The sequence below is a fragment of the Pogona vitticeps genome, chromosome 4, assembly GCF_051106095.1.
Source record: "Pogona vitticeps strain Pit_001003342236 chromosome 4, PviZW2.1, whole genome shotgun sequence".
NCBI lineage: Eukaryota > Metazoa > Chordata > Lepidosauria > Squamata > Agamidae > Pogona > Pogona vitticeps.
Genome location: NC_135786.1, coordinates 126,960,782 through 127,025,422, shown reverse-complemented (window position 1 = coordinate 127,025,422; position 64,641 = coordinate 126,960,782). Strand labels below are relative to the sequence as shown.

The following is a 64,641-nucleotide window of genomic DNA, read 5'->3' as shown; positions in this document are numbered from 1 at the left end:
GGCACAATATTTCAGTCCAGTATTTCTTGTTTTCCTGCACTTTTCCCTCCAACTCCCTGTCAACAGCACAGAATCTTAATGGCCTTGGCTTTGTTAATGACTGTTCATATTTTCCTTTGCTTTTTTCCAATCGTTAAAGTCATCCTTGCTGGGAAACCTGTCACATTGTCTGGACATCAAAGTACTGTGTTTGTTTGTTTGTTTAAACTTACACCCTGTCCATTTAGCAGACAAGCCACTATTCTGGGCAGCTTCCAAAAATACCAAAAATATACAGTATTTAAAAAATGAACATATAAAAACAAATTCCTGCTTGGTGAACTATGGATTGGGAGGTGCAGACAGGATGGGAGGATGACCAGAGGGAGAGGTGCTGTGACAAGTAGCAAGGTCGTAAACCATAAAAGGTTTTGTAAGTTAATATCAATACCTTGCCTGTTTATGTTGTTTGGTCAAATTCTCTACATTTGCTATTAAAAATTTTCTGTGCTGTTCTTTTGAATTTGGATCTCTCTTCCATGGATTTATCTTTTATGATAGTTTATAATATACCACATAAAAGGGCCTGTATATGCTGGAGAAAATAAGAATATTGCATGCAATGTAACACCGGGTGTCAATGGGAATTTTTACCATAACTAAAGATTGCAACTGTAAGTAAAGATACTTTTTCTATTTAAGATGCTTTAAAAGTGATTTTTATTATACGAAGTGCTTTTGTGAAGAGGAGTCAGCTCTAAGATTTGAGTTATTCTCTTACACTTTCTCTATGCAGTTGTTTGTACTTTAAACTTTGCTAATTATAGAGGAATTACCAATTTCCACAACAGTGTAGTATGTACATGTACAGCATGTAGTCAGCTTTTGGAGTTTGTTGTAATGTCTTGAATGTAGTTTAGAACTGCGGAAATTGTCCATTTTAGAGTAGGAGCAAAACCTAAGCAGAAAGAGTGTGTAATGCTTTTCTTCAGGCTGTAGGTGGCACCAGATAAATGTTAAGTTGACTTTTATTAGTTCTTTTTTAGCTAACTGTTGTTGATATTTCTTCCGGCAATCATAATTCGCCTTGTTCAGCCTTTCGCATGATGTATTCTGCATATAATTTAAATAAGCAGGGAGACAATATACAGCCTTGTTGTACTCCTTTTCCAATTTTGAACCAATCAGTTGTTCCATATACAGTACTAACTCTTGCTTCCTGCCCCACATATAGATTTCTCAGGAGATAGATAAGGTGGTCAGGCACTCCCATTTCTTTAAGGACTTGCCATAGTTTGCTGTGGTCCACACAGTCAAAGGCTTTCGCGTAGTCAATGAAGGAGAAGTAGATGTTTTTCTGGAACTCTCTGGCTTTCTCCACAATCCAGCGCATGTTAGCAATTTGGTCTCTGCCCCTTCGAAATCCAGTTTGTACTTCTGGGAGTTCTCAGTCCACATACTGCTGAAGCCTACCTTGTAGGAGTTTGAGCATAACTTTGCTAGCATGTGAAATGAGTGCAATTGTGCGGTAGTTGGAGCATTCTTTGGCACTGCCCTTCTTTGGGATTGGGATGTAGACTGATCTTTGTCCAGTCCTCTGGCCACTGCTGAGTTTTCCAAACTTGCTGGCATATTGAGTGTAGCACCTTAACAGCATCATCTTTTAACATTTTAAATAGTTCAACTGGAATGCCATCACCTCCACTGGCCTTGTTGTTAGCCATGCTTTCTAAGGCCCACTTGACTTCACTCTCCAGGATGTCTGGCTGAAGGTCACCAACCACACTATCTTTATTGTCCGGGACATCCAGATCTTTCTGGTACAATTCCTCTGTGTATTCTTGCCACCTCCTCTTGATGTCTTCTGCTTCTGTTGGGTCCCTACCATTTTTGTCCTTTATCATGTCCATTTTTGCACAAAATGTTCCTTTAATATCTCCAATTTTCTTGAACAGATCTCTGGTTTTCCCCTTTCTATTATTTTCCTCTATTTCTTTGCACTGTTTATTTAAGAAGGCCCTCTTGTCTCTCCTTGCTATTCTTTGGAAGTCTGTGTTAAATTTTCTGTAACTTTCCCTATCTCCCTTACATTTTGTTTCCCTTCTCCTCTCTGCTATTTCTAAGGTCTCGTTGGACAGCCACTTTGCTTTCTTGCATTTCCTTTTCTTTGGGATGGTTTTTGTTGCTGCCTCCTGTGCAATGTTACGAGCCTCCATCCATAATTCTTCAGGCACTCTGTCCACCAAATCTAGTTCCTTAAATCTGTTCTTCTCTTCCACTTTGTATTCATAAGGGATTTGGTTTAAATTATACCTGATAGTTATGCAATAGTTCCCTATTACATAAGTTTTAATTATTACGACTCTTCCTTGTTCATCTTTAAGGGTTCTTTACTTCAGTGGTGTTTAGTGATTATAGTTGCCACTCCTCTAGCTTTGCCAGCCCCCCCCCCCCGCAACAAATTGTTTCCTATTTTTTATTGGGGTACTATGCTTGTTCTCTGGAGTGCTTTTTGAAGGAATCAGTAACAGACTGAATGCAGATCATGGGATTATGCAGACAATTGTGCCCGTATAGCATAACCATAACCTGAAATCCCCATTAGGAGTAGAGTTTGTTCTAAAATTTCGTTACAGTTTGCCTATGCTGGCAGTCTCCCCATTCATGCTCCCTTTACAATCGCTGTTTCAAATTTGGTTTTGGTAGTCAGAACAATTAACATGACATTTTGTCATATTTATCATTAAGTGATGCTTAGCCAGTCTGTGCCTTTTTATGTGCCTTTGCTCTTGCAGTCCCTGCAAGCTGTACTTGATGCATTCAGTCTGTTATTTTGAATTTTATCTGGTCTTTTTGGTTCAGGCATTTGCAGTTTCATTTTCTGTGTCGGTGTGTATTGCATCTGTTTTTGAGTATGGATCATTTGCCATTTTTCTTGATAACAGTTTATCTTTGTGTTTTTGTGTTCACTTTTGTATAAGTTAAGTCCTTTTACTGGGGCTGGAATGTCTAATAGCTCACAAGCTCAGCCATTTCAGCTGCTGTGATTGCTGGACTGGAGGAATCCCAAGCCGGAATTAAGATTGCTGGAAGAAATATCAACAACCTCCGATATGCAGATGACACCACTCTGATGGCAGAAAGTGAGGAGGAATTAAAGAACCTTGTAATGAGGGTGAAAGAGGAGAGTGCAAAAAACGGTCTGAAACTCAACATCAAAAAAACTAAGATCATGGCCACTGGTCCCATCACCTCCTGGGAAATAGAAGGGGAAGATACGGAGGCAGTAACAGATTTTACTTTCTTGGGGTCCATGATCACTGCAGATGGAGACAGCAGCCACGAAATTAAAAGACGCCTGCTTCTTGGGAGGAAAGCGATGACAAATCTTGACAGCATCTTAAAAAGCAGAGACATCACCTTGCCAACAAAAGTCCGAATAGTCAAAGCTATGGTTTTTCCTGTCATGATGTATGGAAGTGAGAGCTGGACCATAAAGAAAGCAGACCGCCAAAGAATTGATGCCTTTGAATTGTGGTGCTGGAGGAGGCTCTTGAGAGTCCCCTGGACTGCAAGGAGAACAAACCTATCAGTTATAAAGGAAATCAACCCTGAATGCTCACTTGAGGGACAGATCCTGAAGCTGAGGCTCCAGTACTTTGGCCATCTCATGAGAAGAAAAGAGTCCTTGGAAAAAAGGATGTTAGGAAAGTGTGATGGCAAGAGGAGAAGGGGATGACCGAGGATGAGATGGCTGGACAGTGTCTCCGAAGCAACCAACATGAATTTGACACAACTCCGGGAGGCAGTAGAAGATAGGAGGGCCTGGCGTGCTCTGGTCCATGGGGTCACGAAGAGTCGGACATGACTAAACGACTAAACGACGAACGATTGCTGAGAGAGCTTTTCCTTCTTTGTAGATAAGCCTCTTAAATGGGAACCCACACCAATATAGTATGCCTGTCTTTCTTAAATATTCAGTATAAGAGTCTAGTTCTTTTATTTTGGAGTCTCGGACTGTATCTCCGAATACCAGGACTCCCCTCTCACCTGCTCCTTTATACTGCACTCCATTTTACATATTGAATTACAGTACATATTGCAAAGTCACATTTGATTGCGACTTTGTAATGATGTTCCAGAGGTGTTCTGGATTTCTTCATTGTGAATGAAGTAGTCAATGTGCTCTCCAGTGCTGGATTTGTTAAGCTGTAGTTTTGGATGCAGGCCATTCAGCCATGTTATGACAAAAGAAACTAAAAAGTTGTACTGAACTGTATAAAAGCAGGCCAGGTTTTCACATGATGCCCAACATCATTTCCAATCAGGCTGCTAAAGAGAAGGCATTCCAAAATAAGAGCAACATGGCTAAGAAATCCCTCTTTCACATTCTTGTCACACACTGCTCCCAGCGTGGGACACAGAGAGAAATCATCTACATCTTATTTTAATATTCATGCTGGAAGAGATGCTCCCACACATACTAAGATTTCAATCTATTTGGGGCTTTAAAAATTGACACCAACAGTTTGAACTTGGGCCAGTACGAGGCAGCCAGTGCAATGGCTTTTAAACTGATATATGTTGTTCTTTTTTGGTTAGATGTATCACCGCAAATTCTCCTTCATGGATTGCTGCCTTGTCATGGCGAAGGGGCTTGAGTAACTCAGAGAAGCTATGGGCTATGCCATGCAGGGACACCCAAGACGGACAGGACATAGTGGAGAGTTCCGACTAAACGCAATCCACCTGGAGTAGGAAATGGCAAGCCACTCCAGTATCTTTGCCAAGAACGCCCCATGATCAGAAACAAAAGGCTAAAAGATATGACGCTGGAAGATGGGCCCCTCAGGTCGGAAGGCGTCCAACATGCTACTGAGGAAGAGTGGAGGACAAGTACAAGTAGCTCCAGAGCTAATGAAGTGGTTGGGCCAAAGCCGAAAGGACGCTCAGCTGTGGACGTGCCTGGAAGTGAAAGGAAAATCCAATGCTGCAAAGAAAAATACTGCATAGGAACCTGGAATGTAAGATCTATGAACGTTGGGAAGCTGGAGGTGGTCAAACAGGAGATGGCAAGAATAAACATCGACATCCTGGGCATCAGTGAACTAAAATGGACAGGAATGGGCGAATTCAGCTCAGATGATTATCATATCTACTATTGTGGGCAAGAATCCCGTAGAAGGAATGGAGTAGCCCTCATAGTCAACAAAAGAGTGGGAAAAGCTGTAATGGGATACAATCTCAAAAATGATAGAATGATGTCAATACGAATCCAAGGCAGACCATTCAACATCACAATAATCCAAGTTTATGCACCAACCAGCATTGCTGAGGAGACTGAAATTGAACAATTCTATGAAGATTTACAACACCTTCTAGAACTGACACCAAAGAAAGATGTTCTTCTCATTCTAGGGGACTGGAATGCTAAAGTAGGGAGCCAAGAGATAAAAGGAACAACAGGGAAGTTTGGCCTTGGAGTTCAGAACGAAGCAGGACAAAGGCTAATAGAGTTTTGTCAAGAGAATAAGCTGGACATCACAAACACTCTTTTCCAACAACACAAGAGGCGACTCTATACATGGAAATCACCAGATGGGCAATATCGAAATCAGATTGATTATATTCTCTGCAGCCAAAGATGGAGAAGCTCTATACAGTCAGCAAAAACAAGACCTGGAGCTGACTGCGGTTCTGATCATCAGCTTCTCATAGCAAAATTCAAGCTTAGACTGAAGAGATTAGGAAAAACCACTGGGCCACTCAGGTATAATCTAAACCAAATCCCTTATGAATACACAGTGGAAGTAAAGAACAGATTTAAGGAACTAGATTTGGTGGACAGAGTGCCTGAAGAACTTTGGATAGAGGCTCGTAACATTGTCCAGGAGGCAGCAACGAAAACCATCCCAAAGAAAAGGAAATGCAAGAAAGCAAAGTGGCTGTCCAACGAGGCCTTAGAAATAGCAGAGAGGAGAAGGGAAGCAAAATGCAAGGGAGATAGGGAAAGTTACAGAAACTTGAATGCAGACTTCCAAAGAATAGCAAGGAGAGACAAGAGGGCCTTCTTAAATGAACAATGCAAAGAAATAGAGGAAGATAACAGAAAAGGAAAGACCAGAGATCTGTTCAGGAAAATTGGACATATTAGAGGAACATTTTGCGCAAAGATGAACATGATAAAAGACAAAAATGGGAGGGACCTAACAGAAGCAGAAGACGTCAAGAAGAGGTGGCAAGAATACACAGAGGAATTATATCAGAAAGATTTGGATATCCCGGACAACCCAGACAATGTAGTTGCTGACCTTGAGCCAGACATCCTGGAGAGTGAAGTCAAGTGGGCCTTAGAAAGCCTGGCTAACAACAAGGCCAGTGGAGGTGATGGCATTCCAGTTGAACTATTTAAAATCTTGAAAGATGATGCTGTTAAGGTGCTACATTCAATATGCCAGCAAGTTTGGAAAACTCAACAGTGGCCAGAGGATTGGAAAAGATCAGTCTACATCCCAATCCCAAAGAAAGGCAGTGCCAAAGAATGCTCCAACTACCGTACAATTGCACTCATTTCACACGCTAGCAAGGTTATGCTCAAAATCCTACAAGGTAGGCTTCAGCAGTATGTGGACCGAGAACTCAGAGAAGTACAAGCTGGATTCCGAAGAGGCAGAGGAACTCGAGACCAAATTGCTAACTTGCGCTGGATTATGGAGAAAGCCAGAGAGTTCCAGAAAAATATCTACTTCTGCTTCATTGACTATGCGAAAGCCTTTGACTGTGTGGACCACAGCAAACTATGGCAAGTCCTTAAAGAAATGGGAGTGCCTGACCACTTTATCTGTCTCCTGAGAAACCTATATGTGGGACAGGAAGCAACAGTTAGAACTGGTCATGGAACAACTGAGTGGTTCAAAATTGGGAAAGGAGTACGGCAAGGCTGTATATTGTCCCCCAGCTTATTTAACTTATATGCAGAATACATCATGCGGAAGGCTGGACTGGAAGAAACCCAAGCCGGAATTAAGATTGCCGGAAGAAATATCAACAACCTCCGATATGCAGATGACTCTCCGATATGCATCAGACACTCTGATGGCAGAAAGTGAGGAGGAATTAAAGAACCTTGTAATGAGAGTGAAAGAGGAGAGTGCAAAAAACGGTCTGAAACTCAACATCAAAAAAACTAAGATCATGGCCACTGGTCCCATCACCTCCTGGGAAATAGAAGGGGAAGATATGGAGGCAGTGTCAAATTTTATCTTCCTGGGCTCCATGATCACTGCAGATGGAGACAGCAGCCCTGAAATTAAAAGGCGCCTTCTTCTTGGGAGGAAAGCGATGACAAATCTTGACAGCATCTTGAAAAGCAGAGACATCACCTTGCCAACAAAAGTCCGAATAGTCAAAGCTATGGTTTTTCCTGTCATGATGTATGGAAGTGAGAGCTGGACCATAAAGAAAGCAGACCGCCAAAGAATTGATGCCTTTGAGTTGTGGTGCTAGAGGAGGCTCTTGAGAGTCCCCTGGACTGCAAGGAGAACAAACCTATCAGTTCTAAAGGAAATCAACCCTGAATGCTCACTTGAGGGACAGATCCTGAAGCTGAGGCTCCAGTACTTTGGCCATCTCATGAGAAGAAAAGAGTCCTTGGAAAAAACCTTGATGTTAGGAAGGTGTGATGGCAAGAGGAGAAGGGGACGACCGAGGATGAGATGGCTGGACAGTGTCTGCGAAGCAACCAACATGAACCTGACACAACTCCGGGAGGCAGTGGAAGACAGGAGGGCCTGGCGTGCTCTGGTCCATGGGGTCACGAAGAGTCGGACACGACTAAACGACTAAACACATCACCGCAAATTAATTTTGCATTAGAATTAATACTGTATTCCAAAAAATTTTTTTTTGTATTTGTGGAACATGTGTAATTTTAAACTACATTCCAAAGTCTGGAAGTTAAGTGCTCACCAGTACAGCTAGATCTTACAAGCTCTTTCCACTGTCAAACACTTCATCTTTCAAGGCTGGAAAGAGGAACACACAGTATCCGTCATTCAAAAGCAAATCTTACTATCTTAGCTGCACATGGAACATCTGTTGTGTTGATGCCAACTTTAAATGTAATATTTTATGGACATATAGTCAGCTTATATGTTTTGTCTCCTACATTATTTAACATCTACATGAAATCACTGGGAGAAGTTGTCCGGAGTTTTGGGGTTTGGTGATCATCAATGTACAGATGACGCCCTACTCTATTTCTCCTTGTCATCTAAATCCGAGGAAGGTGTTTGAGCTTTAGATTAGTATCTGATGTCAGTAATGGACTGGATGAGGGAAAATAAACTGAAACTTAATCCAGACAAGACAGAGGTGCTCCTGGTCCGTCAAAAGAGAGAGTCAGGAATAGGGATGCAATTTGTACTGGATGGGGTTGCCTTCTCTCTTAAAACACAGGTATGCAGAGGGATGCTCCTGGTTTCGTATCTAAGCCTGGATGCCCAGATTTTGGCAGTGGTCAGGAGTGCATTTGCACAGTTAAAACTAGTGTGCCAGTTGTACTCTTCCTTGGAAAGATCTGATTTGGCCACTGTCATACACACCCTAGTTATTTCCCAGTTGAATTACTGTTATGCACTCTATGTGGGGTTGCCTCTAGAAAATGTCAAGAAACGTCAGTGGGCCCAATGTGCAGCAGCCAGATTGCTAACTGGGGCTGGTCACAGGGATCACATAACCTCCCTGTTACAGCTGCTCCACTGGCTGCCAATCCATTTCTGGGTACAATTCAAAGAGCTGGTTTTAACCAATAAAGCCTTAAATGGCTTGGGCCCAAGCTATCTCAAGGACAGCATCTCCCTTTGTGAGCCTGCTCAACTGTAAGACCACCAGCAGAGGCCTTTCTTTCAGTCAAATCACCTTCACAGGTACGTTTGGTGCATACGTGGGAGAGGGTCTTCTCTGTTGCTGCTCCCAGGCTTTGTTACTCCCTCCCATAGGAGGCCAATCTTTACTGTCCTTCTACAAGCAAGTGAAGACCTTTCTCTTTAGGCAGGCTTTCCCTGAGTGAGTGAGTGACTGGCTGCCTGAATGGGGTTTGTTAAATGTATTGCTGCACTTTATTGCTTTGAATGTGTTTTGGTATTGCTTTTGTTTACTGTTTTTTAAATATGGTATTTGATATTTTCTAGTATCTGTATACTCTTTATTGTTAGCTTTTAATGCTTTTAATAATGGAAGCCACCTTAGATCCTTTTGAAAGAGAAAGGTGGGAAATAAATAAATAATGTATATGTGTAGCCCAGTGGTTCTTAACCTTTTTGAAAGAAACGCCCCCTTGAGCCATTGAGGAAGTTAGCATCGCCCCCCTCCCTGCGGTGATGATATCTTTTTTATTTATTTATTTATTTATCTATTTAAGACACTAAAATACAATGACCCCTGAAAACAAAATTAAATTCCAAGAAAATGAAATGTCCCCCAAAAGTAACATTTAATGATTTAGTTCCAAGTGAATTTTAAGACGCAAAAAGGAATATAGAAAGGGCATAAAAACAAATGCAGGAACTAAAAATTTCAAGACAAAAAGTCTGAAACTAAATTAAAATTGGAGGAAAATATATATTCATGCACACTGTAAAAAGGCTGCAGCCATCTTCACAGGTTTGGCTTCTCCAGTGCCCCCCTACCGCCCCCCTTCTGCTCCAGCGCCCCCACACCGCCCCTTTTCGTTCTACCGCCCCCCTGAAAAATGAAATCGCCCCCTGGGGGGCATTATCGCCCACGTTAAGAACCACTGGTGTAGCCCATGGTTATATTATATTCTGCATATCCCTTTTCTTTTCCTCTCCTTTTTCTCATCCCTTTTTCTTTCATGTAGTTTGCAATCAATCAAAAACAGAAACAATTTAAACTCTGATGTGCGTGATGAATTCAGCATAATGCTTCTGCCTGAAATCAACCACCACCTTTTGTGTTGGCCACAGCTTCTGTGTCATCTTGATGAAAGTCTCACACATAATTAATATAATTAATAATGTAAACAGAAGCATCTATGCATGCAGTACAGGGACGCTAAATAATCCCTGTCCAGCAATGGTTATACCTGGTGAGCCAGCTGGAGCTGCTGTAAAGCACTCTGAGCCACTGAGGTCACTTCTGGCTACAGTAAAAAGGATGAAGGAAGAAAGTACTGAATAAGTTACAGAAGCATATGATATTCCCTCCTACAATTGATGGTGCTGCTTCACAGGGTATCAGCCATTATATGTATATATGTATGGAGGAGTGAGAGTTTGGGAGGATAATCCCAAGAATAGAATTTCTTGCTGAGAAAGAGTGTGTACTTGTCTTTAGTTAGTGAAACAGCTATTTTGTCAAGAAAATGGGTGGTTTGGCAGTTGAGTTCAGATCCAATCCCTTTCTTCATTTATATAGTTTCTTGGGCAAGTTGTCTTTTAGCTTCACCTGTTTTCCTTGTGGGCCATGTTCACCACAGCAGCTGTTTTCCAAATGGGCACATCCTTCCCTTCCTTACGATTATTTTGTGACTGTTCCCAGTGTCTCAGTATATCAACCGTACTCACCAGTCCAAAATGTATGGGGACCCATGCCTACCTTAGTACTAATTTCTGAGACACCTAATAAAACTAACGGTGAAGTTTCAGGACTGTCAAAAACAGTTTACAGTATACCCATCTAATGCAACAACTTCACTGCTGCCACTATGTAGTGATGGCAATTTAAATCAGCCACACTATACAGTAAGAGAAATTGGTGACCACAACTACACCTTGTGACTGTAAATTCAATAAATAATTATGCCCCGAGCACAGAAACTGTCATGAATCTACCATTACCGTTTCACTGAATGACCCTTGGCTATAGTTTCATGACAGATGAAGAAAACTTCCTAACTACTATTCCTACATCCTACAAGCCTGATACACTGCTTAACATGTTGTTAGCCGCCTAGAGTGGTCCTGATACGACCAGATAGGCGGGATATAAATAAAATAAAATAAATAAAAAAAAAAATAAAATAAAAACATAACCTCCACAGGTTGTCATCTCCTTGTACAAGTAATGCCCTAGTCCCAGGTCTTTGGGGTCTTTCTTTTCTGCAATGTTCCATCTCTAAACAGTCTAATGTGGCAACCAGAACTATGCAGAGTACTGTACTCTAAACATGGTCCCACTGTGTTTTTTATATAAAGCAGGAACAGTTCTTGGTCTGTGCAGGGGGCACCTCACCCATATATTCAGGAGTAGGATGCTGCTCTTGTTCTAGGCACCATCTCTCTGTGGTAGAAAGGTATTAAGATAGTCACATCTGTATCTCTGATATTTTCCATAGTGAGATTTAGCATAGATTTTACCCTTTTCTTCAGCTCCCACACATTAGGTTGATATTTACCTAATGTGCATAAAAGATCCAGCCACATCATCAATAAGCAAAGAAGGAAGCACGATTCCTTTTATTTTTACTTCAGAAAAGGTTACTGTAAGAGATTCTTTTAACAGAATGTCACTGTTGTTTATTTAGCTCAGTCACTGCTCATTAATTCTTTTCAAACAAAATGAAATAGTTTTTTTATGTGTTTAGTAAAGCAAGGCATCACATGTATCGTTGTTGTATTTCCCCTCAGTAGGATCCAGCCTAAAATGTGCTTTGGTGCTGACCAGTTTATAAAACACAGACGCCATAGTTGACCATAGTCATCCAGGTACATTTCAAAAGCCTTCTGCTGAGTCAGAGTTTCTTCACGCTTCCACTGCTGAGACATGACAACTGACTCCTCTTATTTCAGGAGAACTTCCCTGCTTGAGGTGGTGGGCCAAGGAATCCTCCAGCCTGCTTGGTGGCAGCTCGTGAAGGAGCCAGACCCAACAGCTTCTGGATATTCTGATAAGGAAGCAGACATAAGAACTAAGTATGGGATTTGGAGAAATCTAGTTTACTTAAGTTAAAATAGTGAAGACCTACTTATAAAGCAGATACATCAGCCTCAACAAACTGCTACTCTTTGGTTTATAACTGCTAGATTAGGAAGACTAGCAGTAAACAGCGGACCCTAAAATACAGAGAATCCTTTCTACTACTTTCACTACTCTGTTTATGAGAAAAAATGTATATCATTAAGTGACCATGAATCTTCTATCTTAATGATGGAAAGGGGGAAAAATGAGAGGCTCAAACTTCAGCACTCAAATCAAGTTTTGAAGCTTTTGCAATTAAAACTTAAAACTATTTAAAACTAAATTCCCACATAAGTATGTAACCTACAGTTCTGTCAGAATTGGGATATTGATAACGCCAACAGAAAATTCACTCGAGCAAGATTCCTCCTTCAAAAGCTGATGGATACAATGGAAATATAACTTTAGCTATCTAATCTCGTTTAGGTATAATGCCTCTCCAAACAAACTGAGCAATGCCCACAAATAACAGCTCAAGACAGCTAATCTCTGATGCTTCGGGAAGCAAATATGGCAAATTATAGTGGAAAGGTTTAAAACAATTTAACAATTGAAAAAGAGAAAAAATATAATGCCTTAATTTCACTTGTTATTCCCAACTAAAGTAGATCCATTAAATCAGTGGAACATATTCACTTACCAGCTTTGCACTCATTTAATGTGTATACTTTATTTGGGACCAACATCTGGATTTAGGACAATCATCGGACGTGTTATAGCTCAAAGAGAACTCTTGTTCCATGGTTGAGTACATGATTCCATATGGATGGTATCTATCCCTATACTGGGATTCAGAAATCTCAGAAAAGGCCTTGTCAGCTTGTCTATAGCACTATATAGCACATAAAGGCATTGCATTGCTCAAAATTCCAAGGAGAGAGCCTCCATAACTTGCATGGTTATCTTGCTATTATTCTTCAATAATTCTAATTGTAACTAACTCCACAACTGCTTTGTAATGAAAGTTCCTTGTAAAATGCAATTCTGCAAAGCTTGAACATCAATAAAACGAATAAACAGGACATATTTATGTAAGGTTAGAAAATATGCTTAATTTGCATCTGCTTATTGACATACTTTCATTTTCACATCACAAATTATACAAGACTAGAATAAACTGTCACTGCCTACAGTTTCTCATAAGCTGCTGCTTCATATTCACAAAGGGGATTTAATCAGACCTGCAGTTGCATTGTGCCAGGTTTATTTCACTGACTTTTTCATCAATGTCCAGAAGAAATATTTTCAGCAACATTCCCTGATTTTCACATTCCTAAATGTTAGCAAGAGCCTTGGATATCCTGTCAAGCCAAACAGGAAAGATTTATGCAGAACAATTCCCAGGGCTCACAGGCACTTTAAGAAAAATTAGATTAGATGCAAGCCAGCACTCTAGAGACAATTGTATAGTTTACTGAGATACTGAAAACAGTTTGCCCTAAGGAAATGTGGATTCAAGCCACTATCTCTCATTCTAAATTTTTATTCACAGGAGAGTTATGAAGGTAAAATGGGATAGCACCCTCCCCAGCATACATACACTGCCTTAGAGGAACTTCCTCCTTGCAGTCTGTCGGAAGGGCGATATTAAAAATCTGGCACAGTGTCGGGTTATTTGTAAGCAAATATGAGCTTTTTATCTTTTGATCTCCATGTCCTGGAGTATGGACTCAAAAGATACTAATAAAAACAATGTTTTTCAAAAGACAGGCAGGTCTATATAAAGTCTCACCCCAAAGTAGGATGCATGGAATTTAAGTTCTGGCCTTCAAATATCTGGTCATGCAACTGTGGAATGCCTTCTCTGTGATTCAAGCATACAAATCGTATGTCCAAATTTTTGTATTATGCCTTTCAGACTAAAATCCTATACACATGTACATGACCCAGTGCAGCATACTTGAGAAGACATGCACAGAATTTTGCTGTAAGTTATGCAAAGGTTGTATTCATGTGCATGTCAGCATCTTCATTTTGTGAAAAAAGCTGGAATGTATGCTTGCTTTGGAAATGGATGGATTTAAAAGCTGAAATTCTAAAGTAGGGTTGTTAAATGGATTGTTGTGCCTTATGGGTTTGAATGTGTTTTGGTGTTTTTGTTTCCCATGCTACAGTGTAGTATTTGACCCTTTCTAGTATTTGCATTCTTACTACTTTTAAGTTCAAATATAGTCTTTTAAGGATGTAAGCTGCTGGTTGTTGTGGGTTTTTCGAGCTTTTTAGCCGTGTTCTGAAGGCTGTTCTTTCGAACGTTTCGCCAGTCTCTGTGGCCGGCATCTTCAGAGGACAGAGCCCGAAAAACCCACAACAACCATTAGATCCCGGCCGTGAAAGCCTTTGCGAATACGATGTAAGCTGCCTTGGGTCCTTTTAAAATATATTTTAAATAAATAAATAATAAACAAAAACAAATAAAGTAAATCTTTCTATCAGAACAATAATCTCAATTATGAGAGTGTGAATGGGAAAAATCTGCATACGGAAACATTTAATTTGACAAGCTATAGACTGCATGGGGTGACAAAGGGACAGGATGTAGATCTTCACACAACTGATGTCTCAGTTGGGGTTTCTCAGCCTCTTAAGGGCCCTTGAAGACTTGTCTACGCAGCACTTCACACCCTCAACAGGAAGACAGGAAGAACTCTTAAGACAGGACTGACGTGCCAAAGGGAGATGGAAACAGCCCAAAGGAAGCTGCTCATTGTAGGAGATATTTCAGGCAACATCAGACTTGAGTCAGAAGTGAGTGGTATCCATGTCAAGGCTCATAGCAGTTCCTAAAATCGAAATATCCAAGGCCAAATTAACCAAGAGATAACTGGTTCACTTATCAGGGATGTTATCAGACCTCAGATGTGCCTCCCTGAAGTGTGAAGTAGTCAAGTATCTGTTTTCCCTCTTCCAAGCAAACAGGAGGGGTGGGGAAAACTCAAGAAAAACAGTTGTTATACAGCACTGTCCCTCCAATGTACTCCCACTAGCTATCTACTCCAAAGTTTGTTCCAAGTAGGGCTTATAAAGTTTCTGCTATCCTATACCTGCCTCACAATTAAATTGTTTCCTAACTGCAGGTATGTCAACAACATACCCAATTTTTTCTTAAAGGGGAAAAAACATCTGTTATGCAATTTTCCCCTGCAGTACCAGCATAAAAACATGAAGGGCTGATGCCCATGATTTAAGACTAAATCTTAATGAGGCTGTGAAAAGGATAGTGTATCTGTAGCCATCTGGACACTGCACTGCAACTCCTGTCACTCTGTTTATTGGTCATGCTGGCTGATGGGAGATGAAAGTCCGCCATAAGTACAATAAAGGACAACAGGATGCTCACTCTTAAGCTATACCTAAAACATGCCTAGCACATTTCTATCGAGCATCTTTTTGAAAATCTCTAAGGAAGAAAACTCGGGAACTTCCACGGGCAACATAACATATTCTGTTGGGAGCTTGCTGGTAGGATTAGATTTTTAAAAGCCTTTAGGGAGGGGGAAAAAGGGAAGATACTGCAGTAAAAGTTGTCCTAGCCATTGCAGAGGAAGGAAGCTAGCTGTTTTGGTCATTCTCCCTTCCAGACCATCTTGTAACTGATGGAAGTCTGGCTACACTGATAATAGCCAATGTAAGATTTAATCTGGGATGTGCAAGCCAAGTTAACATATATTGTGGAGTTATAAATGGATTATGCTGATTTTTTTCTCCTAGCTCCCTGCCAGGGTTCTGCGTACAGTAGCAAGAAAGATCCAAGGAATGGAAAAGTGTATTCACAGAGATCCATCATTAATCTATCTAGCTTTCCAGGTGCCCCACCCAGTAATCTACTAGTTTCAACTCTATATAAATTAAGGTAGGAGTTTAGGAGTTTAGCTACTTGTCCTTGTCCTCCGCTCTTCCTCAGTAGCATGTTGGACACTTTCTGAACTGAGGGGCTCATCTTTCAGCATCATATCTTTTAGTTTTTTGTTTCTGCCATTGAGTTTTCTTGGCAAAGATACTGGAGCGGTTTGCCAGTTCCTGCTCCAGGTGGATCACGTTTAGTCAGAACTCTCCACTATGACCTGTCCGTCTTAGGTGGCCCTGCACGGCATAGCCCATAGACTCTCTGAATTACTCAAGCCCCTTCGCTAAGACAAGGTAGCAATCCATGAAGGGGAAGGTTATGCATTGATGACCTCCAAAATATCCTGTTGCCAAATGTTATGACACACTCAATTCTTCTAGAACAATCCATTGCCTTTGATCATCCACATAGTCAAAGGATTATGTATAAAATACAAACCATTTTTCCTCTGAAATCCTCTGGTACAATCCAGTAGCCAATGTATGAGTCTGACCTTTACTGCCTCTTCAATTTCTGAATTCCACTTGAACATCCAGTGTTTCTCATTCCATATTTGGTAAGAGTATTTGTCATAAAATTTGGAGCATCCCTTTATTTGCATGTGACATTAATTTGATAGTCTTATAGTTAAGAATCTTCACTGCTATCTTTGGCTATCTTTCTTTATTTGGGTTCAGGATATATAGATTGCTTGTAGTCTCTAGGCCATTGTTTTGTCCTCTATATTTATTCACATATCTTTTTGAGACTGTAACATATACAATTTCTTCAGCTTGGAATAGCTCTATTGCTATCCCATCCATTCTTCATCAAATGATTCTTTGACAAAACCCATAATTCAGAATATTGTTTCCATCTTCTCTTTATTTCATCCTGATCAGATAATGCACTCTACATTGAACTTTCAGCATCTCTGATCTTGTTTTAGATTTCCCATTAATTTCTTAGATCTTATGTGAGATGTTTTCTTTCCCTTTTTAATTGTTTCTTTTCAATGATTATTTGAACAGCTCTCTATCTACCATTGCTGAAAAATTGCATTTGGGATTCTAATCTGTCCTCTTTCACTTTGCTTGTTGTCTGTTGTTAACAACTGAGTTTCTCCAGTCACTCCAGAAACCAAATCAAAATTTGAATTTTTTTTTTATTTACTGTATTTTTCGCTCCATAAGATACACTTTCCACCCAAAAAAACATCGGGGGTAAAGTGTATGGGAAGCTTCAGAAGAGTCCCTGAAGGTGGCGATTTCACCCCTCTGGTCCCATGGGGGGGCAGGGTAAGCCTCCAAAGGATCCTGGAACACACCCTAGGACCCTTTGGAGGCTCACCCAGCCTTCCCACGGGGTCAAAGGGGGCAAAATCGCCACCTTCTGAGACTCTTTTAAGGCTTGGGAAGCTTCAGAAGAGTCCCTGAAGGTGGCGATTTCGCTCCCTCTGGCCCTGTGGTGGTGGTGGGGTTGGGTGAGCCTCCAAAGGGTTCTAGGGTGTGTTCCGTAAGATGGACCTCTCCATAAGACTCACCAAATTTTTAGAAGAAAACAGGAAAAAATCTGGGAATTTCAGCCTGCTGGGCCAGCGGGGGTGAGGGTGGGGGAAGCCTCCAAAGGGTCCGAGAGTGCCTTCCAGGACCCTTCAGAAGGGTCTTCAGAAGGACCCCTCTGAAGTGTCCTGGAATTGGGCCCTTTGGAGGCTTCCCCCACTCTCACACCCACTGGCCCAGCAGGCCAAAATTCCCAGATTATTTTTTCCTGTTTTCTTCTCCTAAAAATGTGGTGTGTCTTATGGAGCGAAAAATATTTAAATAGATTTTTTTAAAAAAACATTGATTTTATCCACCCTGCTCCGGTTTATATATACAGTATTCATGGTTATGGTGACAGCAGCAAGTGAACAGAGACAGTGAACAGATACAGATGAGCTTTCAATGTGGCAACAACATTATGTTCAAAATGTTGATTATGTAAGCATCTTGGCCACCAATAGAGTGATGTGTTATATGCCCTAATGCATATAAACTGATGACTAAATAGTACACTTATCTTTCTGAGGACATGGATTATAAACTACAAAAGCTTATGCTGAAATATGTCTGCCTATATTAAGATAATACAGAAATATATGATTCTAAGTTGAGGGAGAGCACCTCCCTTGTCTTCACATCAGCATCCATGTCTCTGTAGAGCTCTGAAGATTTGTGCACATGGTGGCTGTGTCCTGCAAAAGCAAAAGTTTTAAATAAATCGGTGTAGCACTCACCTGCCGAATAGACATGGTGCAGAGAATGTAGAGGAAGATGAAGGAACAATCTGTGTAATCTTCACCTAGAAGATTACGATGGGACAAGCCTTGGATGTAGGAAAGTGGTACAAAGGGGAGTTTTGCAACCACTCGGCCATCAAATCTGGGAAAAGGAAATGGAAGCCCCTGGTTATTGGTGTATGGCAACGGCCCAGCCTTATCTCCACATAAGGCACCAGCTTGCTGGCTTGTTTATTATATTTCTGTACTGTCCAGCAACTAAAGATCTGGCTGGTTTACAGAACAGCTAAAATCCCTATATATAAAAGCAGATGATGCAACACAGAAACCAGCAACAAGTGTGACAAAAAAAAAACTTAACATAAAAACCAACAGGAATGCTAACATCGAAAAAGCATGAACATCTCTGTGGAAGATATTCCATAAGTGGGGTGCCTTTCCTGCTTCACCTCATTTGGCAGAAGCACCCAAAGAAGGGGCTCTGAAGATGATTGTACACTCTGGATAGGCATATATAGAAAGAGGCAGTCTTTCAGCTAGAGCATTTCACCTCAGATCACCAAGAAGACATTAAACAAAGAAAATTCATTTCTAGGTATATGCTGTAGTGTACCAGTTTCACAGCACATTAATGGCCCCTCAACAGTTAAGCTTCTTGCCACTGACTATGTATCTATAGTATGTGTAATACACTATGCATTTGGTTCAAAAGAAAGCTAAATCCTTAAAACATCCATTATTTCTTTGACTATTACAGCCTAGAATAATTTTAAAAATACATTTTCAGCCCATCACAGACATTTTATCCACTGTCATAACAACCCTCTGAGGTATGTTATGTTCCTATTCTGCCTATTTTGGAGATTAAAAATTGACTTGACCATGACTTGGACCTGAAGTCAGATATCTTGGGTCCTATGGAGATAAGCATCACTTATGTCAAGTAACACTAACAGAATAATAGCACGTACAGAAAATTAAGGGACTAACATCTGAGCTATGGAAGATATCCATATATTTGAAAGAATATTATGTGTTGCCAAATGGAAAAATTTGGTTACTGCTGCAAAGGAGAAAAGAACCTGTACATTCCACGTTCCTGGCAGATGTAGAAGTGAATGATGCTCTTTAACTAAAACTACTGTGGGAATAAATGTGAACTGGATTTAGACCTGGGCTAAACACTTTCCAAATGCACCTCTTATTCTGCATAGTTGTATTTCCTCTCATCTTGCTCAATTTTAGCAGGTGTTTCTGGTACAACAAACTCTTAAATGAGTGTTTCTTCCTGCAGATAAACAAAGTCAAGGAGCTACATCTTCGAACAAGTGCCAACGCTGCAGATAGCCAAGGCATTTTGGCAGAATGGCTAGGAACGGATGTTTGCCTCCCTTTGATAGCTTCCCCCGATCTATGGTGTGATATTCTACGTGGTTCCTGCCTCCTCTTCTGGCCATTACTAAAAAAAGAAAAGTGAGCAGGAAGTGTTACAACGCACAGGCCTTATGTCTTTGACACAGCTATGGACACAAACTAAATGCAGGAATGTTGATGATTAAAAGAATCAGTGAGGAATCCACTAACTTTCTCTTGTCTGACATAAAAAACCAAACCATCAAAATGAAAATGACCAAGCAGATCACACTGTGAATCCTCATTAAAACCCACTTTTTCAGTACAGCAAACAAGTTCTGTCTAGTAGACCTAGAATTAGCTTACAGGAGAAGTAAGTGGGTAAAACAATAACCAGTTACCGTATTTTTTGCACCATAAGACGCACTTTTCCCCCTCCAAAATGTGGGTGGGGAAGTCAGTGCGTCTAATGGTGTGAATGCAGCAATTTCGTCGCTGCTGGCCCCATGGGGGGGAGCGTCGCAAGGGTCCGGGTGAGCCTTCCAGGACCCTTGCGAGGCTCCCCCACCCCCCCACGGGGCCAGCACCGGCGAAATCGCCAGCTTCCAGGTGGGGGGAACGTCGCAAGGGTCCTGGAAGCTCACTCAGATCCTTGCGACGCTCCTCCCACCCACGCACCGGGCAGCACTGGCAAAATCGCCAGGTTCTGGGAGTGTTTTGAGGCTTCCCAAGCCTCAAAACACTCCCAGAACCTGGCGATTTTACCCCCCCCTGGTCCCATGGGGGGGTGGGTGGAGGGTGGCAAGGGTCCAAGGGAGCCTCCCAGGACCCTTGCCACCCTCCCCCCACCCCCCCACGGGGCCAGCCCTGGCGAAATCGCCAGGTTCTGGGAGTGTTTGGAAGCTTGATAAGCCTCCAAACACTCTCAGAAGCTGGCGATTTTAAACCCCCCCCTGCTCCGTGGGGGGTGGGTGGAGGGTGGCAAGGGTCCAAGGGACCCTCCCTTGGACCCATGCCACCCTCCCCCCACCCACCCCCACGTGGCTAGGGGGGGTAAAATCGCCAGGTTCTGGGAGTGTTTGGAGGCTTGGGGAGCCTCCAAACACTCCCAGAACCTGGTGATTTTACCCCCCCGGTCCCATGGGGGGGTGGGTGGAGGGTGGCAAGGGTCCAAGGGAGCCTCCCAGGACCCTTGCCCCCCTCCCCCCACCCCCCCACGGGGCCAGCCCTGGCAAAATCGCCAGGTTCTTGGAGTGTTTGGAAGCTTGATAAGCCTCCAAACACACTCAGAAGCTGGCGATTTTAAAAAACCCCCGCTCCGTGGGGGGGGGTGGACGGTGGCAAGGGTCCAAGGGACCCTCCCTTGGACCCATGCCACCCTCCCCCCACCCACCCCCACGTGGCTAGGGGGGGTAAAATCGCCAGCTTCTGGGAGTGTTTGGAGGCTTGGGGAGCCTCCAAACACTCCCAGAAGCTGGTGATTTTACCCCCCCCCGGTCCCATGGGGGGGTGGAGGGTGGCAAGGGTCCAAGGGAGCCTCCCAGGACCCTTGCCAGGCTCCCACCCACCCACCCCCATGGGGCCAGGGAGGTTAAAATCGCCAGCTTCTGGGAGTGTTTGGAGGCTTGGGGAGCCTCCAAACACTCCCAGAACCTGGCAATTTTACCCCCCCTGGCCACGTGGGGGTGGGTGGGTGGAGGGTGGCAAGGATCCAAGGGACCCTCCCTTGGACCCATGCCACCCTCCCCCCACCCACCCCCACGTGGCCGGGGGGGGGGTAAAATCGGGAGCTGGCGATTTTACCCCCCCTGGTCCCATGGGGGGGTGGGAGGCTCCCTTGGACCCTTGCCAGGCTCCCACCCACCCACCCCCACGGGGACAGCGGGGGCAAAATCGGGAGCTTCCAGGACCTTTTCTGAGCCTGGAAAGGCTCAGAAAAGATCCTGGAAGCTGCCTATTTTGCCCCCTCTGTCGCCCGGGGTAGGCAGGGTGAGTCTCCAAAGGGTCCTAGGGTGTGTTCTAGGACTCTTTGGAGACTGACCCTGCCTCCCCTGGGGGCCAGAGGGGATGAAATCACCACCTTTGGGGGCTCTTCTGAGGCTTGGGAAACTTCAGAAGAGCCCCAGAAGGTGGCGATTTCACCCCCTCTCGCCCCCGAGGGAGGCAGGGGGAGGCTCCAAAGGGTCCTGGAACACACCCTAGGACCCTAGGGTGTGTTCCATAAGATGGACCTCTCCATAAGGCTCACCAAATTTTAGGAGAAGAAAGCAGATAATTTTTTCCTGTTTTCTTCTCCTAAAAATTTGGTGCGTCTTATGGAAAGGTGCGTCTTATGGAGCGAAAAATACGGTACATTTTCAACAGGGAGCCATGATAAGTACTGTAACCAGTACTGTCAGGCTGTCATGGAAATGGATATTCTCATCATGAGGTATTTTAGGGAACAGAATTAAGCAAGACAAACTACAGTCTATACACAAAAATGACTGCTTCATGTTGTATCATAAAAAGCAATAATGAACAGTTTACCACACAGTGCTACTGGCCCATCTCTCTCTCTCCTGCGACTCCATTCCTCCCCCCCCCCCGGCACGGGGTTCTGTTGCAACCAGAACCAAAGGGGCTGCGCAGAGGAGGAAAGCTTCGTGGAGGGAGGCGGAGTCGTGCATGCACAGCCACGCACTTTAGATACTTGACTATGTGCCATCAAGTAAATTCTGACTTAAAGCGACCCTTTTCAGGGTTTCGTAGATAAGAGTGCTCAGAACTGGTTTACCATTTCTTTTTTCTGGGGGCACCATGGGAATGTGCAGCTTGCCCAAGGCTATACAGGCTGGCTCTTCTCCTGGAAGGCACAGCCAGATAACTTAAACCAATGAGCTATCCAGTCAGCTTCAATTTTAAAGAGATACAATATTTCTTTTTCTTTTGCAAACATCCTAATCATGTCAGTTCCTTTCAGCATCACCCATTTCAAAGGATTGTTAGGATGACATAGGACAATGGCAAAGTATGCTCTGTATTGTGAACAATGACTGCAACAAGCAGTAAGCATACAGTTATCTATTGCTGGAGTGTGAGGAGCGCCTACAAAATTTCTATTAGAACAGTAACACTATCTGGCTTCAAAGCTGCTATATGTTCAAGGCTTATTATCACAATAAAAGACTGATATTCATTGAGAAAATATAAATATGAATTCAACATTCTGTGGAAAACCTCTGGTAGAGTCCCCAAAAGTAATATCTGAAATCAAAAAGTACAAACATTAACATGGACATGCAGATATCTCACTGTGTTATTTGTAACTATCACAGCAATAATCAACAAACCCATATACTGTATTGCATATTATTACATTGCCTATAATTGATTATTTGTACAAGTGTAGTATTATCTATACCAGCACAATTGCTTTTATGCTATACAGTTCTCTATCAAGTCCAGTTAGAAACAGTAAACACAAAAGAACAAATAATATAGTTTTAGTAACAGTTTTTAAAATAATGTGACGTAGCCACTTACATGGAATTGAACATTCCCATCAGAGCAGTGAAACAAAAACCAATTGCAAACATGGATTTCATACGGACCTGCAATGAAAAGAGTAAGTGAGGACCCTTATTAACATTTCAAAAATGAGAAGGAAATGTCACAAACAAAAAGAGAAAAATGGAGAACGGGACTCTCCTTGTTTAGAACACTCTTTCCCCACTCTTGCTGCAAAATTGGTTGTTAGAGTGGGCACATACAAGTACAGACACTTATTACTTGAGTCACACCATCTGCAGAGTTTTGACTGCAGTAACACAGTTTAACTACTGTATCACAAGAACAAAGAACACAAAAGAGAAAACAAAACAAAACATGGTGTCTAAAAGAGACACAGAATAAAATCACTAGGAGAAGACAACAGCAGCACAAGGATCTAAAAAACAATAAAGAATGGGAGGACTAAACAACCCAGGAGTCTAGAAGTCTCCTCCTGATCCTGAAAAAGAAAACAGTGCCAATTGATCCTGTCTGGAGAGGGCACTCCACAATGATGGGGTGCCACCACTGGAAAGAACTTCACTCTTGTAACTACCCACCATAAATTCATTCTGGAGTCAGCTAGAGAAAGGCCTCACAAGATGGCATCAAGGTACAGATAGGTATATATGGGAGGAAATGCTCATTTAGATAACTTGTCCACAAGGCAACTAAGCCTTAATTTAACACCAGCACTTGGGTCCAGAAATGAAGTAGCAACCAGAGTGGGCAGCACAGCACTGGCTCATTAAAACTGAATCTTCAATCCTAGCTGACGTTTTTGTTGTCATATTTTGGACTAAGGGAAGCTTCTGGATAGGGAGAACTGGAGACTATCTGCTTTGCTTTGGTATGAATGTACCCATAGCTGCCCAGACTTTAGCCAAATCCAATGCATAACGTTAGCTGACAGTGGTAAGAGCAACAGGTGTGTGGTGGGAACCATTTTTAGTTTTACAGGATGGTTGCTTTAAGTGCTGTGTTCCCAGAGATGGTGGAATGTGGTCACTTTTTCTGTGCTATGATGTATGCAGGCACATTATACTGCTTTTTCAAGCAAGTTGTCCCAATGACTCCTATTCAGGAATTACTGAGTGTGTAGTGCCTTCTCACCATTGACAGGTCTCTGTTGTTGTTTTTTAGTTTTTCCTCTTGCCTCTCTGAAAAACAGTAAGAAATAAGTTACTGCAGGTCACAGGGTCAGGCATTCACTTCCAACAAGGCTGTAAGGAACTAACACTATGCATTCTATAACTGGAAAAACAGCCTATGAACGACATTCCTGGTGTAACCGAAAAGCATATTGGAAGATTGAAGTATAGCTTAGCATAAACATGCCAAGACTAACAACTCATTACTGGTATTGTGACAAGGAGAAAGGAGAAAACAACAGTCTCCTTCTTTCCCAACACTTTGTGCAGGCAGTGGAAAGTATTTTTACCCCTCAAAATTAAACACACACACACACACAACACACACAACACACACACACACACACAGAGTCTCAGAACAAAATATGTAAATATTGCAATCTATATAAAATTAAATGTGACTGCAATATTCTTGCACAATAACTACATAGAATTCTAAGATCATTACAAGATTATTATTATAATTCCAACTCGGAGGAAAGGAACTCAGTTGTTACTCTTCAATCTCAGGAACAATGGTATTATTTATTTTATTTAGCACAGTAAGTTGCAGCTAAGGTAGACCCACTAAACCAATGAGGATTTGGTATGTCCACTACTCTGTAAGTTTCAGTGATTTAATGGGCCTACTCTAGTTGTGACTTAAGTAATAGGATTTCAGCCATTATTTTTATCCTTAAAACTGGTATATGTGGCTTCTAAATAAAATGTACTATTCTTACATATTTTTGTATATGACATAGTTACAGCTGTCATCCTTACTGCCTGGCTTAAAGTTGCACAGCAAGATTTCAGCCCATGAATGCAAGAAACTTCATTTCGCAAACATGAAAGATTTAATTTTTCAGAAAGCCAACTTCATTAACACAAAAATGCATATTTTAGAGCAGGAATTACAGGAATTACTCCCCACAACTCCTTATGAAACTACCTTAAAAAATAATAACTCCTTAGAAAGCTACATATATTTCCAAACATTACCTATTTTCTTTTTCTGCTGTCGGCCAGCTGATTCTGTAATTGTTTCCTTCTTTTTCTCCACTGCAGAGATTAGACAACACTGTGAGTTGTTCTCATAAAGACTATAACTCCCTGTTACTTTCTCCTAGGTCACAACAAATACAGTGGTGCCTCGCTTAACGAGTGCACCGTTTAACGAAAAATCCGTATAGCGATCCCTTTTTGGGGATCGCTATACGGATCAGCCCCAATCGCCACACTCGCTTTGTGACGACTGGGGCTCCGGCGGCCATTTTGGAGCCGCCGAACAGCTGATCGGCGGCTCCAAAATGGCCGCCGGAGCGAAAACATCGCTGGAGGGGGTAAGTTTACACACTTATTGGAACGCATTAAACTAAGTTTAATGCGTTCCAATAGGTTTTCCTGCCCCGCACAGCGATGTTTTCGTATAGCGAAGGTTAATCCGGAACGGATTAACCTCGCTATACGGGGCACCACTGTACCTACAGCAAAATAAATAGGTAGGGCAAGAGCTCAACAGTAAAATAAGGTGGAATATTTTTGGCCAAAGTTATAGTAGCAAAAGTGTTAAAAGAAAAAAAAATACTATCAGTATGAGTCTATTGCAACAAGAATTTGAGGAAGTACAATACGCCGTATTAAAGAACAAGAACCTAATTTCCTCAGCTTATTACTTAAATTTCTTCTTTGTTTATCTTTTTTCTTTATGTTCATGTGTTAATGTACCTACCAATTTAGGATAATATTTCGTTCAAGAAATGTACTCTAGTCCACAATACATTTGATTTAAGGCAACACAAAATCCTCTGCACCAAACTCTCATTATAACTAAGACACCTCTGTTCTGAACTAAAGAATACAAATAGCATCCTTGAATCTACTACTGTCAAATTAGGTAAGTATTTTGGTAAATACAAAAGGCTGGCTAGCTCTTTTCTGGTCAGAGAGAAACCCAAATTATTGGTTTGGAGTGCTTTCAGTGCTGTCTAGTTTGGTCCACAGAGATCAGTTTAAAAAAAAAACATTAACTGCAGTTTACAGTATAGACAAGCAGGATTCCCTTGCAATAGGAAAAAAGCTGCTGTCTTTACTCCCAACTTCAACGTGTATTACTTTAGTTTAGCCAGAGCATTACAAATTGCTCTTTATCACTATCACTGCTGAAGTACCATCTGATCAGAAAATCACATGCTTTCTTTTTATATCAAATGCAAAGTGTATTGTATGTAGCCTTATAGCATAATTCAGTAATAATCTTTTCTAAGAAAAAGCAAATAGAGTAAGAAATTAGCTAATCTACCTTTACTGAAATAGGTCTTTACAAATGCAATTGCATTTTTTTTGGTTTTCAAAAGTTAAAACAGATGCAGTCTATTAGCTGTTTTTCACAAATACGACTGTATAAAATATATTCTGTTTTTTGAAAGAGGATATTTGCTCTGTTACCCAACCCCAACACAGTCCTGTTCACAACATTCTCCTGTTTTTCAGTCTGTTTTCTCAAATATGACCATTAGGATTATATGGTTAAATATATTTTCAAAACATAAATGCCATACATTAAAAAATTATACAGTATTTAAAAATAAACACATTACACATAAAATGATTAGTCTTATCCAGCTATTTTTTCCCTGCACTATCTTTTGACAAAATATTCTTACTTTTCTGTGTCATGTGAAATTCACAAGATAAAGGCTCATCCTAAATATCCTGCCAACCTAGCGGTTCGAAAGCATGCAAATGCGAGTAGATAAATAGGGACCACCTCGGTGGGAAGGTAACAGCGTTCTGTGTCTAAGTCGCACTGGCCATGTGACCACGGAAGATTGTCTTTGGACAAAACGCTGGCTCTATGGCTTGGAAATGGGGATGAGCACCGCCCCCTAGAGTCGAACACGACTGGACAAAAATTGTCAAGGGGAACCTTTACCTTTACCTTAAATATCCATGGGATTTTACAACTGATAGTCCTGGGTGGGTTCTCTCAAAGCTATGGAATGGTGAGATGGAAAGGGCTACTGATAAAACTGCTCCCAAACAAACCCTCTGACACTGGGTTCAACACATTAGATGCAAACTCAACCCTTACTGCCTTAACTGCTAAGAGCTGGCTTAGTTCAGGCCAGGGGGGCAAACCATCTCATTATGTCAGAAGGTGGTGCCTGTTGCTTTCTTGGGCAAGAAGCTTAAGACTGTAGTGGACGGGCAACTCTGAATGTTCTTGAATGAAACTGATTACCAGGATATATGTCAGTATGATATTAGGCTGGGTTTTGCAAGTGAAATAGCTAAGATGCTTTGGAAAAGAAATGGGGGAATGCTACACAGTTGATTCTCCTAGATCTCCAAATAGCTTTAGATACTTAGCAGAGAAAACAGCAATGGTGTTCTTGTGAGCTTTTAAAGTCACCTTATTGTTCTGTTCTTTAGAGTACTGTAATAAGACTGCTAGGTTTATTTAGAAAAACATTTGATAGAAAAGCCTTTCCTAGACTAGACAGAAGACCATGTCTCAAGGCCTGAGCAACATGGCCCACAGAAAAGGGGGTTAGCCCACTGTCAAGAAAGAGATGTTAACAGCTTAAGGGTTAGAAAGGATTGGGGGACGGGGGAGAGACAGGAGAGGAACAATACGACAGTAAGAGACAGGCAGGGAATGAAATGAATAGCTACAGCCTACTCTTACTTCCTCTACTGGGTATCCATGGGGAGAGGTGATGTTCTGGAAGATTCTTCTAACAGGAACAAGGGAAATGATGATGCTGTTCTGATCTTCAGGGGCAGTGGGGAATTTCTTTTCAGCCTCATAGCTACCAAGCTGTGACAGGGCTCTACCATGCTCTTCAGCATCTCTATGAAGCTGCCAGGTGAGATCATCGGCACTCTTAAGAGCAGCAGTATGCAGATGACATCCAACTCCATTTTTCCTTGTCACCAGAGGCAGGTGAAATCAGCTGCTGCACCAGTGTCTGAATGCTATATTGGGAAGAATGAATTCCGTAATGGGCTGGATGAGAGCCAAAAATCTGAAGCTGAATGCCAGTAAGACACGTTTTAATGGTTCCCATGCCTGTAAACTGGTGGGCAAACTGTTCTAGATGGGACAGCACTCCCTCTGAACATACAGGTGTGTAATGTGTGACTACTTTTGGATCCATCCCTATAATTAAAGGCCGAGGTGGGCTCAGTGGGTCAGAATGCCCAGGGGCAGCTTCAGCTCATCTGCCAGTTACAATAATTTCTGAAGAGGGGCACCTAGCCTCATCAATTTGTGCACTCATAACTTTCTGTTTAGACTAGTCTAAGTGAGACTGCCCTTGAAGAGGAAGGCCAACTAGCACAATATGTTGCAGCTAGATTGCTGATAGGAATACCTTACAAAATTTACATCATACCAGTTCTGAGGGAACATCTCTCCTCACATATACCTACTCAATCATGAGCATCTCCTGGAGGCGCTCTCTTTCATTTTCCATAATTGATGTACTATGTACAGATGCAGGAAAGGACATTCTCAGCTGTAATAAACCAGCTATGGAATTTTCTCCCCTAAAAGTGCAACAAGTGTCAAAACTATCTTTATTTTAGCACCAAGTTCAAACCTCTAATTTTCAGCCCTGCTGGGTGGGATTCCACCTCTTGCACATGTGACTTTGCCCCTGTGCATGTGTGCGACTCCACACATGCATGTGAGTCTGCCCCTGCGTGCGGGGGGTTCCATCATCCCCAGAACCAAAGGAGCTGAAAACCTTTGCTGTGCAAAGCTGTGTGGAGGAAGGCAGAGTTGCGTGTGCCTTAGAGGAAACTTTGCTTCCAATACCTCCATGTGCTAGTTTTTGTTCTTTTTGAATTATTGTTTTCAAATATTCAAAATGATTTTAAAGTATTTAAAGTATTTTAGACTATTTAATATGATTTTATAAATTGCATTCCACCAGAACTTTGTTGATATAGGGAGTGTTACAAATACTTTAAGAAAATAAATGACTGAATAAATATCAACAGACATTGAACTGGGACCATATTATGGACAGAACAGGAATTTCCTCCAGAATCCTTCATAGAATCAGATTTAGAATATACACAGATTTTCAAAAAAATATTTTTATAAGAAGCAGGAAAAATTAAGATGGGGCATTGCATATCACATAAGATTGTTCTACCTCCCATAAACCAGGAAATAGATTTTAAAATTATTTACTCTGCATGCCTGTTACTGTTCTTATGCATAATATACATAAGAACACATGTTTTAGCACTGTAGTGCCTCAATTTAAGCGTACTGCTTTTTGGCATACTGCTGTGTCCAAACATATTGCTTAACTCTTTAATGCCACTTTAAGTATGCTGTCTCAGAAGGCTTTTTCAAGTTCAGAAAAAACAACATGCAAGAAGCCATGCTGGATCAGATCAAAGACCCATCATGTACAGCACTCTGTTGTCTACAATAGGCAACTAGATGTCTACGAAACGTCCATAACTATAACACAAGTGCAACAGCATTGCTCTGCTCTTTTCTCTCAATCACTAGTATCAGAGATGTATAGGGCCTCTCATACTAGTCCCATCATGGCGTTCTGTTTTAAACCTTAAGGGAGGTAGGCACATGTGCCCTGCTTCCTCTACTTCAGACCTTCTCTGGTTGTTTTGGAAAACTGTAAAGGAGCTGCAGCCACATTTAAGATAACATGGCTACAGAGATGCATGAGATTAGACGGACTAGTTTATCAAGCAGGTCACAGTTCCTTTTCAGACTTTCTTGGCTATGTGGGAAGATCAAGTATTGATAAGGCAAGACTAGAGTACATATTCCCAGCATATTACAATACTACTTCTCACCTTCGCAGGTGAAGAATGCAACATATTCCCAGCTCACTGTATATAGTTTCAAAATAAACACTTGAATATGGCTTACAGATATACAGATCACGACTAGTATCCTGTAGCATATGTTAACCAAAAATCTCTGGGACAAACATCATTATTGTCTATTTGCATTTGAAGACGACATTTACATTTTTTACTCTGTTTCTCCACTTCTGCTTTCAGCCTCTTGTATTTGTCAGTTCTGTAAACCAGGACCCACGTTATACCTGAAACGAATCACACAAGATACAGAATAATCATGTGTATTGCCAAACCAGCAGTAATATTTTAGAACACATATTTTAGTTAAATTGGCAGCCCGCAGAACTAGCTAAAACCATTTTCTAGACTAGCCATACCCATCCAATATCAGCATGTCCTACCTATAAGGTAAAAGTAGTGATAGGAGCCTATAAGTGATGTAACCTTCAAAGAGAGAAAGAGCATTCATAGTGATTCTCCTATCCTGATTCTTTGTTACTGTTCCATCCAACTAACCTGCCTATTCAAACCAAATACATTTGGACTGTTGCAAAATAGTAATATGAGCTTTAAATTACATGAGATCTCCTTTAGACCCTATTTAGTCCAATCCAGCCCATTCCTTCCAAACCATCTAGATAAGCCCTGAAATAAGCCGTCAGTCTTGTACTACAATATTTTGCTTCCCCATCCTTTTTCTTTTCCCTTTTACTTTTGCCAACATGCTTAGACAGACTAACATGGCTACTTCTTTGTACACTGCATCTGATTCAATTCTCGTCATGGTGGATCGCAGGCTGCAAGGAAAGTAGCCCAGGAAAATGAGAGAGTAAAATCTAGTAGGAGGCTGTGTGTGCAACATCACTGCTTCTCCTCCAATTAGAATGCATTAATTCTCTGCACATGCCTCATAGAATATGAATTACAACACTACTTCTTTCACAGGTGAAGAATGCAACATCTGTAATATAACAGAACCGCTGTACTATCTAACAATATAAGAATACAAACACCTCCATGCATCAAACCAATTTGTTTCTGACAAGTTAGTTGGAAGTGTCTGTCATACTCTATTCCTTTCCCACAAATAGGCACTCAGTTTATATCTTTACATTTTCTGTCCACTGAATGAGAACTGCAACAAAATGCTGTAGAGTGAAATGCTCACACCTTTTTATTTTTTTATTATTGCTAATTTATTTATTTTTAAAATTTTTATGCCACCTCATTAATGCAATGCACTATTCTGGGCAGTTTACAGCATGAAAAAAGAATACACACCAATAACAATGAAACAATGAAATTACTGTATAATTAAAACAACCCAAGAAATAAAACAAAATCACTACAAGATGTGTATTACCCTAATAGAAGGTAGAGCACAAGGCATGGAGCCAGGCAGGGTTGCAATGAAAGGCCTCTCTGAACAGCAACGTTTTAAGAAGCCTTCTAAATTTTGGGAGGGAGGGGAATTCTAGGGTTCTGACCAGCAACACCCTATTCCAAGATGCTCTATTCCATGCCTCTACACTATGAACTGTGCACACTCCTCACTAGATGGTTGTGGGATTCCCCTTCCCCTCAAGCTCTCTTTTGCTCTACCGTTTCCTAACACTTCTTCTGACTTTAAATTCCCAAAGCCTGATGATTCTTCTTTCTTAAAATAAAACCATGATTATATATGGAGGCACATTTGGAGAATGAATCTGTTACTGGTATACAGCAGAACTAGGCAACCATTTTCAACATGTAAATTGGGGAAGTTGAGGACTGCTCTGTGAATTGTCCAGGGCACTTTATTTAGAGAAAATGCACTGGGGACATTGAGATGTTCTGGGGACCCCACAAAAGTGCCTTTCAGGACACATGTGACTTATGGGCTGCACTCTGTTCACTCCAAACTATAATAACAAAAACAACAACTGTGTGCTGTCAAGTTGATTCCAACTAATGGCAACCCTTTTCAGGGTTTCACAGGTAGAGAATACTCAGGTTTACCATTTCTTTCTTCAGGGGGTGCCCTGGGACTGCAGCTTGTCCAAGACTACATAGGCTGGTTCTCCCAGAAAGCACAGTGGGGATCCGAACTCCCATCTTCTGGCTCTGCAGCCAGATATCTAAACCACTGATCTATTCAGCCAGCTACAGGATAAGTTAAAACCACTATTAAAATTGAATGGAACAATGCTCCTGCCACCAACGGACTCGTAAGAAGGAATAATCTCTGCAGGAAGCTGAAGCACATGGTGTGTCTCCATGTTTTTAACCTCCGCTTTTATCATCATCATAGGCATCCTTCAGTCTCGAGAGACTATGGTATTGTGCTCTGTATGGAGGACTTGGAACAGCGTCTAGAGTGGCTGAGGAGGCCAATTCGAGAGTGACAATCCCTTCCACACTTAGGACAAATACAATCTGTACCCCGTCTAGCTCCCTGATTTTGCTGTTTTCGTGACTGCCTCTTTGCCTCAGCCTGCTGGGCGAGGGTCTCTTCAAATTGGGAGAGGCCGTGATGCACCGCATGCCACCAGGCTGAACGCGCCGATGTCAGGGTTTCCCATCTTTGAGTTCCATTTCCAAGGCCTTCAAATCCTGCTTGCAGATATCCTTGTATCGCAGCTGTGGTCTCCCTCTGGGGCGATTTCCCTGCACTAGTTCTCCATACAGGAGATCCTTTGGAATCTGACCATCAGCCATTCTCACAACATGCCCGAGCCAGCGTAGGCGTTGCTGTTTCAGTAATGCATACATGCTAAAAATTCCAGCTCGTTCTAGGACTACTCTGTTTGGAACTTTGTCCTGCCAAGGTGATACCAAAAATACGTCGGAGGCAGTGCATATGGAACGTGTTCAGTTTTCTCTCCTGCCGTGCATGAAGGGTCCAGGACTCACTGCAGTACAGGAGTGTACTCAGGGCACAGGCTCTATAGACCTGGTTCTTGGTGTATGCTGTCAGCTTCTTATTGAGCCATACTCTTTTTGTGAGTCTTGAGAACATGGTAGCTGCTTTGCCAATGCGTCTATCCAGCTCGACGTCTAGGGAAAGAGCGTCAGAGATGGTTGAGCCAAGGTACACAAATTCATGGACAACCTCCAATTCTTGCATGGAGATGGTAATAGAGGGAGGTGAGTCCACACCCTGGCCCATGACTTGTGTTTTCTTCAGGCTGATAGTTAGTCCAAAGTCTTGGCAGGCCTTGCTAAAATGATTCATGAGTTGTTGGAGGTCTTTGGCAGAGTGGGCAACAATGGCTGCATCATCGGCGAAGAGGAAGTCCCGCATGCATTTCAGCTGAACTTTGGTCTTTGCTCTCAGTCTAGAGAGATTAAACAGCTTTCCATCTGACCTAGTCCGGAGATAGACACCTTCTGTTGCAGTTCCGAAGGCATGCTTCAGCATGACAGCAAAGAAAATTCCAAACAGGGTCGGCGCGAGGACACAGCCCTGTTTCACTCCACTTTGGATGTCAAAGGGATCTGATCTTGAGCCATCAAAAACTACAGTGCCCTTCATTCCCTCATGAAAGGACCTGATGATGCTAAGGAGTCGAGAAGGACATCCAATCTTAGTAAGTATTTTAAAAAGGCCATCCCTGCTAACCAAGTCAAATGCTTTTGTAAGGTCTATGAAGGCCACTAAGAGTGGCTGTTGTTGTTCCCTGTATTTCTCCTGCAACTGTCTGAGGGAGAATACCATGTCAGTGGTGGATCTATTTGCTCGGAATCCGCACTGTGATTCTGGGTAGACTCTGTCTGCAAGCACCTGGAACCTCTTCAGCACAACACGGGCAAGCAGCTTTCCTACAACGCTAAGAAGAAAGATGCTGCGGTAGTTATTGCAGTCGCCCCTATCTCCTTTGTTCTTGTACAATGTGACGATGTTTGCATCCTTCATGTCCTGTGGTACTCTACCTTCGCTCCAGCAAAGATGAAAGATTTCATACAGTTCGGTGGTGATGGTCTCTTTGCAGCACTTCAACAGGGAGGTTATCCTTTCCAGGTGCCTTGCCAGAGGCAAGGGAATCCAAGGCCGTTTTGATTTCTGCTAAGGTTGGTTCACTGTCCAACTCTTCCAGGACAGGGAGACACTCAATGTTATTTAATGCTTCTTCAGTTACTGCATTCTCTCTGGAATACAGCTCAGAGTAGTGCTGCACCCAGCGGTCCATCTGCTGTGTTTGGTCCTGGATGAACATGCCTGTGGCAGACTTCAGGGGAGCAGTTTTCTTCTGTACTGGACCTAAAGCCTGCTTGATCCCATCATACATTCCCTTGATGTTACCTGTGTCTGCTGCTCGCTGTATCTGAGAACAGAGCTGGAGCCAATAATCATTGGAACATCTCTTGGCAGTCTGTTGGACTTGGCTACGAGCAGCTCGAAGAGCTTGCAAGCTGTACTCACTAGGGCAGGCTTTGTATGCTGCTAGAGCTCTCCTCTTATCCTCAATGGCTGGAATCAACTCCTCTGAGTGGGCTTCGAACCAGTCGGCCATCTTTTTGGTCTTCTTGCCAAATGTGGACAAGGCAGTGTTATAAACAGCGTTCTTGAAATGTTCCCAACGTTCAGGTGCACTTGCCTCAGCTGGGCCTGGAAGGGTTTCCTCAAGCGCTTGGGCAAATTTCTCCACCTTTTTTTGATCGCCAGTCTTGCTGATGTCAATACATGGTCTTCCTTCCTTTTTTGTGTGGTACAGTCTCTTTGTTCGCAGTTTTACTCTACTACACACCAGAGAGTGATCAGTATCACAGTCAGCACTCTGGTAGCTGCGTGTCATCGTAGTGCTAGGAAGGCTAGAATGTCTAGTGAGGATCAAATCGAGCTGATGCCAATGCTTGGATCTTGGATGTCTCCAAGAAACTCTGTGTTGAAGCTTTGTATTGAAGAAAGTGTTAGTGATGCAAAGACAATAGTAGCAGCAAAACTCCAGCAAGCGTTGGCCGTTTTCATTCATCTTTCCAATGCCAAAACGGCCTAGACAGGTGGGCCAAGAGTTGTTGTCAGCACCAACTCTAGCATTAAAGTCTCCAAGAATGAACAGTGGCTCTCTCTCAGGGACTTTTTTGATAGTAGCAGCCAGTTTGTCGTAAAATTTGTCTTTCACTTCTGTTGTGGATGACAGCGTTGGTGCATATGCGCTAATGAGGGTGACCAGTCCCACTGATGAGTGGAGCTGCAGAGACAGGATTCTTTCACTCCCCATAGTAGGTGGAACAATGGATCTCAGCAGAGTATTTCTGACTGCAAAGCCCACACCATATTCCCTGGTCTCATTTGATGGTTTTCCCTGCCAGAAGAATGTGAAGTTTTTTTCTTTGACAGATCCCGAGTCTGGCAATCTCGTCTCTTGCAGGGCAGCAATGTCAATCTGCAGTCTACTAAGTTCCATGTCAAAATATACCTCTCCCAGAGAAAATGTGCTCCCAAAACAGAGCCTTCCTGGTGCCTGAGTGCCCCCTTCCAGATGGGGCCCATTTGCGTCACCTTTGTCCTTTTGTGAATTCAAGGTAACCTACATGGACTTCTTCCTTTCCACAACCCTGTAAGGTAGGTCAGGCTGAGAATCTAACCTGAGCATCGTGACGGAGTGAGAATCTGAACCCATGTCAGCCAGCTCAATTCCCGAAAACCACACCATCAGAACTGGCTGTCCGTTTTGGCCAGCAAGGCTCCTTATACCCCTGTCCTCTCGGTCGCCCTTTGGCATCCTTTTTTCATCTGCTAGACCCGCAGTGGTCCCCAACCTTGGACCTCCAGATGTTCTTGGACTTCAATTCCCAGAAATCCTGGCCAGCAGAGGTGGTGGTGAAGGCTTCTGGGAGTGGTAGTCCAAAAACATCTGGAGGCCTAAGGCTGGGGACCACTATGCTAGAGAGATGCAGGGAGAAGATCTGCCGGCCGCCTCCTCCCCTTTCCGACAGATCAATCCTCAACGAGGCTCAGCCTGTTGCGGCTCCAACCGGAACCCCCGACCTCGGCTGGATAGCTGCCGGAAAGCCACTTTCCCTCACTTGAGGGCGCAGAGCCCCGTCATCCCGAGCCCTCCCACGCACACACACCGTTTCGCTTCACAAGACAGGCAGCGAGCGAGGAAAGAGCACGGCGCTCCTGAATGGGAAACAGCGCCCACCACAGAGCTGCAACCCCCCCCCCCTCCGCTTGCCAAAGGCAGAAGGGCCTCCCCCCCCCCCCCCGAAAGCCGCCCTTCTTCCGACTGGGAGAAGCGGCCCCGCTCCCTGCCCGACGCTCACCCTCGGCCAACAGCGCCGTGCAGACCGAAATGAAAACGATCAGAACGGTGTCGGCAAACATGGTGCTCATTTTCGGACCTTCCACCGCAGGGGCTGCCGGGAACTTTAGGCCAGACCGGAAACCGGCGAGCACCAAGCGGGGGGGGGGAGAAGAAACCGAGACAGAGCACGTCATTTCCGCTTTCCCGGGGCTTTTTTTCCCCCTCCTCGCGCGCGGTCCGAGCAGGAAGGTGCTGAAATTGCTTAAGAAACCCATGGAGCAAAGCCGAGGGGGGGACGAGGAGAGCGTTATTTCGAATAGCAGGAATGCTTTATATTATTTTTAACAACCATTTCGGGGGGGGGGAGAGGGACACCTCATTTTTCTTTTTCAAGAAACAACATTTTCTGGGGGAATACCGAAAAGTTTCAAGAGGGAGAAGTGATGGTCTGATCTCCTTGAACTGTTTTTCCGAACTAAAAACTGCCATACGCGCACTGCAGGCTGCGTTTCCCTTTTTAAAAACCATACGTTAAAAATGCTCCTGAGTTTGGACGACAATAGCCGTGTGCGTCCTTGCAGGACTGTTGTAATACAGTATATGACAGTCCGTGATATACAGTATGGACGGTACCGTAGCGTTGCCTCAAGCCGCCGGCCGAGTCTGTGTAAAATTCAGGGTGTTTCCATTATTATTTATCACCAGCTCTTACTTTTGGTTCGGCTAAACAAACAAACAAACAGATACTAAGGGGTTTACCGACGTCTACTGAAAACTGTATGATTACGCGAATTTCTATCTCTATGCGCACTGCAGAGAGAGAGAGATCGCAGAAAGGGATCAGCCAATCAGCGACAGCATTTACAAGCATGCGCGGACAAGCGGTAAGGGGGCGATTTTCTTCTCAAATGATTCATTCATTCATTCCTGTCTGCTGATTGTCCCTTTGGGATTCTGCCTGAGATCGGTCTCTTTTGTTCTGTAGTTTTCAGTATCAGACCGTTCCTTCATACTTCTCAATTTTCCTCGTCCCTTCTGCTTGGGAAGGGGCCGGGTGAGCATGCAAGTGGGGCTTTTGCAGTAGTGTTGGAACCCCACTGAGATGATGGGGAGACATCTTCAAGACTACCCTGCAGTTATGTAGCCTTATTTTGGTGAAGGACCTTCAGCCTAGCTATGTTCTTGTGTGATATTAGGCACAGTAAGACACAAGTCGCTTTTCCTAGACATTGTGTCATATTTTTGGCCTCTACTGAATATTCATCTTCAGCCGCAAGACAAACTCAGCCCATTTTATGCATGATGAATAATTCACAAACTGACTGAGGCAACAGTCCTTGTAATCCCATACCTTGACGTAAACCCTGCTGAAATCAGTGGGATTAACTTCTTGTAAGTGTGCATAGGACTGGCATTCATCATGTAATTCTTATAGATACCTCTTTGGAACAGTTTCTGCAGAACAAATAATAACTAGCAGCAAAAAAGGCAGGATTGCTTACCTGTCACTGTGGTTCTTTGAGGGGCCATCTGGGAACTCACACAAATGGGTTTTTCTGTGCCTGTTTGTGTGGGTTCACGCAAACAGGCACAGAATGATGAAGAACAGTACTGTATTATGTTTAATGAAAGCTGCAACTGTGTCCCTTCTGTGGTAACAATTTGATATTATCATTTGATGCTTCAGCCGTCTGAGTTTGAGGAAAAAGCAGCAACTAGAAAATTGCAGGATTATATCTATCCAGAAAGGAGTAGAAACAGTGCAGGGGTTTAATGTCATATAGAACCAAATAGTTCGCTTCCAATCAACAATATGTCCATGGATGTTTTTTGTAGATCACCTGGCAAACTTTTCTGCACAATTCTAACAAAGGAGGTTTGTAGCTCAATGGGATCTGCTCACAAATAAATCTGCACAAATTTTTCTGAAAGATTAATCAAACATACCTTCATAAAGAATATATGATTTGTGAGCCTACGAGGAAAGTTCCATAAATGGTGGCATTATTTACCACGTTACCGTTATACAAAATTCTTAATAAAAGTGTGAACAGATTTTTTAAAATAGGATTTGCATGTTTTTCTTGAATGTTTAGTCGTCCGTAAGCTAGTTTTCTTAAATCTACATGCACATTATTTATATGTGCAGCTTCTGGATTTATCTTACAAGATTTTTCCCCACAATTGCTTATGATTTTCTTGAAGAACTTGGAAACAGAAGGGTCAATACCAATGAAGCACACCTTTTAAAATCTAAAATTTCTCTCAGGCCTTTGTGTAAATCAAGTTGGTCGAGGGGTTGTGCTTGTATTTGATGGGAATGTCAGTGATGTTGACATTTGTTACAGGGTTTTGATGGCTTTTGGATCTTTTATTATTTCACCATTGCAATTTTATAATTTTGATGTTTTGTTAAAAAAAATCTCAGAAATAAATGTTAGCTCTTTCTTATGCGTATGGCTGCAAGAGGACAGGTGCCAAAACTGCCTTCGTAATATTTCAATAGCAGACCTCTAGCAGTAGATATTAACGTGTGCCTGTGTATGAAATTCCTAGTGATTTCAGTTTTTCTATCCGCAGTGACCAGGAGGCTCCAGTCAGACAGGAGGAGAGGGTGTGGGATGGAAAGAGGTCACAGACATGCTTCCTCCGCCAGCAGTGGGTGGGGAAAGGGAGGCGGCCGAGGGATGACGCGGCGGTGAACCCCCTGCATGCGCCAGCCGGCTCAGGCAAGAGGCGGGGAATGGGGGTGGCACCTGGCGGGGAACCACGCCGAGCCGGGCCCGGGATCTGAAGCCTGGAGGGCACCCGACTCAGTCAAGCGGCAGACGCGTCCCGGGTCCGGCGGTGCTGGAAGAGAGGTGGGGGGGCGAGATGGCGGGCGACAGCGAGCAGAGGCTGCAGGCGGGCCACGGGCAGTCCGGCGGCGGAGGGGTTGGCGGCGGCGGCGGGGGGGAGCCCTTCCTCATCGGCGTCAGCGGGGGAACGGCCAGCGGCAAGGTAAAGCCATCGCGGTCCCACGTGGGCCACCCGACGGGTTTCTCCAAAAAAAAAAAAAAAAAAAGTCGCCGCGCGCGTTTTTAGGGCTCCTTCGGAAAACCTTGCTCTGTTGGCGCTCTGCACATGCCTCCGGATTCTCTTGGTATTCTTCCCCCCCCCCCCGCCTCGGACAGTTCGTGCGGTTGAAAAGCCAAGTTCGCGCTTTCTCTCCCTCCCCGTTGTTCCCGGCTGGATCCGGGACCCAGGTGGAAGTGTGTGGCGTGCCCTTCTGGGGCACGTCGCCCGCGCCTGCCACGTGTGCAGAAGCCGCCGCTTGCCAGGGTCAGACCCGCGCACGTGGTGGTAATAATCATCATGCCTTCCGACCGGTGGGGACGAGAGTGGCTGTGATCCCCGACGAGCGTCCCGGCGGGATCGGTTTGCCCTCAACTGGCCAAGGGGGGGGGGCGACGGCGGCTGGGGCCGGAAGATCTTGGGTGCCCGCCTGATATCTGGCGGCCGCCATAGCAAAAGCATCGAGGGCGGGGGAGAAGGCCATGTGGCCCTCTCAGTTAGGTTGGATTGCTGCTCCCATCGGCCTTAGTCAGCGCAGTGAGGGATGATGGGATTTGCGGTCCAGCACAAGCTGAAAGGGCGCGGGTTCCCCATATCTGACTTAGGAAGGCATCGGCTGCCTGGCTATGTTGCTGCCTCCTGGGCGCGCTGGAGCCGGCTGGAGGTGCTTGGAGAGACGTGAGCCTAGCTGGCCGGCGCTAGCCTCCCCGCGATTGCTGTCGATGGGCAGTCCAAGCCAGGAGCGCAGCTGCGTCCGCCCGCCCGCCCGTCCGCCCGTCTAGGGTCCGTGTGTCTCCCCCTCCCCGGTTGCTCGGGAATTCTCGAGGCTGCCTGGGGGGGGGGGGCTCAGCCCCAGAGCTCTCCTTTAAATAAAAGAGCACAAGCTAGAGGCATGCTGTTTCATGTGCCCGCTATTGGGGAAACCCCAAAGGCACATCTGAAATATTTGGAGTTAAGAGTCAGGGCTGCCAGTCCTGAAATGAGTTTTTTTTTAAAGGTAGGTGTGAACCCAGCACCTCTTATTTTTAAAAACTTGGGTCTCAGCTTTGGAAAGTATCCGCAGAGAGTGCCTCTGAGCATATATGTGTGTTCCACCTGTTCTATTGCAGCTATCCCATTTCCACACCTTTGAGACTCTATGGCAGGCTTTTTAGGGCTGGCAGTAAGACTTTCAGGCAGGCTTAAAGCTCCCCTCCTCAATTCTTGGACTAGTAGCTGCTGGTAACAAGATGGACACAGCCTGCCCGCAGTCAGCAGCCCCGGTCAGGCCCCATTACATGTTTGGAATTCTCTACTTTTCTGCAAGACCCTACTTATTCTAGAGGCAGACAAGCGTCTAGCTGGAAAGTCTCCATGGGGGATTTTGGCACAAATAACCGCATACAGCTACGCTGGTTTACCATAGAAGTCAGAATGAGATAATAACCCGGTGTGTTCTCTCTCTGCCCTAGGAGTTCATCCTGGGTTTTATATATTTCTTCCGCAGATAGAACTGGTAACAAATAAAATTCATATGCCAGTTTCATTGACCCCAACGTACATGTGAAATTAAGGACTATCTAGCAGCTGTGTCCTTTTCTTCTTCTGTGCTAGAGAGCATGGGTGGGTAACTTTGGCTAGTTTTGGGGCCAGTCATTATGCACATAACCAGCCAGGAAGGGGCTGCTTGATGGAGGTGGGGAGACTGCGGTGGCCAGTTCAGGCAACAGAGAGTAGTAGGCAGCTGTGCCGCCACACCCAGCCCTGCACTGCTTGAGGCAGCTGCCTCACCCTGGCTAATGCCTGGGTCAGCCTGTTTCCACAGCAGAACAAGGACTTGAGATTGTTGGATGCATTTTTCTCATGAAGTCTTTCTACCCATCTCAGGTGTAAGAGATCAGTGGATACCTGGGGCAGCAGCTCCTAATCCTTCCCTAGTTGTTACTGGATCTGTGAGACAGAATTCCTTGTCGCCCTGTCCAAATTTATTAATTTGCACAGCCATTCTGACCAAGCCACTGGATTGTTAAAGGCAGAATATTTGTCCAATGAAGGCCTTTTTTCATGAAAAATTGCTTGCAGTGTGCTGGCAATGTCTTCTTGCCTGATTGTTTGGAATAAATGGTCTTGCTGTTCTGTTATATTAGAAGGGACCTTTCCAGGTTGAGGGGTGGAATGAGATGGCTGGGTTATCTTATATTATAGTCTTTTCTGATAATATCTGTATTCTGGCTTTGTGTGAACCCTTGTTCTGTGAATATAACCATGTCTTTAAAAAAACAAAACAAACCCGACTTTCCCAGCCGTATTATGTCTGTGAAGCATGTTATGTTGGAATGGGGAGTGGCTCTTAAGGTGGGAGGAAGTGCCTTTTCAGAAGCCACAACTTTTTTGCAATCTATGGCAGCTGGCAACCTCAAGGTGAAAAAAAAAGCCACTTCAGGAGGAGCAGCTGCCTTAGGGGTAACGCGCGCTGAGCAAAAAGATGAGTTCCATTTTGCTTTATCATTCCTCTCAGTCATCATTTCCCCAGTCTCATGCTGCAGTGCTTAATTTCAATAAGCAAGGGCGCCAAGCCTCCTTGGAAGCCCTTTCCCATCAGCAGGAATGGCAGAGCTTGTTGCTTGGCTCAAACAGAACAGGATGAGGCCTCAAAAGTACAGTGGGAACAATACATTGCACAACACATTGGAAGTATTTAAACTCTTCCTTGGGAATGCATCTGAAAAAGATTCATATGCCACTAATTGAGAATTTATTTTAAAAATCCTTGATTTTAAATTTTGAGACATCACAAAAATGAACATCACAAAATAATGCAGCCTGTTTATTAGGAGCAAAAAGGAGTGCACACCAAAAATGTCAAAAATACTAAACAAATGCCAAAATACAGAAAAGAAGTACAGTGAAGTGGATTGAATGTCATATTATGATGTAAGACACTTAGGTTCCTATCCCCACAGAGCCATGGGAACTCATAGAGGTGAGGTTAGCACTGGTAAAACCATCCTTCAGTATTTGACATGCCTTGGAAGTGCCATTAGGGTCACCTTAAGTTCTAACCAACTTGAGAGCACCTCTCTCTTGCTCAATAGTTGAGGCATTTGGCTGAAGAGCTAAAGGTTAGGTATGACTCCTCACTAGGCCTCCTTGACAGGGCCTGGACTTGATGATCTATAGGGTCCTTTCTAGCTCTGCAGTTCCAAGAAATATAATCTCCCACCAATTGTAGCTTGTATGTATAAGTGGTGAACTTACAAAAAATATTTAAACACAAAAATATCCTTTAAAAACTCTTCTTTTGTCCACATCAACCATGTCACGCACACTAAAAGGTTTCAGTGAAGCCTATTCCTCTTATTTGTTGCTAAGTGCTGTCAAGTCAGAAATATCTTATAGCGACCCTAATAGGGACGTGGTGGCGCTGTGGGCTAAACCGCAGAAACCTGTGCTGCAGGGTCAGAAGACCAGCAGTCGTAAGATCGAATCCACGCAACGGAGTGAGCTCCCGTCGCTTTGTCCCAGCTTCTCGCCAGCCTAGCAGTTTGAAAGCATGCAAATGCGAGTAGATAAATAGGTACCACCTCGGTGGGAAGGTAAAACGGCGTTCCCTAGTCACGCTGGCCACGTGATAATGGAAACTGTCTTCGGACAAGCGCTGGCTCTACGGCTTGAAAATGGGACGAGCACCGCCCCCTATAGTTGGACACAAGTGGACTAAAAATGTCAAGGGGAACCTTTACCTTAATAAGGGTTTCAAGGTAATGGAGATATTAAGGAGTGCTGTACCAATTTCACTTCTCCAGTGAGTTTCCATGGCGGAGTGAAGATTTGAACCCAGCCTCCTGAGTCCAAGTCTGCCGCTCTAGCCACTACAACACAATGGATATCTATTTCTCTTACAATAAATTTAAGCTAAAGGATCCAGTACTTTCAAAGGTCCTGTGCCACACCATCTCAAAACAATGTTTAGAGCTGATCTCAAATGAGTCTTACTAGGGAAATCAAAATGGGTATATGGGGCAAATAAAGAAAAATAAGCATGGGATGGAAAGAAAACCTATTTGATATTTGGACTGCATATTCAATACTCTATTGTTTTAGACAGACAGATTTCAGTTCATAAACGTGGATTTTTAAAAAAATCTAGTATATGATTATGGTTGTCGTATTCCAGTGCTCAAAATCTGGGTAGGTGACTTTACATAGTAGGTCCTACAAAGCTCACAAACTGTTGTATAACATTTTGGTGGTCCTGACAGAAGTACCATCCATTTGTTATTTTGATATTTTTAAGCTTAACGTGCCATCGTAGTTGCAAACATTTTATATATAGGCCAGTTGATTTTAAATCTGTATTATTCTGGCCGAAAGCCACAGTTTAGAAATACAATAAATCCAAAATACCTCCTCCTCATTTTTGAAGGCTGTCTGTCCAGTCACTGCCACCATCACATTACCTAGAATGAATCTAGGTGGAGGGCATTGTGCAAGAAGCCTCATCCTACAGAAATTGGGAGTTTTGTAGAGCCCTATAAACTCTCCTGTAAGTCCTTTTGCTTCCTCTTAAAAACATTCTGCCAGTGCCAAGATTCCTGCTCACTCTATTTTCTTTGTATCTTTTGCAGTCCTCTGTCTGTGCCAAAATTGTCCAGTTGCTGGGACAGAATGAAGTAGATCATCACCAGAAACAGGTTGTTATTCTAAGTCAAGACAGCTTCTACCGGATACTCACCACAGAACAGAAAGCCAAAGCCCTCAAGGGCCAATTCAACTTCGACCACCCAGGTGACTTCTTATTGAGGCTTGGAAGGAAGGGATGTTCAGAGACCCACTTTTTCCTCCTTCTTTCAATACTGGCTAGAGTCAATAGACTGAAATGTCATTGAGCCCTTTTTGGTGTGGAAACTGGGAGCTGTTAGGAGGTGTTCCATGGGAGCAAATGAAGCAGCTGCATGAACTAATAGATTACAGATACCGTTGAAAGACTTCACAGTGGGAGAAAAAGTCCTGATCTGGAGCTAACAAAAATTCTATTAGAGCAGAAATGCATAGTGTCATTAAAAAAAATTAAACCAAGGCAGAGGCGTAACTCATAAAGGAAGCAAGTAAAAAACAGCAGTGAAGGCAATAAATAATGGAAAAAAAACCCACAAAAATAATCAGTGTTGTAGCACCTAAATAATTTATCATGGCATAGACTTTCATAGGCTAAGCTTATATTTATCTTTTCACTGCCTTTGGACTCTTTATTGATTTTGCTCAATTACAGACTTACAGTGGACCCTCGACCTACGGAATTAATCCATATTGGAACGGTGTCCGTAGGTTGAAAAGTCTGTAGGTCAAAAATGCATTTCCCATAGGAATGCATTGAAAACCCATTAATTTGTAAACCACCCAAGAAACACCCTCCCACACACAAAATTAAAATAAATTTTAAAAATTACAAACCTTACCTTTTCAAAGCCTTCCAGGTGTCCCCCGCTGCCGTCATTGCTGCTGCCGGAGGACTCCGAGAACTTTGGTGCCACTGTAGGAGGCCTCTCGGAGCTCTTCCGCTGCCGCCACAGGCTTTCCCTGAATGGACCGGGCCTGCCAGGGGAGGGCTTCCCTAGGTAGGCCCGGTCTACTCCCCGGGCTACTCCCAGGAGTCCGAGCATGGCCGGGATTGCCTGCCGTGGCTTGGATCCCAGCGGTGGCAGGTGACCTCCGGATGCCTTCCAGGGCTTCTCCGCCGCCATGAGAGGCATCTCGGAGTTCCACCACCACCACCAATAGTGCCTCCGAAGCACTATTGGCGGTGAGGTGGGAACTCCGAGATGCCTCTCATGGTGGAAGAGAAGCCCTGGAAGGCATCTGGAGGCAGATCCGCAGCCTATGGACTGGAAGAGGGAGGCAGGGAAAGTGCCAAATTTGAATTTGGCGCTTTCCCCGCCTCCCTCTTCTGGTCCGTAGGTCGATTCTCCGGCCGCAAGTCGAAGTGAAACTTTGCGGCCAGAGAAGTACGGATCTCGAAAAGTTCATAAGTGGAGCCGTCCGTAAGTCGAGACTCTACTGTATACGCTACTCGTTTGCAGACTGTACCAAAAAATCATGTTACCAACACCACAAAGGCCTCCTTAAAGACAAATGTTTTCACCAAGAGCTGGAAATTAATGAGTAAAGAAACATACCTCCTAGACAGAGCCTCCATATAGCTGCCAAAGCTGAAAAGGCCCAGCCATTCATAGTCGTGCTCCTCCACCACATTTCTCAGTGGAAGCTTCCTTTAATTGAACAGGAGTGGGCAAGAATATAAGAGCAGAGGTTGGTCCCAAAGTTCATGAACATAACAGGCTTTGCTTCTATGCTTGAGGCTGAAAAGAAGGGCAAATATCTCCTGATTCCTACCACTTCCATGGTTGGGAAAAGGGCTGGAGTTTTCTTTGGCATCCTCTGTGTGGCTAAGACATCTGGACCACATTTGCCACGCAAAGCTAAATTTGCACTGCAGAGGCACAGAAAACTGAAGCATGGGAACTTTCTTGGCAGCTGCTTCCAGGACACATTAGACATCTCTGTGCAGTCACTACCAGAGTTGGCTCACTCCAGACTGTGACTTCCCAGGTCAACACTGCCAGGCATGGCATGGAAAGCAAGTTCGTAATCACAGTTTTTCTCTTGGCTATCCAAGTGTTGGTTTTTGGGACTGTGTAAATGTAAGGCTAGGAGGGATCTCTAGGAACTTGGCATTTCCTCTGGAAGCTGTTGAGGTGTCACACTGAGAGCTACAAACCTTTAAAACTGCGTTTCCTGTTCTCTCTATAGATGCCTTTGACAATGAACTGATTATCAAAACACTCAGGGAGATCACGGAGGGGAAGACAGTTCAGATACCTGTTTATGACTTTGTCTCCCATTCTCGGTAAGTCTCTTTCTTCCCCTCTTTGTTTTGTGGTTGGGACATGGTGACGTCTGAACATGCTGCTCGTTAGCAGAAATTGCCACTCAGTTCTTCATAACGTCTTCACAATAAATAGTTATGACTCCTCCATCTTCTTGGCTCAGATATTTAGCAGTGAAGCCATACTTGGTGTGAAAAAATGGGGAGTGGGTGAGACTGGGAATTACATACTGCCAAAAGTGTAATTAATTAGCGGGGGGAAAGCCTCTTCCAACACCCACCTTCTATCTGTGAAAAACAGTGTACCTTGGATGTTTTTCTACAATAAAAGAAAAAAAGAGTCCATGTTGGGTTAGGTGTATTAATTGCACTTCTGATGCCTACCTACGTTAGCGAGGGTGTAACTTTCACCCAGCTTAGGTACCACAAATCCAATCAAATATAGACCTAGACCCTATTTTAGGACCACTCCATAGCAGCAATTATGATAGACAAATCCATCTTCTCTCGTGCCATTGCATCTGGACTGTTCTAGTCAATGAAACTATTCCAGATGGCAAGGGGCCTTTTATAATATTAGACCCAAGGGAAACTGGAAGAGCCCATTGAAATGTACATGAATAATTTGTACTTTTCAAATCATAGCTGTTATAAAACTTCTCTGATGTAGACTCCTGTTCTCCTGGAACAGTTCTAGATGTATCTGTGGCTTATAGGTGTACAATTCTTTTTCCCTTTGGGTAGCCTGAGGAGGTATATAAGATTCATAGACATGGCATAAAATATGCTGGTCCTTGCTAACTGATAGAAGCAAACAGGATGCAGTTGTCCTGTTAGACAACAAAGATTGTTAATGCCATTATCAGAGACAATGAGATTTGAATTGCACTGAAGCAAACCATAATTCGGATCCATCACACCTAAGCCAGTATTGGCTTTCGGTGAACATTCCTTTCCTGGGAAAAGTGGCAAAGCAATCCACCTCAAGGTTTTCCTCTAGGGCGGTAAGTGGTGCCCCGCATAACGAGGGCTCCGTTTAACGATGAATCTGCATAGCGATTAGGTTTTTGCGATCGCAAAAGCAATTGCATTGCGATGTTTTAGATGGCTAAAAATCGCTTTGCAATGATCGGTAAGCGTTTCGCTTACTGGTTATCGCATAACGATGTTTTAAAAACAGCTGATTGGCGGTTCCAAAATGGCCACCGGGTAAACAAAATGGCCGTCCGCAGTGTTTTCACACCCTTTCCTCGCTTACCGGGCAGCGAAAATGGCAGCCGGATGGAGGATTTCCACATAGCAGTGAGTTTTCCCCCATAGGAACGCATTAAATGTGTTTTAATGCATTCCTATGTTTTTTTCCCCCGCATAGCGATGAATCTGGATAGCGACGATTTTTTCAGAATGGATTATCATTGCTATGCGGGGCACCACTGTACTTTCCAACCATGGGTAACCCAGGTGTTCTTGGACTGCAGCTCCCAGAAGCCACAGCTAGTGGTGAAGGCTTCTGGGAGTTGTAGTTCAAGAATACTTGGGTTACCCAAGGTTGGAAACTAGTTTATTGTGTGTACATATATATTGGAATGGCGTTCGTACATCAAAAAGTTTGTAAGTCGAGGCAAAATTTCTCATAGGAATGCATTGAAAACCATTTAATCTGTTCCGGCTGTTTTTCGTTCTTATGTTGAGGCGCTGTTCGCAAGTAGAGGCATTAGTTTCCATAGGAACTAATGCAAAGCCGGTTAATCTGTATTCTACCACTAGGGGGAGATTTAAAAAAAATTTATTTTTCTTTTGACCTAAGATGAACTTAGGCCAAAAAAAAAAAAAGGCAGGGAAGTTTTTTTTTCCATTCATAAGTCAAAGCTCCATTTGCAAGTCAAAGCAAAATTTTGTGAATGGAGCTGTTAGTAACTCGGAATGTTTGTAAGTAGAGACGTTCATATGTCGAGGTACTACTGTATGTATATATACACATATACACACAATAAACTAGTTCCCAACTATATATGCTGAAACAGATAGCTACCTCATTGGAAACTGCTACAGTGCTGAGGTGCATGTTCAAGGAAAGCCGGTAGTTGCTTAGGTAAGAGGGATTCAAAATCCGTGCTAAGGTGGTATTGTCATAAGCATTCTCACTTCTTCCCTAAGCTGAGTGGAATACTCAGTGATTTCAGTGAACAGTCCACCACCTGACATTTTTTTTGTATTTATACAGATATTTATATGTCTTATAGAATATCATAGAATCATACGATAAGGGAGTTGGAAGGGGTTTATAAGGCCCTCAATTCCAACCCCCTGCTCAATGCAGGAATTTTGATCAAAGTACATCTGACATCTGGCTGCCTAATTTTTTCTTGAATACCTCCTGAGGTAATTGGTTCCATTGTCATACTACTCTAATAGTTAATAAGTTTTTACTGATATTCACACTAAGTTTGATTTCCTTTAACTTAAGACCATTATTACGTGTTCTGCACTCTGGTATGATTGAGAAACAGATCTTACCCCTCCTCTGTATGACAGCCTTTCAAGTATTTGAAGAGTGCTATCATATCTCCCCTCAGTCTTCTTTTCTTAAGAACATTCCCAGTTCTTTCAGTCTGGCCAGGGTGTGGTGCCACACAGAGTCCTTCATACAAAGGGGCACTACTCTCCTCCAGTCATCTGGCACTTCACCCATCCTCCATGATTTCAACAGAATAATAGACAGTGGTTCTGAGAGTTCTTCAGCCAGGTTCTTCATGCACTTCAATGCTTTTGAATGTAATTCATCCAGCCCTGGAGATCTGAACAAGTTCCCAGATTCCTCCCCTTTTTGTTCCTTTTGAAGATAGGGACAGTGGTAACCCTCCTCCAAACATCTGACACTTCACCAATCTATGATTTGAAGAAAGTAACAATAATCTTTAGTCAGCTCCTTCAGTGCTCTTGAATGCAGTTCATCAGGCCCTGGAGATTTGGACTTGTTCAAAGTAGTAAGGTATTGGTTGTTGTGGGTTTTTTGGGCTCTTTGGCCGTGTTCTGAAGTTTGTTCTTCCTAACGTTTCTCCAGTCGCTGTGGCCAGCATCTTCAGAGGACAGCAACCTGTGCTCTGAAGATGCCGGCCACAGAGACTGGCGAAACGTTAGGAAGAACAACCTTCAGAACACGGCCAAAGAGCCCGAAAAACCCAGAACCACCATTAGATCCCGGCCGTAAAAGCCTTTGCGAATATATAGTAAGGTATTCCTTGACTATTTGTTTATTATTCTCAAACTGCAATCCTGTCCCCTCCCACTTGTACTTCACATTCATCTGGAAGATCATAGACTGTCTTTTGGGAAAAGACTGAGCTAAAGTAGGAATCGAGCACTTCTTCCTTTTTTTTGTCATCTGTTACCATTTTCTCATCCCCATTGAGTAGCTGAACTACTTTTTCTTTTCTTTGTGTTTTGCTTCATGTGCAGCTAAAGACTGCTTTCCCCCCTTGATTTCAATGTCTCTTGGTAAGCTCATTTCATCCTCAGCTTTTACCTTCCAAAGGCCATCCCTGCAATTCTCGACTACTTGTCTGTATTCTTCCTTTGTGGCCTGGCTTTCCTTTCATTTCCTGTATTTCCTTTTCATTTTCACATCCTCTCTGAGCTTTTTGTGAAGCCACATTGGCCTTCCCCCCTGTTTTCCTCCCTTCTGTTCTTCTTCTTGGAATTATTTGTAGTTGTGCTTTTAAAATTTCCTTTTTAAGAAACTCCCACTCACCTTGAGCTCCTTTCCTTGTTAGGGTCTCTTGCCATGGGACCTTACTTATCATTGTTCTGACTTTATTAAAATTGCGTCTCTTAAAAATCCAGAATATGCACGTGGCTTTACTCTGCTTTTGTTTCCTTGGAAATCAAGAACTCAAGTAGAACAAGGTCACTTTCCCCCATATTTCCTCTTCCTGACATTTCTTCCCCTAAGTTAGGAGTCTTCAAACTTTTTACAGTGAGGGGCACACCAAATATTTGCGAAGTTTTTGAAGGCTGAAGGATCAGGAATGAATGTGTGTGCACACGTGCGGACACGTGGCCACCCAGCCGCCTGCAGACACACACACACACACACACACACACACACACACACACACACACACACACACACACACACACACACACACACACACACACACCGCCCACACACACACCCCGCCCATACATACACACACATGCATGCACCCCATCTGCCCCTTGCACAGACACACACCCCTGCACGCACGCACGCATGCACGTGCCTGCCCGACCCTCCATGCATAGATGCCTGCCTGCACACACACACACACGCCCCTCTGCTCCCCCCGCACATGGACTGAAGGGAACGGGCTGGATAAAATGGCAACGTGGGCTAGATGTGGCCGGCCCGCGGGCCGTACTTTGGAGACCCCGGACCCAAATCATTTCTATTGGTTAGAATTGAGTCACGGATAGCTAATCCTCTACTTTCTTCCTCCACCTTTCATCAGTGAAAATTACCAGCAACACAAGGCAGGAATTTTTTGGACAGGACATGTTTGGCAGATATCAGGATTAGAGATGGAGGTATTCGTCCGGCTCCGTGCTCCCTTCCAGTAGCTCCAGAGCTCGTGGTCAACTAGGCACTCGTCAGTTCTGGAGCAATTGGAAGGGAGCACAAAGCCAGCTGCAGCAGCGGAGGGGTGAGTGGACGGTCTGGCTGCCGGGAGCTGGACCTTCATTATGTCCACCTGTGTGGGTGTATTTTTAATTGTATATAAATACCCCCATCTCTAATCAGGATAACCAAAATCTCCCATTTTTACTACATTGTGTCTGTTTGAAATTTTTGCAATTCAAAGGTTTCATCTGCAACTTCATGTTGATAGGGCAGTTGATAGTAGACTCCAACTACTATGTTCCTTTGTTTTTCACCTCAGATGCTCTTGATGGGACAACTGAGGAAATACAGGAGGATGAAGGAACGGAATATGCATTTTGACATATAGTACAACTCCACTTCCCTTTCTATTCTTTCTGTTCTCTTTGAATAATTTATATCCTCCAGTTGCTGTATTCTAGTAATGGGAGTCCTCCCATCAAGTTTTAAGTTATCCCTATCAAGTCATATTTAGCCTCTTGAACTAAGATTTCCAATTCGTCATGCTTGTTTGCCTGTTTATACTTAACATGCTTAAATTTTTGGTCCCACACAGGCCTCAGACATAATTATAAGTAACAAAAAATAATTTCAGGTTCAAAATAAACAACTAGCTTACTAGAAGCAGCAGCAGCATATAGTTATGGTGGGCAGATACCTTTCCAGTCAAAACTGTTTTTCTGATTGGCACTCTGCACTGGAGTTTTTTGTTGTTGTTGTTGTTGTTGTTGTTGTTGTTGTTGTTGTTGTTGTTATTGTTATTATTATCATCATCATCATCATCTCTGTGTCATAATAGCAAAGAAGAGACTGTAACTGTGTATCCTGCTGATGTTGTGCTATTTGAAGGCATCCTAGCCTTCTATAACCAGGAGGTTCGGGACCTTTTCCAAATGAAGCTTTTTGTGGATACTGATGCTGATACTCGGCTGTCTCGCAGGGGTGAGTTGTTTGGGGTGACACCTTCTTGCTACAGGTGCAGAAGTGACTGAAATGTGTTTTAAATGAGAATGAATGGAGATTTCTCTCATTGTGCATGAGTGCTGCATATGCATCCACAGAATTAGCACAGCTGTATGTCTCTGCAGGGCTTTGATGACCATCATCACCCATCATCTACCTCTGCTCTACGGGTCTTGCCTTTCTGAGATTGAAATCCTATACACAGTAGGATTTAAAGAAGATTGCTCTGTGAATTGCATCCAGTCTCTCCTCTGAGGAATACCTCATCAGTGTCCCTGCAAAGTTATGAGGAATGCCTCATAGGAAGGCAGAAGGAATCTTTTGGTCCCCACAGTCTGCCTTTGCTTACACTGTACTGTACTGAGAAAATGTGTCCACCTTTTATAGCTCCATAATGTTGCTTGAAGATATTTGTATCACCCACCGAAGACGCTAGTCTCACCCCTGCAAGGCTATATATTTTTCCTAGTCTTTTCCAACATGTGACTGCTTTTTGCTCAATGGGAGAAGAAGGCCACCAGGATAGATATTCAAGCGAAGTGGAAACAGAACCATCAGAGCTTGGTGTAGAGAGAAAGAGAAAGAGCATTAAGGTGGACCAGAGGGAAAACACCCCAGAGTCAGGGACTGTGGCGTTTCTAACCCGTGCAAACCTGGATATGTCTGTTGGCAAGAACATAAGAACATCTTGCTTGGGTCATTTCCAAGAGACCTTCCAGCTTAGTCTAGCTTGGCTTTGTGTTGTAAGGGAGTTGTATTTCTCCTCTTTGGCACAGTTTGCTGCTACTATTGATTTTAAGAAAAAGCTACCTCAGTGTTCAAGGTTTTTCTTCGTCTTCTTTGAACCTCCCCTCTGTGACTAGAGTACTGTATATTCTCTTTCCAGGGAACAAAAACAAGCTGCTTAGACCTTTCATTTTCTCTTTGGCTGGACAACCTGTGAATGTGGGTGTGTGCTTGTTCTGTTGTTTCCACACACCTTCTCATTTTTTCTCTGTTCTTCACTCTGCAGTTCTGCGAGACATCAGTGAGCGAGGCAGAGACCTAGAGCAAATCTTATCTCAGTACATTACCTTTGTCAAGCCAGCCTTTGAAGAATTCTGCCTGCCTGTGAGTAAAAGGGCTTTTTGCCCCACTGTCAAACCTGGGCATGAGAGTTTGTGAGTGGCTGCAAGATTCAGAAAAGGAAGGCATTAAGTCAGGTTCCCTTACTCCCATCTAGGGAAGCATGCTTCTCTTCATGTGGAGGTTAACTGTTGATCGGGGGTGATGGTAAAGAAGGTCTTGTGAACAACAACTGTGAACAACAACAGTTACGCTGTGCTGCATGCTTCATTAACATCTAACGGAAGAATCTGACATAAATTACACAGTTTTAGTGTTTGCTGAACTAACTGTATTTGACCACCTGACAGTGGTATTCAGTTTCCATGCTGGAAACCCAGACATCATTCCTTTACATGGATTATGCTGTTTGGCTTGTTTTGCTGACACTTTTTTTCATTTGGGTCTCAGAAACAACAAGTCATATTGACAACACTCTATAGGCCTTTGGCAGTTGTTGTGTTTGCTCACATTTTTATCCAGCATGGGTAGAGTTGTTACAAATACAAATGCTGTCAGGAATTTAATGGTATGTTTCTGTGGGTGTTCCTTGAGCAGTCCTGCAACAGCTGCCCTGTTCTTTGCAGAGCCTAATGACACCTAGCAGAGTAAGAAAAGTATTAGGCAGCAGCTTTTGTGAACTAGTCCTCTTCATCAGATGCCAGCTGAGGATAGCATTTCATGCATCTTGATGCAATGGACTGCAGTCTGCAAAACCCATAGGCCTCAATACATGTCTTGGTTTCTAAAGGTACCACAGACTTTTTGTTCTTGTTGGTTATCATTACTGACCCTCTGGAAATTGTCAAATGTTTGTGGTTTCTGATGTCAGAGGAAGGGACAGTTCTTCATGGTGGTTGTTGTGGCATACATGGCCTGGCACCAGCCTTGCAAAGGGAAGAGAACAACAAGAAAAGGGAGATCCAGTTTTTATGCATTTTTCTTGAGAAGAAAATAATAACTCTCAGCTAACTCTCCCAAGAAGGAGGACAAAATTAACAGTTCCTGATCCCACCTGCAGCTTCTATAACATTGTTTCCTTCTTTCTTGCAGACCAAGAAGTATGCTGATGTCATTATCCCAAGGGGAGTGGATAACCTCGGTAAGCTGAGGATACACTGGGTGGAATGATGGTTCATTCAGACGTCCCCATATTCTGGATCTTGTTTGTCAGTTTTAGATAATTCAGAAAGATTGTCATGGCCAAGATATTAGCGAGGTGGCTTTTGCTGCTTCCAGCACTCTGAGCCAGTAGTGCTTCTTGATCCTTTATAGCAGGGTAGCCAATTTGTGGCTTTCCAGATGTTGTTAGACAGCAGCTCCTGTCATCTCTCATTACGCTGGTTAGGGCTGATGGACATGGCAGTCCAACAACAGTTAGTAAGCCAGAGGTTGTAGACCCCTGCTTGATAGAGAAGGAAGGGCTGACTACAGGGGTCTCGGTATATGTGCAGAGTGCATAATAATAATAACTGTTGATTGTTCAACACTGTGTTCAGCAGTCTTGCTACGTCTTTGCCCCTGTTCCTGCCTGTTCTTGTGGAGGCAAATGACACCTGCTCAACAAGCTTTGCAAGATTGGGCAAATTAATCTTGCTGGAGGTGAATTAGAATGAGAAATAATATCCCCTTACGGTAGTTAGACACACTGAGCAGGTCCAGAGAAGAAGTGATATTTAGTCAGAACATGAGACAATTAGGAGGTGATATGATAGCCATCCTCAGCTATTTGAAGGGCTGTGCTCCATAATGTGGGACTGAAAGCAGAGGTTTCGATTTAGAAGGGAAAGGATTTCAGCTAAACATTGGGAGGATCTTCTTGAGGGTACAGACTGTTCAAGAGTGAAGTGGACTGCCACAGAAGATGCTGGGCAGGAACAATAGAAGGAAAAAGAGGCACTTGTGATGCCACTGGGCAGGCGGCGAGGTTGGAGGTAGGGATGGCCAAGCTGGACTTTACAGCCTTGGTTTCAGCTGAATGTGAACAGATTTAGTAAAAAAAAAAAGAGAGAGATGAATTTTAATAGCGTTCTAGAAAAAAAAAATTAGCAGTCCCCATTAGTAAAGGAGAAGTGCAGTAGGGCAGACGGACAGAACAGGAAAAGGGCAGAAATATTAATAGAGACATGAAATATCACAATGCAGAGTACAGCTGCTGAGAATGAGGTATAAAGGCAGATGGTGAATTCAGAGATGAATGTCTCTGCTTTTTATAGCACTTGGGGCATAGTCTTCTCTGGGGTATAACAAGGTTTTTGGCACCAGTTTTTATTTTGATGTAGACTTTCTTTCTCAGTCACCCTTCATTTTCTCTCTTCACCCTAGTGGCCATCAACCTCATTGTCCAACACATTCAGGACATCTTGAATGGCGGTCATGGCAAGCGCCACTGCAATGGCTACTTGAACGGCTATGCTCCTCACCGCCAGCGTCAGTGCTCAGAATCCAGCAGCCGGCCACACTGACCCCCAGGGTTAAGAGGAGCCCGTGCGCTGCCAATCTTAAGCATTGCATCCACTTGGCCTCTGCCCAGCCTCCCTTGTCTGCTGGAGAGACTGGCAGGCCTGGACAGAGGACCTTTGCTTCGATGAGCTGAGCTTGCCCGCCTGTAGTGGTGCTGTCCCAAACTCCGCCACGGACAAGAAAATCTCTTCAGTAAAAATACAGATGATCTCTTTATTTTGTGCAACGGCAAGATGGCATCTCTTGGTTGTGAGACCACACCATTTCTGAGATGTCCATAGATATCTGTGAGGGGTGGGAATTGAACTGGAACTGGCTAAAAATGGCACTTAAACCTCAGGCTTGCATTTACAGGAGAAGAGGTGATGGGGTTAAGCAACACTTTTTCCCCCCTTTGTTTCTTTTTCTCTCTTTTTGCTCCGGTTACTAAACATGTGTGTCATTTTTTAAAAATTTCTGGGAAGTGAGCAGAGACAGTGAAAGTGGGACATGAGGCTCAGCCCATTATATTTAAGTCTTGCCATCTGGGCTGCCGATGCCCATATTCTCTTGTCCTCTGTATCCCCTACTGCTATGGTGCCAGAGGCTAAGCAGTCTGTGAGACACTGGTTAATATTGAAGTGATGAGGACAGAGCTGAAACATTTGACTTCTCCTTGGCCTTAAGCTTCCAGCAGTGTTTTCTGTACATGGAGCATACACTCTGCTTTCCCAAGTGCCCACATGCCAGCCAGGGAACTGGTATTCCCACTGATGCCCCTGAAGCTCTATTCAGGTAGAGCAGAGCACAGGCTATCTCAGCCATTCAGCAGGATAGTTGGGCCCATATCACCTTGGAGCAATGGGACTGATACAGAGGGTCCTCAGGAGGGACCAGTGCCAGAGAACAAAGTAAAGGAGTGCACTGTTGTATTTGTGATGGCACCAAGAGACGATTCTACCGATCCTGCACTCTCTTTTCTGGCTGTGGTGTCCTCCAGGACAAGGTTCTTGTCAATGTTTGATACTCCGCCCTAGACACTCATATTTCAGCTGAAGTGGAGCTGGTAAGCAAAGCTTTGTTTCTTCTTTAGTATTTGGGGCTCTGGCTAGCTGGAAAGTGAAGGATAAATCTGCCTTATTGTGCCCCATTCCACACTAGCAGTTATTGTTTCCCTCAAACATTCAAGGGAGAAGAAACTGTGGGGGAAAAAACTCGGTCCTCAAAGTCTCGATCTTCAGAGGGGTTTGGATGAATTCTCTGCATGGTGGGGCAGGATAGGACAGAACAATTCCTATGTTTCTGGGCTCTTTCTGAGATGAATGGGATGAGATAAATTTTCCTTTATTTCCCTTAATAAAGATGGCATAATGAAAAGATGTGTTGTGACTTTGGTTTGAAATTTTAGCCGTGCTTTTGGGTAATGGTCTTCCACAGGCATAACATTCGAGGCTCCAAAATTCTATCATTGAACAGTTCAAATATTTGCCCTGGAATGAAGCAGCCACACTGAACTTAATCAGTGCAAATGTTTTCACACTGAATCAAGCATTATTTTAATGCTTCTTACAAAGGCTAGAATATTTTCTCTTTGTGAACTGCTGTGAAAGAATAGAAGAGAGAGGAAAAGAATTGGGACTGAGGTTTGTAGGTCCCACGCCTTGGCACAGGAGTCTGAAAGGATGAGGAATAGTATAAATAAAAATAGGTACTCCACGGTATATAAATTAGCCATACAGACATCTAGAGCCCATTGCGTTACAACTTGCAAGGTGGAACCGTTTCAGCTGACGAGTAGTGTTTATGATAATGAGGCTGGACTGAGCAATTTCAGCAGCCATTATACACTAAGTTATACGTTTCTTTCCTCTGCTTCGCCTCCTCCATCAGCCCATTGGACCCGAGCATTAGCCTAGCTCAAAGAGGCCTGAATGAGGCAAGCATGTGGTGCATGCCAGGAACGCTGACACCCAAGATGGCAGCAGGATTGAAAAGTTGCTGCCATAGCAGCAGTGCCTTTCGTTCCACCCAAGTTTCCCGCTCTTCTGGTATGGCAATGGCAGCACAGTGAAGGGAGGGGACCTCAGTAGGGAGATGCCTCTGAGCCTCACTCGAATCATGGAGGAGGAAGGCAAGAATTCAAAAAAGGTGAGGAGAAGGAGTGAGGGGAGTCGATCTCTTCACTAAGGGATCTTTTTGAGGGGACACATGAAGGGAGGGTTGTTTCCACACCCAAAAATGTAAATTAAACTCAGAATGGATTGACATTTTTCATCTCAAATTTTATCTGGTGGAGGCAGATTTAACCCTCCCCTTCTAACCTAATATATTAATAGGTTAGAATTATATTCTGAAAAATGCATTTTAATGTGTTTCTTTACCCAATTAAAATACCAATTTATGCAAATATGGTATTGGGGGGGTCAAAGATTACTTGGTTATTTTAGAAGGGACGCACAACTAAAAAAAAAAAGATTGGGAAACACCGATTTACTCTCACTCTCTCTCCAAAGAAGTAACACTTTCTGAACTTCCTTGCAGGGTTGCTCCAATGAGGAGAATGGGGAGCAGAAGAGCCATAGACACTGCCATGAGATTTGTGAAGAAGGGGTGGAAATGCATGCAACAAATGTTTGTTTCTTTTAGTTTAGTTTATTTAAAACATTTTATCCCACTTTTCTCCTTAGAAAGGACCCAAGGCAGCTTATTGTACATCATTAAAAAGTTAACAACAGTAAGTATAAAATACTGAAAAAATCAAACACCTTATCCCTCTAAACACGGTAAACAAAAGCAGGACCAAAATACATTCAAAGTGAAGTACAGCAATATATTTAACAAACCTCACTCGGGCAGCCAGTCATTAAGGGAAAGCCTGCTTGAAGAGAAAGGTCTTTGCCTGCTTGTGGAAGGACAGCAATGATGGGGCCCGCCTGGCCTCCTCTGGGGACGGGGGGGTTCCAGAGTCTGGGAGCAGCATCAGAGAAGGTCCTCTCCCATGTCCTTACCAAATGCACATGTGAAGGTGGCAGGATTTGAGAGAAAGGCCTCTCCTGATGATTTTAACATCCAGGCAGGCTTATAGAGGGAGATGCTTGGCCCAAATTGTTTAGGGCTTTATAGGTATCAGAACCAGCACATCAAATTGTGCCCAGAAACAGATTGGCAGCCAGCTATGCCAGTACAGAAAACCAGGTCTAAAGTGTCACCTGCAGCATGGGTGGGGGGCAGATACCACTTGGGACAGGTCCGTGGTTGTCATGGAGGTCATGAAGTTCTGAGACACTCCTGACAGAGCTGCCTGGGCATGGACGTTGAGGTCTTCCAGCACAACACGCTGCTGGTGCTGAGTGACAGTTTTTACAGTTACACTGCCTTTTGGACATAGCACTTTGGCATTTCCTATTGTGTTAGAGGAATTACTGGATCGTTAAACCTACAATAATTAAGCCCATGTAACATAATTTCAGCATGTGTATGAATTATATTCCTAGTGATAGTAGCTTTATCCAATTATTTCAGTAATCTGGAATTACTGACACAGTTGCAACGGAAAGCTTTGTTCACACAAGGAAAGTTTTTGGCTTGCGAGTAAGCTCTAGACCCAAACAAGAACCCTGGAAATCTGTAACGATGTTGATGACCTAGATTTCAGAACAACTGAAGAAGGCCATTAGTTCAGAAAAATAGGGTGTTTCAAGTACATGTGCGACCACAGCACCTTTTAGAAAGCAGCTGGTCCAGGTAGATGCTGGTGATACAACATGTACAATTACTCTTTGTCCTTATGCTGTATGATGGCTTTTTTTCTGTTCAGAAGTTATAATTTATATTAAATTTGTTCTAGAAAAATTATTAATATTCACAGATATCCATGCACTTCTAAATTATATACCTGTAGCATTGATTTGAACAAACGGAGAGTGTCAGTGGATTTTATAAGAGTCACGTTATGGCAGCCTGCGACAAAGAGACCTTGAAATTTCACCGGTGCTCCTCTGTTCTCCAGAGGTGCTTGGGCCTTGTGTCTCCTCTGCTGCGGCCACTGCTTCCTGGGTCTCTCAGTTGTGTCCAAGCTATTACTAGACTCCTGAGTCACAATAGGATTGAGGGTTGCAAACCTTGTGGCTGAAACCTTGTAGTTTAGCACAGTCAATCTCGTGAGAGTCGGCCCACTCAGTCAGTGGGGATTTACGAGGAGAACTCTGTAAATTCCACTGATTCAAATGGGCCTACTCTATCTATGACTTACTGTGCTAAAGGAAGTCACAAGGAGAACATGTCCAGTTGATTCAATGGAACTTACAGAAGGGTTGGCTCACTAAATCCCCACTGATTCAATGGGCCTACTCTAGTGTGAATTATTATGCTAGGCAATAGAATTTCAGCCAATAGTTTGATGATCTCAGTATTTCATCTATCAAAACATCCATTGTATCACCAAATCTATGTGGGTATCTTTTTGGACATACATATTGTTCGTATGTACTATGTCACGATTGTTCATTTCCTACAAATGTTTTTGTGAAGTGGCTTCATCCCTCCCCCCTCCTTACTCTCTTTTTTTCTTGTTCTTTTGTTTTATTTTGGAAAAAAAATGTCGAGGAGGAAATGAACAGTGTCTATATTACTGGAGGCAATTTTTAATGTATGATACAGTTTGTAGAATGCTTAGTCATTGCTAGATAATTGGGAAGGGACCTTGTTGTGTTGCAGATGCTACGGATGTCTGTCCTTAGAAGGTTAGGGAATGAAACTGCTCTGATCCTTAAGCACAATTGCATGGAAGGCAAAGCCGAGCCAGTAATGCAGGCAGCAAGAGTTTAGCCATTTCTTCTTCAGCAGCAGTGCTGTCCAGCATGAGGTTCAGGGGCTCTTGCTTCCTTAAAAGGTTGACTTTACACATATAGCTTTTCTTGGCCAAGATACTGCAGCAGGTGGTGGCTTCTCAGCTCCAGGGATTCCTGGATGAGATGGATTATCTAGATCAGTGGTTCTTAACCTTTGTTACTCGGATGCTTTTGAACTGCAACTCCCAGAAACCCCAGTCAGGACAGCTGGTGGTGAAGGCTTCTGGGAGTTGCAGTCCAAAACTCCTGAGTAACCCAAGGTTAAGAACCAGTGATCTAGATCCGTTTCAATCTTGTTTCAGGCCTGGCTATGGGATGGAGAGTGCTTTAGTCACCTTGGTGGATGATTTACACTGGGAACTGAACAGAGGGAGTGGGTCCCTGTTGGTTCTTCTAGACCTCTCAGTGACTGAGCTGAGGATACCATCAATCACACTATCCTTCTGGGATGGGACTTGGAGACACCGTTTTCCAATGGCCCCAGTCCTTCTTGGAGGGGAGGACCCAGAAGGTGGTGCTGGGAGACTGACACCTTGGCCACTGGCCTGTGGGATCCCTCAGGGCTGTGTTCTCTCTCCTATGTTATTTAACATCTACATGAAAGCTCTGGGAGAGGTTGTCTGAAATTTTGGGGTTTGGTGTCATCAGTATGTGAATGACACTCAACTCCATCTCTCCTTGCCATCTAAATTTGAGGAAGCTGTTTCAATTCCAGATCAGTGTCTGGTGTCAATAATAGATTGGATGAGCATGAAAAAAAACTTAATCCAGTTAAGACAGGTGCTCCTGGTTGGTCAAAAGACAGATCAAGGAATAGGGATTCAGCCTGTACTGGAGAGGGATACACACCCTCTGAAAACACAGGTGCACAGCTTGAGGATGTTCCTGGATTAATCTCAGAGCCTGCATACTCTTTTAAGTTTCAGCAACGGCTAGGGGTTAATTTGCATAATTAAAACTAGTGTGCTGGCTGCACCCATTCCTGGAGAAATCTGATTTGATCACAGTGACACATACTGTACCTCAGTTACATCCTGGCGGGATTCCTCTACTGCTCTCTACACAGGACTGCTTCTAGAAAATGTTTTAGTAGGTCCAAAATGCAGCAACCAGATTGCTAACTGCAACCAGTCACAGGGATCACATAACCCCTCATTACAGCAGTTCCACTGGCTGAGAATTTGTTTCTGGGCACAATTCGAAGTGCTGGTTCTAACTTATAAAGCCCTAAGTAGCTTTAGATCCAAGATATATCAAGGACAGTTTCTCCCTTGATGAGCCTGCCCGGGTCTTAAGAGAATCAGGGGAGGTCTTTCTCTCATCCCACCACCTTCACATTTAGTGGGGACACAGGAGAGGACCTTCTCTGTTGCTGCTCCCAGATTTTGGAACTTCCTCTCGTAGGAGGCCAGACTGGCCCCATTTTTGCTGTTCTTCCACAAGCAGGCAGAGACCTTGCTTTTCAGACAGACTTTCCCTTAATAACCGTCTGCCTGAGTGGGTTTTTTTTTTTAAAAAAAGGGATGGTTGGTTGTGCTTTACTGCTTTGAATGTCTTTTTGGAGTTGCTTTTGTTTACCATCTTTTAGTGTAGTATTTGTTTGATCCTTTTTAGAATGAGTATACTCACTGTTTTAGCTTTAAATATTGTCTTTTAATGATGTATCCCCCTTGGGTTCTTTTTAAGGAGAAAGGTGGAGTAAAAAGTGCTTTAAATGAATAAAATAAGTATTGTCAGAGCTGCAGTCCTGGTAACAGGCAGAAGGTGGCATGCATGTATTTTAAAGGCTCCATTCTTCTAATTTTTTAGGCAGAGAAGAAAGGTTTGCAAACCAAACCACCCATGCTTTAAGGCAAGAGGATGCCCCAGTAAAAATCAGCTAAAGGTATGGAGGGAAACATATTTGATTGTCTGAAATACTTTGAAGGACTTTAGAGGATGTCAGCCAAAGAAATCAAGATTGACTAAAGTAATCCAGTGTGACAATAGTTGTCCATTCTGATAGGGGCTACCTATATGCATCTGCTTATGTCAGAGGAGCAGAGATGAAATTTCAGGGTCTCTTTGTCGCAGCCTGTGCTATTAAGTACTGTACTATACCTGCTTTCCTGCAGCTGCCCTGGTTACTAACAGGTCCTTCTGCTTCATGCTTAACAGCTCAACTGCCATTTAAGCAAGATTTTTCCAGTGCAGTTGCAGCTCAGAATGCTCCCATTTTGGTCAAAATGGCCAGCACTCAACACTCCTGCAGTCCAGACCAGGTGTTGTTGCTTCAGGAGTCTTCAACAAAGTATGTTTTTGCATCTTTGTGTGTGTGTGTTTTACCTAAAGCTACAATTAAAAGGCTCAAAGTTTAAAAGATCCTGTAGGTCTGAATTTATAGACATCCAATTCTCAGTTCCAACTAGATAAGTCAACACTAGAAAAGTCCTATTGATTCAATTGGATTTAACCTTAATCAGGGTTTGTATCTACATGCTAAAGAGGCACTTTAATAGTGTACTTCCACACACACACACCATGAGTTTCTGTGTCAGAGCTGGAGAATCAAACTCAGCATTCCTGAGTCCTAGTCCATTACTCTATCCACTACACCACACTGGATACCCACTAGACATTTGTCAAATTCTGTGTATAAAAAAATGTCCCAGACATGCCCAAACTGTCTACCCTTTTCAAGAGAGTAGCAGAAGGAAAATGGATCTAACACAATGGGGTACAATCCACTGGTATACTGTATCATGATTCTAATTTGAACTGATCCTTTCACAATTTCTTGCTGCTGTCATTTATGGGGGTTTATCTAGTTTATCTGTGGTTCTCAACGATTGTTCTTGCACCAATCATTTTATCAAAGAACTACTAGCGTGCAGGACAAAAGAACCCGATTCCACCCCCCCCCCTGAAATTTATTAGGTCTACAGATGTTTTGTTTTTGTATAGTACTTACCACTTTTTGTACAATGCTGGCCAGGGAGAACAGGGGATTAGGTGAAATGCCAGATGTCCAAAGCTACTTACTAGCATGTCAAAAGGTCATATATGGATAAATCTAGCAGATGGGTTCGGTAGGATATGGTATGACATAGAGAATGAGAAAAGAGAGAAAAATAATGTGGCCATACATTATGAGACACAGACAGAAGCAAGAACGAGTGGAAGAGAGTGGCACTTAGATATCTTTAAACACATTAAATGCCAAAAATATGCTGTAGAGCGTGTGAGTCCTAAATTAACTGGGCATCTTAGTAATGGAAAAGAGACGAAACTTTGACAAATGTGTAGTGAGACTCAGCTCGGAATGAAAAGAACTAGCTGATGGTAGAGATTCTGTGATCCGGAAAGCCAAAAGTAATCAAGCAAAACCTGCTGAGGAAATAACTTCTGAACCGGAATGTAGGAACCAAAAACCACCAACTGGGGGAGCAGCCTCAGGCAGAACATGGATAAAGTCCATGCAAGAGGAGGGAGGCCTGTCCCAGGTGCTGAAAACACAGCACTTACTAATTGGCAAGCCATCTCCAGGCCAAATGGGGGTGAGCTAACACAATGACTAGCCGTGAATTGGCTACACAGGCCTCAATACTTCATCAGATATTCAGCAAACGTACACAAGTATGTTTTTACTGGTGACATTTAAAATGTTTCACGAGACATTTTTACTACAATACTGTTTTAGACAGATTCTAGAGGGAAAATGGCCTTTTATCTTTTACTATTCCAGAGCTCATACACCTCTAAAAACACTCCTTAAAGTAAAAAAAACTTCTACAGAAAATAAATTAAAATATATTTTAGTGGCAATTAATTCACACCAAAGTAGTCACAGTGCAGCAACAACTGTAATAGTGAAACATTCACGGCCTTCTCTGTAATATGAGGCTGAAACTTGTTCACTGAAATACTTTTTAAATAAGTTATTGAGTCAACTGCTCTCAAGCAAGGAGGAAAGATGAGATATAGATGAAGCTTCTCTTGTCATTTTCTAGCTAATTAGGACCTGCATAAACAGGCTGGATACACATCCTTTTTGCAAAAGGCATTAACCCATGGAGCACTGCAGCATGCTATGAATAGTGTGATATGTTTCCATCAGCTTTGAATGTAAAAATCCACATGCAAGCCACTATCTTATCCTACATACATGCTGGACTGTGTGATTACATCTAGGTCAAAACTATCAATTTTTAAAGAATTGGTCGTCAGTAATTGGTTCTTTGTGGCCAAAGGAATAATCATTTGTGTACATTTGTATATCTTCATTTGCATTTTCTGGAGCATTGGTCTTAGTACTAAGCAGTAAACTTCAGTTAAGCAAATTAGAGGAATGAATCTCTAGTCGAGCAAAAGAATGCTCCAATACTGAATGTGGTGATTCTAGAAGCAATTTCCATGCCTTGGAGGGGGGGCACTTTTGCTAAAGAAAAGAAAAATGGATTTACAGTCACCTCTTACTGAACTGGAATTTGACTTGCCAAATAGATCACCAAACCGCTACCTTAGGCTGAACGCTGTCCATGGATGGATAGATCAATCATAAGGAAATAAAGTGATTCCGCATTTTT

At 43.3% G+C, this 64,641-nt stretch overlaps 2 protein-coding genes across 4 annotated transcripts; one reads left to right on the top strand and one right to left on the bottom strand.

Moving 5' to 3' along the window:
- Positions 1 to 11,429: 11,429 nt before the first annotated feature.
- Positions 11,430 to 36,335, bottom strand: TMCO1 (transmembrane and coiled-coil domains 1). 2 transcript variants are annotated; one of them, XR_012086638.2, is made up of 8 exons: positions 36,179 to 36,335; positions 30,097 to 30,174; positions 25,079 to 25,138; positions 24,060 to 24,106; positions 22,941 to 23,008; positions 18,060 to 18,204; positions 13,140 to 13,259; positions 11,430 to 11,884 (listed from the first exon to the last, which is right to left on the bottom strand). XR_012086638.2 is itself a non-coding variant. In XM_072998310.2 (7 exons), the coding sequence occupies exons 1-7, from the start codon at positions 36,246 to 36,248 to the stop codon at positions 11,786 to 11,788; spliced, it is 567 nt and encodes a 188-aa protein (XP_072854411.1). In that variant the 5' UTR covers positions 36,249 to 36,335; the 3' UTR covers positions 11,430 to 11,785. The 2 variants fall into 2 exon arrangements, 1 of the variants encoding a protein (XP_072854411.1); XM_072998310.2 differs by lacking the exon at positions 13,140 to 13,259.
- Positions 36,336 to 36,370: 35 nt separating this feature from the next.
- Positions 36,371 to 55,954, top strand: UCK2 (uridine-cytidine kinase 2). Of its 2 annotated transcripts, none has more exons than XM_020813018.3 (7): positions 36,371 to 37,043; positions 43,821 to 43,980; positions 46,003 to 46,099; positions 51,517 to 51,659; positions 52,693 to 52,790; positions 53,838 to 53,886; positions 55,110 to 55,954. In XM_020813018.3, the coding sequence occupies exons 1-7, from the start codon at positions 36,939 to 36,941 to the stop codon at positions 55,247 to 55,249; spliced, it is 792 nt and encodes a 263-aa protein (XP_020668677.3). In that variant the 5' UTR covers positions 36,371 to 36,938; the 3' UTR covers positions 55,250 to 55,954. The 2 variants fall into 2 exon arrangements, with proteins under 2 accessions (XP_020668677.3, XP_072854409.2); XM_072998308.2 differs by lacking the exon at positions 36,371 to 37,043 and adding an exon at positions 38,886 to 39,159.
- Positions 55,955 to 64,641: the final 8,687 nt, after the last annotated feature.

What these genes read in the sequence shown, in the direction of transcription:
- TMCO1 (XM_072998310.2), bottom strand. Translation starts at nt 36,248, where the DNA reads ATGAGCACCATGTTTGCCGACACCGTTCTGATCGTTTTCATTTCGGTC. An exon ending in ACAGCAGAAAAAGAAAATAG is followed by an intron (nt 24,107 to 25,078) that starts GTAATGTTTGGA and finishes ACTGTTTTTCAG; the next exon opens with AGAGGCAAGAGGAAAAACTA. An exon ending in GCACCATGTCTATTCGGCAG is followed by an intron (nt 11,885 to 18,059) that starts GTGAGTGCTACA and finishes CTTCCTTATCAG; the next exon opens with AATATCCAGAAGCTGTTGGG.
- UCK2 (XM_072998308.2), top strand. Translation starts at nt 39,034, where the DNA reads ATGGCGGGCGACAGCGAGCAGAGGCTGCAGGCGGGCCACGGGCAGTCC. An exon ending in GGGGAACGGCCAGCGGCAAG is followed by an intron (nt 39,160 to 43,820) that starts GTAAAGCCATCG and finishes TATCTTTTGCAG; the next exon opens with TCCTCTGTCTGTGCCAAAAT. An exon ending in AAGGGGAGTGGATAACCTCG is followed by an intron (nt 53,887 to 55,109) that starts GTAAGCTGAGGA and finishes TCTTCACCCTAG; the next exon opens with TGGCCATCAACCTCATTGTC.